Source organism: Poecilia formosa, unplaced genomic scaffold, assembly GCF_000485575.1.
Source record: "Poecilia formosa unplaced genomic scaffold, Poecilia_formosa-5.1.2 Scaffold107, whole genome shotgun sequence".
Lineage (NCBI taxonomy): Eukaryota > Metazoa > Chordata > Actinopteri > Cyprinodontiformes > Poeciliidae > Poecilia > Poecilia formosa.
The window spans coordinates 1,758,858-1,824,565 of record NW_006800046.1 but is presented as its reverse complement, the minus strand read 5'-3'; the positions used below and the strand labels follow the sequence as shown (position 1 = coordinate 1,824,565).

Here is a 65,708-nt window from a genome sequence, read left to right as displayed (position 1 = left end):
CCCACACACAAAAATAAATTTTTTTAAAATTTTTAAAAAAAAAATCAGCAGCAGGCTAAAAACTTTTTTTTTTTTTTTTTTTTTTTTTTTTTTTTTACATAGCTCTACAGAAACAGATGTGGAACTTTTTTTTTTCAAAACTCTGTGGAACCCCAGGACCTACAACAAAAGGTAAATTTGCGTCCAGTACAGACCTGTCTCTTCATCGAGAAAATGAGAAGATTTACTGGGGAAAAACGAGGTCTTAAAATGAATAAACAAAACAAAAAAGGTTTATAAACTTTCCCTCACTGACAATATTTCTTACTGTCCTTCAAAAACTGCTCCTAAGAAATAGAGGAACACGTTTTCATCGCCGCCACGGCTCTGCTTCAACTTGACCACCAAACAGAAACTTCACTTTAATCTCTGTGTCATGAATTAACCCAGAACAGTGTGTTCACTTCCTAATGAGCAAGGAAGTCCTATTGGCAACAAAGCAAACTTCAGATGTGCAATGAACACAACAGTCTTCCACCGTCTGCAGTCAAACCCACGGAATGGAGGTCTGATTACGTAACTAGTTGATGATTTAAGCAAGATAGACAAAATGCGGTTATTAATGAGTCATTTACTGAGCAGCAAAGCAATTGTGATAGGCTGACTGGTTAGATCATAGATTGGTTTTTTTAATTTACCATCAGAGATTTATAATCTCTTCTGATAAAGACATGAATCAAAAAGGCAAACTGTATGAAATGGTCTTGTTGTCCAAACTTCTCAGTCTGCTGATCTTTCTTTAGTTAGGACTCCATTGCTGCAAACAAACTGCGAAAAAAGATACACATTTCACCAGAGCAAAGGAAGCTGGACAAAATACTCACCTCTCCTCTTAGACTTAATCAATGACGCCCATAATGGCGATTCCTCTCATTATTCCTCTCAATAATGGCCTTCCTCACTGCTTCCGAGAATCGTGATTTGTTGTTTGGGAATTTACGACAGAGTCTGTTGGTTAGCAAATCCCGCAGAAGATGACGCAGGCGGACACGGTTTTAGTTAATGGTTTTGTTTCAATTTTTACAAGCATTTTTAAAAACCTCCCAGTCAGTGCAGCCAAAGCAATCCTGAAAATGCTGCGCTTTATGATGTTTTAAGTTAAAAAGCGGCAACAACAACAAAAAAAACTGGTTTCATAATTGTGCACATCCTGAATGTTTTCTTGAGGCACTTTCTAATTTGATTTCACCACACGTTAAATTGAATCTAAGTAACCGTAAATAAAATTTGGTCTTGTTAGTATAGTACAGTTGTCCTATTGCTCATTTACATCCTTTAGACCAGAGTTTGCACGTAGGGTAAAATGATCAGGAAAAGGTCCACATCATTAAATACATCATGGCATTGTACAGTAAGTCACCCATAATTGGAAAATTACCGAACAGGGACATAAGAAAAACTGGGCGAGGCTGAATCTTGGAAGACAGAGGCTTCCAAGAGGCTCACAGCAACACTGAGGGAGCTGCAATACTTTCCAGAAGCTACTACTTGTGTTCAGCATGTGATAATGTGGTGTGTTCTCTAAATGCCTGGACTAAGGAAAAGCGCTGCGAGACGGAAACTTTTTCTTGTAAAGAAAACATCCAAGCCAGGTGGAAATCTATCAGAACCTTGTGGCACAATGTGCTTTGGTCTGATGTAACCAAACTTGAATGTTTGGGCCAAAGCTTCAAGTGATTTGTTTGGCAATGAAACAGTTCAACACATGGTCTACTGCGTTTTCAGTAACACTACATACTGAAAAATGATGGTGGCTGTATTTTACTCTGTGCTCACTTATCCTCAGATGAAGTTTATTTTGGCCATTAGTATCAAGATTCTTATTCATAGTTATGATTGGCATGTCAAAGACGAGAAACACAGATAGCACGACTCTTGACATATACTTGAAACAACGTATGACAAACTTAGGTCACTTCAACACGGATGATTTGAGGTACATCTGTAAAAGTTTTTTTTTGTCATTTAGTCTGCGTTTCCACATGGATTTGGCATCTTGGGATACCAGAAACAATCACTTTTGAAACCAGGTTCCAGAGTGCATAAATTTGAGAACACTGGTTTCATGTTTCCGCTGTTGGCCATTCAAGCTGTGTCTTGCCACCAACTGGAACTGCGTACTTACTAGAGAAATTTCTTTTTCTGCTGCATCCTTTCGTGGGGACGCATATTTTTCTTTAATCTTTTACAAAAAATGACCATGATCATCCCTGTTAGTACAAGGCCTTAGTTTGAGAATTGTGGTCTAAGTTATGGTGGATCTTATGTCAGCCTTGAACATAGCTGTGAGTGCCTTTGGTGGGAGCTGAAGTTTAAGACATGAAAAAGTCAAAAGTCAAGTTTAGACCTTACAGTTTCCAGCTCAGATACTCTTCTTTCAACAGACAGTCCAGCAGCTATACCCAGAAAGAACGTTAGGAACAAAATTGTGAGCAGTCTCTAGATACACAAAAGATGAGGACTAATCAGTAATCCCCACAGGCATTTTGAAAACTGTGGGAGAACATGGATTGTGTTGACTGCCCAACTCTTACACAACCAGGGCCATTGCCAGCCTACCACTCTCAAGGTTGGACTGAGACCTTCTCACTTGCACGTCCTTTCCTAGGAAGGCTGAGTACCAAGACTGATCCCCTGATCGTTAGAACACAGTAAGGTGATCTACCTCCTTACTGGTAGTGATCGTATTAGGAACAACCTAACAGTGATTTTTTTTTCAAACACTTGACAGTTTTCTTCACATCCGTCAGCAGTTCCCCACCAAAAACAAAAATAGTCTGGGTTGAACTCTGCTTCCCTTTTTGACAGACTGAATAGTCTTCATATGCCATTTTTTTAAATTCTGAAACCATAGTAACCACGGAACTTTTGATCTCTTACCTGTCAGCTGCTTGTGGAGCCAAACAATAAAGGTTCCTTTTTTCAACTTGATTGCTCACAGCAAAGTTTGCATCACAACAACAACAACAATGTCACTGGATGTTGCAACAAGAACCAGTGACCTACTGGCTGCAACCCATTCAAGCCTTAACTGCAAATGAAACCCTGTGTATTAAAGTCTTTCCCGGAGGTGTGAGTTAAAGATTTAACCTAAAGAGACCTCCATCAGATGTTCCCATGGCTACGCATTCTGGCATATCAGGTCTCTTTGGTGGATGTGGTAAATGCCCTGAACGAAAAATGTATGCCTTAGGAAATGAATGAATCTGAATTCAGTTTTGTTTTGAAGTTGAATATATGATGTAACTCAGGTAGGGAAGCCAGTTACATTATTTAAAGCAAACACTGTTTTTACAAAAACAAGGCAACATTTTAATTTATGCTTTAGACCTGACTTTGCAAATTAAAACAGTTATTTATCAATGTACAGAAAAAAAAAGGAACGGATAGTGTCAGAATAACCTACACCTTACGCTGAGTATCATTACATTATACCAGTGGTCCCCAAACTACGGCCCGCGGGCCGGATCCAGCCCGCCTCCGCATTTGGTCCGGCCCCCTGAACAATACCAGAGAGCATTTAGATTTTTTCTCATATACCGTATTTTCCGGACTATAAGCCACTACTTATTTCCTAAGCTTTGAACCTTGCATCTCATAACCCGGTTCAGCTTACATGTTGATTTTTCTTCAACCACCAGGAGGCTCTTTAGCAGGAAGTGAATCATTGTAAGTCAAAATTGGACAAAAAAGAAAGCGTCCTTTAAAACGGAATTAGGTTTTAATAGGGAATTGAAATTTGAGAATGTTGTTGATCAGTTAAATAGCATTGAGGGGAAAAAGAATATTTTTCTTTTTTTTTTAAATAATACTGGGATCATTATGAGAATTTGAGGTATATATATTACAATCCAGTAGATGGCAGTAGTGCAACAATAATTGATGCAAGCTGCCGTTGAAATCTAAAGAAGAAGAAGAAGAAGAAAGTGCGCATTTTCATTTAGCACATGCTAGTAGCAGACACAAAGGATCAGCACTTTTACTGTTACAGTTACTGTTCGGAAACTACTGTAATCAGTTCAGTTAAATCTAAACTTGGCAACTTTTTCTTTATCAACCCTAATAAAAGTGATGTTCAATTGACCTGTTATGACTCAAATTTTGGGTGTTCGCCCCCGCATCGTTGTGGAAAACCTGGAGCGGCAGAGATATCTGAGGCTTATAGTTCGGAAAATGCGGTATTTATTTCATAAATAGTGTTATTTCCTGGATTTTTTCTGTCAAGAACCCAGAGCGGGTTATTTTATTGTGCTTTCTGGAAAACAAAAAATGTTTACATTTAGGCACTCCTGCAATCGTGTCACTTTTTCTGTTACAAACTGATTCCGGCCCCCCACCAGAGAAAGGAAAAGTTATGTGGCCCTCACAGGAAAAAGTTTGGGGATCCCTGCATTATACATTTGTTTTAGCAAGGATGAGCATGCTATTCTCACTGCACAGCCAAGCAGCTAGTAAAAAATTCAAAGCCAGTGTGGCCACAATTGTCAGAATAAGTTTAAACATATCTCAAATTGAACACAGACTGATCTAAAATATAACCCAGTTTTTCTTCCCTTTAAAGAATGAGCTAAAAAGAAGAAGAAGAAAAAAAACACCAGTAGCATCATTACAGGAGATCATCTTCCAAATACATCCTGAGTGACAACACGATTCTGAGATTGGTTCAGAGAAAACTTCCATCAGTTTGGCTAACAGCAGAGGGCAAGACTCCTCGCATTTGGAGACTATAAAAATATTATTGGTCTGTTTTCCTTTAACCACCCAGGATGTTTACTGAAACACCTCGGATTCCAAAAAAAGGGGCACACTTACATCGAGCGCATTCATCACAAACCTCGTATCAGATGCTAATGAAATGTGCCTAAGAATGTCCTTGCCCCTGAATTAAAGCATTAAAGCAGAGTTTTAGAGAGGACACAAAGGCAGAAAGACAGAATAAAATGCGTGGTAGAGACCGAGAGGGAGGAAAAAGTTTTCACAGAAACTTCCCACTTTTTTTTTTCCTCTTGTGGTGAGCCGAGTGTATTTTTGCAGCTTCCTCTTCTAACCCCCCAAACAGGAGTACCGTAAAAGGGAGGGAGAAAGCAAAAGAGGGAAGGGTGGCTGGGTGATTATGAGCAAAGGCGTTGTGTGGATGCGTGTGTGTATGTGTGTGGTTATATGCATGTAGAGACGCACGCCTCTCTCTCCTTTATTCCCTCTCTGCTCTTTAAGGGCTTTACCACTACAACCAACATCCCAAAGCAGGCCACTCACCACATTACCTCTGCTCTTTCGTCTCCTCCAAGACCAGTGCCTGGACTCCAGCGGCTTCAAAGGACTTCTCTGGAGGCAAGCAACTTTTTAGAAGAGTGATAAATGTTTGGCGTTTGCTCTTGGCTTTCCGGCCAGAGCTACATGTGCTGGGCCTGAGCGTTGGAGCTACTATACGGCGCAATCCTCCGTTTCCTGTGTGTGTGTGTGTATGTTTTCTGTCTGCTTTCACACAAAACAGCAGGAGGATAAACTTACCCCAAGAAGACTCTGGATGCAAACGCAAACAGTAGGACCAGCCAGACAAGGAGAAGTGAAAGTTTTAAGCCAGACTGGAGAAACAGGAGTTGAAACCAGAAGAAAGTAAAGCAGAAGACTTAATTCTACAGAAGGACATTTCACTAAAAGAAACCTAACTCAGCCACCCTAAATAGGTGGTGAAGGCTCCTTTTACCCCTCCATCCACCCTCCCTGGCTCCCTCTTCCCTCCTCTCGCTGCAACATGGGCCACCTCCTCTCTCTCACTCTCATCTACCTGGCCTACCTGCTGACCACAGGGATCGCCTCCCAGCGTCAGCAGCATCGCGTGCAGCACGGCCCTTGCACCTACACCTTCATTCTCCCAGAGGTTGAGCATTGCAAGCCCCTAAAGGATTTCCAGGTGACAAACACGCTGCAGAGAGACTCGCCACCTGAGACCGAGCCGGACAAAAGTCGTTCCAAGGACAGTTTAGCAGAAGAGGAAAGGCCTTCGTGGCAGCGGCAAAAGTTGGAGACTCTGGAGAGCGCCATGGAGAATAACACTCAGTGGCTGCAGAAGGTAAGACCTCAGAAAGTCTTTCATAGACAGGAACAGTCTTGGTGGACATACGTTGGACCCATTGTTTTCAGATACATCGTCGATACTAGCATTGTCTTTTCGGTAGATGTTTTAAGGTGTGTTGTCCTGTGATACTTTTCAGACCTGTCATAATAAGAGGCAGCAGTACTTCAAGTAAAACTACCCATGACTAAAGTCCGGTAGCCTGTCGCGTGTCTGTGCCCTTCAGTTCAACTCTTTCATGTGTGTCAAAAGTGCCAATTGACATATCGCTTCAAGTTCCCTTTAAGCGGACAATTTCCTTCTCCTTTCCCCCCCTCTTTCCTATATTTTCTTTTTCATTCTATATGTCTCACTGAGTCCTGCAGCTTTTCATACCAAAGACCGTAAATCAAAGCAGAGGACCTCCCCAGAGTACACCATCTTATTACATTTGTTGACAGACCTGTATTATTGATAAGGCTTGGATTTCCTGGATGCTTCCTGTCTTCACAGTTGGCTCCATCACAATGCTTGGCGTATCAGTGGGTCTCAGTATTTTAAACCCCCATAAGTCATAACTTCCTTAGCATGCCGCAGCAGTCTGAGAGTATGAAGTCCTGCCAATAATGTCTCGCACAGTTAAACCCTCTAAATGAGGCAACAAGTAAACAGACCTTTTTTTTTTTATCAGTCTGCTTATAAGCCAAAGTCAGCCTAAATCTTTCCAAACGCAATTTACATAACACTGGGACATGTCAGCTGTTTATCTGGAAGAGACACATTTGAGTAGGTCTCCTTACAAGACATTTGGCCTTTGCGGTTCTGTTTAGCTCCGATTATGGCCGTATAAACTGAAATGATACAATTAGAAGAGGCTTCACAATGGAGCCCGTACAGCTGAAGTCACAGAAAAAGTATTTGCTTGTTGTGGATCATATTGACAGAGAGGCCCCATTGCTTTCCACTCATGTCTCCATTTTGGTCTGGACCCTTTGCAGAACATGCTGTTTATGGGGCGCACCAACCCCCGGAATAATTGTAAATGTTTGTGTGGCAGTTTGTTGCGTTACACTGACAGTGGGCAATTATAATGACTTTATTACAGCGTTTCAAATCGAGAAAGTGAAACTCTAGATGTGGAAAGTTGGCAGACTCAGGGAGCTAATTACAATTAATTTAAAAAATATCAGTTTTTTATATTTTATTTTTGTAAATATTTTAAAAGCCCTGTATCACTTTTCATCTATTCTTCACAGGTTCGCTCTGTGCAATACAGGTTCATTAAATAAAACCTCTCAGGTTTGTCACTGTAAGTTGACAAAACGTAGAACACTTAAGCTCTTATAAAGATTTTGCAAGGCAGCACAATTTTAATTTTACAATCAACCAAACAAAACTACAATCTTAAAAATGGCATTTTTGCAAGCCAAAATGGAATTTCCTCATTAAACTAGTTCTGTACAACCTTCCCCGGCCAGTAGCTCGTTTTCTCTTCACATACATAAAAGTGATTGTCGTGTGAAAAGGTTTTATTTGTAAAAGTAAACAAAAAACAGGATTAAATCTTCCTTCCACTTAACATGGCCTATTTCAGGGGTGGTCTAACTTATAAAACGCCAACAAAATACATTGAAGCTTATCTTTGTAATATGGGAAAATGTACAAAAAAAAAAAAAGTTTAAGGGATATTAAAACAAGTTATTGTGCTGTTCTGCTTACATCATCTCTGCTGCCAAGTTTAAAGGTTTAGCTTTCAGAAAATATACCCTGGAGCCATAAACATGCAGGAAGAAAATCGTTATGCCACAAAATAAAGAAAATCATATCTCACATTCATTATAGAAACATAGCATGGCAGTATCTCATTTTGCCGTTTTCCAGTTTAATTCTATTTCTCATTATTGTGCCTTTTTTTTTTTAAAAAAAGATAAATATAATACAATTTGGTCAGCTATGAAGGAAATATGGCTTAAATCCCCCCCACACACTCGCATCCAGAGAAAAAGCTCTGCTGACATATGAAGCTCTGCAGCCAACTTCCACATAACATCTGGAATGAACACGAGGATTCAAGCCCATCAACAAGTTTCCCCCACCAGGCCAAAGCGATGCATAAATGATCGCACTTAAGGTGGGATTTCCACATAAACATCGCATGACCCCTAAGAGACTCTTTTAGTTATGCACGAGAGTATTCAGACTTTTGACCCCAGACGGCAAAGCCTTTTCAGCACCTCGTGAGGCTCATTAAGCTTATCTGCAAGGGAGCCTGGAGAGAACTGGATAAAATGGATGTGGAAGGGCTTCATCTATGCGTGTGTGGGGGTGTGTGTGTATGTCCATGAAACTTTGCACGGTCTCACTCAAAGCTCCCCCGGGGGCCACTACAACCCCTCTCTGTGAGCGTTCTACCCGAACCCCTTGAAAGGAAACACACCCCCACACATGCAAAATTAGGAGCGCCCACACTAATCCGCCATGTTCTGCAGAGAAATCTCTACGGACTGTATTAATGCACCAGATTCTTTCTCTTGTATTTCCAAGAAGAGACCCATGTCCGTTTTCTTTAGGGCTAAACCCCAATGCGCCACCCCCTCATCGTGTCCCCTTGGCCTTCTGCTGCCCTCAAGGGTCAGAAAATGGAATGCGAGTCCGTGTTTGTTGGTGTTTTTTAAGAGGCTGTGTGGATTTATGCTATTTTAGAAATTCTCCAACGAGATCAAAGTGTCTTGAAGGGAATTTGCAACTTGGGTATTTGCACTGTCAACATTAAAGTTTGCCATCAACTGACATCGTAAATTAATCATTTAAAGAAATACAATCACTAGGTGGCTAAAATTAGAACTAATTACAACAGTTTGATGAGAAAGCAAAAACAATCTTATCTTCAGAATTATATATAAAAAAAAAATCCAAGGACTGAAAATATTTGTTACTTTCATTATTTTAAGGTTGTTTTCTTTTCAATGTTGGTTAAAACTCCCCCTCCCCCCATTTACGATACATATTTTCCCTCATTTCATGGTGACGATTCAGAACAAGTTAAAATTAGCTTGCAAGCTATTCATGCAGGATCTAAAGACGAAGATGTTTGCCCTGGGTTCTAAATATCTAAATTCTTTTAATCAAAAGAAATGAAAAGAAAGACTGTGTGCATTCGTGCTGAAAGCTCAGCAAAACATTTATTAGAAATGAGCAATTTGACCAACTGAGTCTTAGCATTTTTCATTTGTGTTCAGACACAGTTCAGAAAAACACAAACAAACCGCAAACAAGTTTAGCAACTCGCTGTGGCCTTAAAATGATTTCCTCTTTCAAGAGGAAAGCATTGCAAGGGATTTAAAAGTTGTAGCATCTCGTTATTGTTGTTTCTAGCTGTTTGCAATTACCCCCTCCTTCATGTGTTTAATTTAGTGAAATACTAAAATTGTTATTTAATATTTTGGTTAAGAAATCATATCCTGATTTTTATGCTAGCTTCCTACTTTGAGCCACAAAGCCAATGAAAAAATTGTTAAGTCGTCTTGAACCTTCTGTTAAAGAGGGGTATTATGTAAAACTGATTTTGAGCTTTATATAATGTCATAACTTTTTCTAATGTGTAAGGAAAAGTAGGAGATTCTTAAAGAGATAGAGGCCCAATTTCAAGGCGACAAATTGCAACGCCATTTTTCTTTTAGATTTTATTTGATATATTCTGCAGTTTTATAACAACTGAAGGCGACAGCGACGTCTCAGGATGTTTGCAAATGTCGGGACTGTGTCTTGTTCTGGAAGTCTGAGGAGAACAGTGCGAGACAGGATGGTTGGGGAAGAGTGCACTTTGCTGGACACCTGAGCCTTCAGTCTCTCAAACTGTGATCCGTTTGTCATTGTTGAGGCCTTCACTTGTGTCTTTTAGAGTTTCTGACAAAACAGTCTCTACGTGTTGGGTGGATTTTCTTTGGTACCGAAACAAAGAAAGGCGTCTTCTGCTGGGCCAGGCTAAAGCTGAAGAGGTGCTGCATAGCTTCAGTCTCTCCAGCTGCCTCTTCATTTGACTTCTGCAAACAGATAAGCAGGAGGGGGAGGCAAAGGAAGCACCATAATCTCCCGATTTGGTTGAACACAAACGTATAAAGGCAGAAATGTCCATGGCCGAGGTGGAAGACGAAACAAACGTCTGCTTGACTGGGGACAGGAAAGGAGGATGCTGAGGTTGTTCCTGGACTGAAGCTTCAGAAGAATTTGTTCAGTTCGTTGCCTCTGTCCAGACTTCCATACGTCTGATCCTTCTTTTTGTTGAAGCTTATCACGTTTTTGCTCCTCTCCACACATTTCTGATGTTGCAGATTTTGGTGTAGGAATGTGTTTGTGTTTGTAGGAATGTGAAAAAATCTCTAGTCTCCCACATACAGTCCTGACGGTGATTAACCAGATTTAAAAATTAGATGAATGGACTGAAAAGCAAGGTAATAACAAAATTATAATAAAAAATAAAAAAAATCTATTTGTTGCCAAAACATTTAGCAAATGAAAGCTATAACCAAGTGTCTAAGATTGTGGGGGCCTTTAGTGGGAGGTATAAAAAGTTTAGGAGAATGAGCATGCACTTTTTGTTTCGTTAGTGATGAAGTTGCCAAACTGAGGTAGAAATACTGAAAAATCAATGCATTAAATCAGCATTTTTCAGTGGTGGCATTCACCACTATGCCCATCTTAATGCGTCTCTCCATCAATCACCGGCAAACACTATAACACCCGGTAGATATGGTTCTGTCTTTTGTAATTATAGCAGACAGAGAGTGCAGCTGTTGGCTCATGTAATTAAGATATCTCATGATCCAACTCCTCAGATTTTTCCCAGCACTGATCCCTCTTCTGACCCTGTTAGACACAGTAAAAAATGAATTACATTACATCCCGAAAGTGCTTTATCTGGCCACGTAGTGCGGCCTGTGACACGGCTCCAATTAATGCAATTGGCAAAGGGTGGGGATGAAGCCTATCAAGACCTCCGGATTGAGTTCCAGCACAAAGGCTGTAATGCGGGGACTTGGACGAGCCGCTGATAGCGGCTTGATTTCGTAAGTCTGATCACAATGCAGGGATTTTTGGGTTTCCAGTGGAGATGGCTTTAAGCCACTAAGTAATCTCTTTAGATCCTTTGTTGTGAAAAAGATTCTTTTTCCCACTGCAGCCTAAGTTGTCCTAAACTAGTGTAATGTAAGACGTGATTACAGGGCAAGAGCAAAGAGGGACACTTTAAAAATGAAGTGAACATTTAAAAGAGGATCTAATTGAGAAAGAGAGGCAAATCAGCACTAGTCAAGAGTTAAATATGAGATATCTCTATTTGCCCACTTGCTTCAATTTCTCTTTCCATTACATAAACATGAAAAAATGAAATAAAAATTCTATTGCGGTCTCGTATTTTATAATAACCCGGTTTCTCGAGGCTAGATGTTCCTATGTTTAAAATAACAGCAAGCAAATAATTGTTTTCTCATTTGAATTCTACTCAAATTTTGCGGACAAAAACTCATTAGCCGGATGATATTGAGTGCTTTCTCCTTCGAGACCTCATTTTCCAGTATGCGATTTAATGAGTAAAATATGATCCCTTTTCCCCTCAAAAGAGCTATAAATATTAATGCTCTCCAGTCGGATAGTGTACTTCACTCAGTTGCAAACAAAATTTCATCATTTGCTGCTGCTGGAGTTCGACTCCACTGTGACGTTGAACACGCTGACCATGTTTTTTCTAAAGAGTGAAATGTGACAAGAAGTTAAACTTCTGACTTCTTTCTTTCTCTGAATAAGAGTGTCCTATTAATAAACTCCATGCTTTATTCTACTATTTTCTTATTCAACATTATTCTGCTATTTATTAAGATAAGAGTCCCCAAAACGTGTAATGCCCTTTTTAACTTCAACTTTTTCACCTGTTGTCTTTTGGGGCGTCCTACCATGTGTTCATTTGCCCCTTTTTTATGTCTTTAACAGTGTCTAACATGTTTTCTTCTAGGATTTCGCTGTGTTTAGCTTGATCCTTTATCCTTTCAGTTCTGATAAGCCTCTTAGTCTTTACTGAAGAACAGCATGTCCACAGCATGGTGCTACCACCACCATGTTTCACCATGAACATTGTGATTTTAATGTGATGAGTGGTTCATTTTCTGAAACTAATTGCTTTTTAGGTGTTGGCCAAGAGGTTTGATTTTACTCTCATTTGACTAGATGACCTGCTTTTGCACATTTACTTTCCCCCCTACATACATATACATATATATATTACAACTTTCCTCTAACAACAAGTTTTCTTTGTGATATTTTTTCCACAAAGGCAAGATTTGTGAAGTGCATGACCAATAGTTGCACGATCAGCAAACTCTTCCAACTGAGACACAGATCTTGGCAGCTCCTTCAGAGATGCCATCGTCATGTTAGCTTCTTTTTCTGATTAGCGCCCCCATCTCATTTAGCTTAGTGGCAATCTCTCAAGAGATTTGCAGATGGGAAAACATCTACACAACTTTATCCCTGACTTTTTCGATGTGTTCTTTGGTCTCCATGATACAAAACTTCAAGGGCTTTTGAATATTTATTCTGATGTTCTTGCTTATAATGCGACAAAATGTGAAAATATTCACGCGATATTAATACTTTGTGATGTACTGGTAAGGGACAGCTCTACTAGTTCCTTAATAATCTGTACATTTTCAATAAAACCACAGTATTTTGTCTTAATAGCTGGAAAACTTCATCCAGGAGAACGTACGCTCCGGTGTGGAGGAAATAAAGAGGTCAACAGTCCACACCCAGACGGCCGCCATGCTGGAGATGGGAACCAACCTCCTCAGCCAATCAGCAGAGCAGACTCGCAAACTCACAGATGTTGAGACCCAGGTGAGTGAGTGAGGAAGGCAGGACTGAAGTTGACCTAAGATATCGTGTTTACAGCCAAGTCAAATAAAAAAACAGCATGAGTCACACCGGAACAAAAACTAATTGTATCTGTGTTAAAGAACTTTTGAGAATATCTAATTAAATGGAAATCAGATGTAACCTGCTGGGAAGTTGTGCGCAAAAGTGGCGGCAGCCGCTTTCATGCAGTTGGTATTTGGTTCCACAGCCTCTGATTGACACAATGAGCTGCAAGTAGTGACTGACAATAAGCCAATTAAAACAAAACACTCAGTAGCACAACACAGATGTGACTTCAATCATGCCAGAATTGTTATTACAGATTGGGACGTTCTTGCCGCTCCTTTTCTCTTATCATAGTTGATATAAAACTGTACAACCTGTGCAAATATTCAAGCTGCTTTGTTCCACCCCACGTTTCATCTGCAACTTCAAAATGTGACAAGATTGGTCTTACGCAAGTTTTGATTACGAGATCAGATGAGACAAATTATAGGATTTGTGATGGACTGAGTACGGCTGTTTATGCCCTAGGGTCCGTTTTAAGGAATATGCTGCTCAAGATTCTCCTACTTTATTCCTTTATCTTTGCGAGGAGTGATGCATTTATGTTTTTACTTTATGCCAACTTATAGGTGCTAAACCAGACAAGTCGCCTGGAGATCCAGCTGCTTGAGTACTCGCTCTTTACGAACCGCCTAGAGAAGCGCATTCTCCTACAGACCCAAGAAATCTCACGCCTTAGTGACAAAAACAGGTAAGCCAAAATTGATCTTTTACATGATTACGGGCATCTCTTTTCTAGACTCATGACGTCAGCTTAAGTGCTGGCAAACTGCTTAGGCTAAAGGTTAATCACAGGAGCTAATTGTGAGAACGCCGGGTCGCACAGTGCTTATGTTGGTGTGGCTACTTAAACTCTTGACTTCCCTGAAAACACCTATTTGAATACCCAGCATTACAGGGTATTCAAATTCCTTTAAAGAGCTAAAATTTGACCGTTTGCCTTGATTTGAATCCTTCCCTATGGTCATGATCTTGACCAAAAGAACAAAACCTGGATACAAGAAACAAAAGTGAGTTTCCCCTGTAGACAAACTCTGTTAAGCCTTTGAGAGAGGGTGATTAATTTAGTCGTCTGGTGAATCTCTAAGTTGCTGTGGATGTAGGTTGGTGCTGTGATTAAACTAGCTCCTGGCACCTCTCTTAGGACTTTGGGACAGATACAGAATTTGCTATATGTTTGCCATGTGGATGGGGAACAGCCCTAACCTATCCAGAATGAAGGGAAGAAGGATGTCTCGGCTACCCTCAAATAATGGACATATTAGCCGTCTGGATAATTATCTCATGCTACACTATGCATGCACTTTGTCTCCACCGATGAAGGTTTTGGTCATCTTAAAGGCTCGAAGTGGTCAACCCTGAACGGGTCAGACCTATTTCTTTATTAATTCTACAAACAATTATCTCAGCACTTGAAGGGAATTCATGCAGACTCCAAATCAGAAGAAAACACGACAAAATGTTATGAAAAACTACAATGTACACCAAAATGAAACAGTATAATAGTGTAAATGTCCAGCCGTTCTTCCAGACATTCCCTCAATGTAGGTAACAAGGGTGTAAAATAAACTACAAAATTGTAGCAAATTTGCATGCTTATTTATGCTTGAATTCAAATTAAGAGAAATCTAAGATGTGTGGCCGCTTCAGAAAGACCATGCATACTGCTCTAATAAAAAGATGAAAAGATGGCGTATAAAACCTGCTTTAAACTGTATCCTGTTCTGAATGTGTTCTTGTGTGGCCCGACAGGGATGGGCACGCTTCTCAAGCAGTCGTAAACACCAGCCATAAATACTCTAGGAGAAAAACGCATTGAAGCATTTATAAATATCATAATGAAACACCTCGGCAATTCTTAACAGTAAGGCACTGGCATGGAAAACTGTTCAGATCTGCAAACATATGATTAAATGTGCGGTGCTTGTTAGTCAGGGGTTTCCCACACTTCTCTCAAGGAATCACGGGTCATCTGGGTTGCGTGCAGAGCGAAAGGGTGCATATATTTTATTTATTTATTTTTTTTACTCTTTGTATCTGCATGCTTATCATTCCATCCATCTGCTCCATGTGGCCGATGAGGATCAGGTGCCCTGTGAGCAGCACTAGTTAGACATTGCCTCTTGCATAACTTCACTTCGCTGTGCCCTTTTATGCGTTGTCCTTCGCTGCAGGTGACATGGCACTGGTGTCTAAACAAATTAATCCATCTTTGGGAAATCAGTGGCCGAGCTGGCTTTGGAGTTAAAAAAAAAAAAAAAAAAAAAAAAAAAGAAAATAGGAGCAGCTATAATTGTTGAACGCTACCACTGCTGGGGCTTCAGGGCACAGTGGAAGTTTCTGAACTGCTGCCAAACTAAAAATGGGCACAGAAACATGTTTGTTTTCTTAGGCCCTACATATGAAATACTACTGGCAGGAAGCAGATCCCTCTACAGGGGGATGGAGAGCAGGCTGCTGGCAGTGTATGCTTTGCATATTAAAATAACAATAACAAATAGCAGAATATCACAAGCAGAAAATTCTAATAACTCAGGATGCAGTCCAATCCAAAAGGGACGTGCTTTGCACTTTCAACTCCCCTTAACCGGTGAACAGCTGCGGTTCTGGCCTGCTCGCTGACCGATCCGCAAACTTGAATGCGCACGGCACGGGCAGTGAGCAATTTGTGAGGCTGCTTTACCGCTTTAATTGAGCATTTCCCCCCCACAAAGCAAATATAAGTTAGGAGCGATGTAAAAATTGATTTGGATCGATCCGCCACCACCGCATACTGAACGGCTGGGCTAAAAATGGGAGACTGTGGATCCATCTGGAGAGTGTGCAGTCGTGTGTGAGGGAACATCGAAGTAGCTTGTTCAGTCTGGGTGGTTGGATTGTTTCAATAAATAACTTTTGCGGAGTCATTAGTCAGAGCCATAAAGATCAGGCTGTGGGGATTTATGATCTTCATTTAGCTAGGGAGCGCCACTCCTGCAGACACAAAAACACACTAAGACAAACACGCGCGCGCACGTGTTCTGTCAGGCTGGTGCCTCCGGGCCATGATTGAGCATTTTAGCATGCCGAGCCATCTGCGAGCACCGCTGTGGTACAGGTGTTTATATGATGTTAGCCCAGCGAGACGGTCGTGCTGATGTCTATTAGTCATCCTCATGTAAATGTGTAACTTTGTGCAATATAAGCTTTGAAAGGTAAATGACAAATGGATTGATTATGCACCTGCGCTGCGCACATTTTTATTATTCATTGCAATTTGCATTTTATGAGGACACTTTGCAAAATTGACCTACTTCTTCCTCTTCTCCTTCAGCTTTCTAGAACAGAGGCTCTTAGCGCTGGAGGCGCGGTACGGGAAGGAGCTGCAGGACTTGCAGGGTGAAAAGCAGCAGCTTCAAGATGTTCTGGAGAGGCAGAGTCGCCTGGTCAGCCAGCTCGAGGGTGAGCTCGGAAGCTCCACGCTCAACAGCACCACACTGCAGAGGCAGACAGACACAGTCGAGCAGCTGCCGACAAGAGTCAGACAATGCAATGGTGAGGCCCTGTGGCTTTACTATGTTTGGATCAGCATGTTATTCTCCCATAAACAGACACTGTAAACAATAGACGCAAATGTATGCAAGAGGAGTGATTCCACGTAGGCAATGTAGGGATGGTAATTCCAACTTCAACAGCTTTAAGTAGTAGAGCTCACACACTGGATGAAAATAATAATAATAATTTAAAAAAAACTTAAGTCATCACTGTGTCAACATGTGCTTCTGTGTTTCTGCAGAAATCTCCAACTTGCCCAAAAAGGAGAAACGCGTTTTCAGAGACTGTGCAGAGATTCTCCGATCAGGGGCGAAGGAGAGCGGAGTATACAGCATACGACTGCACAACTCCACCCAGGACGTAAAGGTAGAGACGTTTTCATCCTTCAAACCATAAACTATGTTATGCTACCTGCAGATGATGTCAGAAGCATGCTTAACTATTTTCCTTACGGGGGGCCAGGCAGAGGCACAAAGTGTAGAAATTGAAATTTCATCTAGTCTTAGATTACAACGAACAGTGTGGGCGAAAACCTGAGTAACAAAACTATGTATCCAAACAAAACACAACAAACAAAACTGCGTGGTTTTTGAGCATGCAAAAACCACGCAGTAGATTTGTTTGTTCCAGCGGCCTCAGACAGAAGCTAATTTGTCTAGTCACATGATTAGCCTGTTTTGTTTTGTTTAGCTTGGCGTAGCTTGAACTCTATTTTTAGCATCTCTAAGCTAACTCTGTTCAACTTACTTGTCAACATAAAGGCTAAAGATGATTGAACCATTACAGACCACAAATAGCAAACAACTGTTTAATTAACCACTTTACTCCTTTATGAGGAGCTTTTTTCGTGCAGTAGTCTGAGACAGCTTTTCTTCTTATCAAGCCAAAGATGAAAATTAGTCTCATGAATTTGCATGTAAATGAACTGAAACAAATATATATACATACATTGTTGTAAAACAACAAAACAAACATTACTGTCATCTACAGACATCACTGATCAATTAACGGTATGATATGAACAAACTTATTGAGAGTCCTGGTTGGAGTTGCTAGGCAGGTTAGCCAATCAGATGTCCAGGGTATCCAGCATCCACTCTTGTGGCGACGCCCCGGCATGACGTGCATCCAGATTTTCTCAACTATACATGATTTTCCAATGGAGCAACCCAAAGAGGTATCTAATTGTAAAGTGGAAGGTAACAGATACATGATTTTTAAATGTGTTACAAATAAAATCCAACAAGTGGATTCAGCCCACCTGACAGTACACAAACTGAATAAAATCTAGAGCAATTGGCCAACTTAAAAGTAGTTGTTTGACATTACAGTTAACAGTTGTGCACTCAATGAATCTAAGCTTCATGATAGAGCAGCCAGAGGAAAATCAATGTTGACAGAAAGCTGTGAGAAGTCAGTTTGCCGGAAGCCCTGTGGGAAACGCAGCAAACGTGGATGATGGAGCTCAGGTCAGATGAGCCCAACATTTAACTTCCCAACCTACATGCAAAAGATTATGTGCAATGAATAAGTCAATATTTTTGTAAGGCACTATATATGCAAAAACTAAATGAGAAAGACTTTATGACAAAATCATGACTGGAACGTCTATGGTTCGTCTTTGTTGCCACAAGTTTAGACAACTTTACAAATGAGAGAACATAAAATAAAAACAAAGGAAGGTGCATCAGATGCATTTCTGTCTAAATCTTTGAAGGAATCGATGCACATATATTTCATCATAGGTTTTTGTTTTAGTCCTAGTCATTTGTCTTCAATCTCATTGTACCCTGTTTGTGAAAAGCTTTGAAAGTGGCAGGTGCATTTTTTTTTACAGTCGGACCTAGAAGACATGGCTTCAGGGATAAAGGCGTTCAAAGTCATTGATCTTTTCTCACAAATATCTCCTGACTAATAGTGACATGATTTTATTTGATTTTTTTCTCAAAAGACTATGTTCTTTTGCCTCTCGGTTTGCAACACTTCAGCCAGTTTTATTTTTTACGTTAATTTCACAGGCCAGTAAGAAACAAACAAACACACACACACACACACACACACACACACGCACACACACACACACACACACACACTGTATGATGGAATTCAGCCTGGTGTCTAGGAGGAAATTCCTGGAAGGAAACAAAACCTAGCATGATTTCAAGGTAATTTGCCGAAGCTTTTGGGGCTGAGGTAAATAGAGATGCCACGCTGTTACAGAGAGCAAAAATAATAAGCAGTGAGAGTTTTACGCCCTGCTGGCGACATGGGCAGGGAGTGTGTGTGTGTGCTGTTGAATGCAAAGCCGGAGCAGCCAAGGAGGTGCCTTCTCTGATCTCAGGGTGCTGGCTCATGCTAAGTCAACCGTGGCATCCAGCGGCAGGCTATCATTTCAGTAAATCACATCCACTGGTCTTCGACTGGATTCTCTCCCTTAGAGCATAGCAGGGGGGAAAAAAAGCAAACAAACAAAAAAGGAAAAAAATGGCCACAGAACAGCTGTTTGTTATGCGTTGCTTTTAGTCTAGTTTACTGTTGGCACCTTGTCTTTCTGCCTGTTTTTTTTCCCACCAAGTTCCTTCTCCTCGTTTCCTGTGGGCAACCAGGTGTTAGGCACTGGTGCCATGTGTTTCCTGCCAACTGGGGCCAGTGTGCGTTTTCCACTGATACAAGTAAGCACCTCCCCTCCCCTTCCTACCACCCCCTCCCTGAATCAAGGCTGCTTTCAGTCTATGCCAATTCCAATTTTGTTCCAGGTCCAGTGGGCCTGGTGAGGTGGGTGGCTGTAAAAATTGGGGCAAAAACAAATTGGCCTATTTTCTAAGCAGTGGGCGATTTTTCTCACTTTGACCAGAGACAAAAGGATTGCAAATGCAACATTAGCCTCATTCAGATGTGATTTGTATCAGGAAATAAAGTATTTATCATTGTGGTTCATGTTCCTAACCTACTGAGTTCAGTTAAGTCCAAAAATTATTTGATTAATCCGAAACGGAGACTAAACTTTTACACGGCTTTCTTCAAATAGTTTCTATAGATGATGATGGCTGTGGAAGGCTCTGGCAGGATTGGTTTGTATTTAGCACCGTCTAATCTCTGTGCCCCTGAAGGAGAAAGGATGCACCGAGCATGATGCCTCCACCACCGTGGTATCACAGTGAGCATTGACGTTTTTGTGTGATGTTAGTTGCCCACCACATGTAGAGTTTAATTTAGGTCAGAGCAGAAAACCTCCTTGTTCATGCTCTGGCCTCTACGTGGCTTGTGACAAGCCATAACTTCTTTGTCTTTGTTCTTTCATTTGAGGCGGCAAGAACGAGATCAGCATTGTTTTCATCAGTACACCTTCATAGATTTGTCGTTTTGCCGTTGCAATTTGGGATGGTGGACTGAAGTGTGTTATGTAGTATATTTAAAGATGTTGTTTTATAACCTAATATAGTTTAATCGTTTCCAGAACTTGATTCCTGATGTGTTTTGCCATGTTCCTTGGTCTTAATCATGTTTGATCGTTAATGTTCTTTCACAAATCTCTGAGGAATGTATTTTTTTAACCAAGATTAAATGAGGGCTCCCACGTACTCGGGTGTACCTCACTCAACGGAGGTCCTCGAGTGCTTGAGGTGGACTCGTAGTGAACGTCTGCCGGACACGTTTGTGCCCACGTACGCATGTTCTGTCGCACATTAAGCTGCTTAGAAACAGTGTCCACATCCGACTGTTTTATATGCAACACCGAGCTAATACGGTTGAGAGTCAACAACATCATTATGTGGAAAAAATGGAATCAAATTGTGAAGCGCATAGGAAAGAGCAGATGCGCTTCCCGCAATACTTATATTGAGGGCATATAAGTACTGTCCCTCACCAGCATATTGAATTACCCTTCTTTATCCCTAGTAGAATTTAATCGTTTTATGTTTTGGCTTTTTGTCTTTTGTTTTTTCTAAAGCTAAAATACAAAATTATCTCTTATCTCTTACTTGTCCATTGTCCAATTCCATGGCTGAAATTGTGGGAAAAGAAAAACATTTTCATAAGAACTGTAAAAAAAAAAAATAATAATAATCATTGCACATAGCACACCCAAGTATGTGGGAGCATTTACAAACAAGTGGAGTCTTACTTAATTATGAGATAAGCAACTGGTTGCACTGGATTTTATTCACTTAAACCAAGTTAAGTACCTATACCTATCCACAATAGTCTGCATTTGTATTGTTTAAACAAAGGAACACATGCATCCATTTCTGTTTAGACCTTTCTATTTTGTATTTGTCTAACACACTCAAGTGAAGCACATTGTGGTTCATACTTAAAATATGAAAAAGTTGGAAGACTTTTGCATGGCAATGTGCTTCCTGTATACAACTGGTAACTGCACATATAGCCTGTGGAACAGTGTGCATAAAGCATAGCAGGCAGAAGTTATATTTTTAATGTTTAATGGCACCACAATGTGATTTCATCAGTTAAGAATCCTCAGTTGAAACAAGTCAGGCACTTTAACTTCCAACTTCACAGAAAAAAACAAACAAAAATAACAAACAAACGTAATGTTTTTATGAACATGCACTTCATATAGCCTTCTGTATGTGTTCATACAGAAGGCTCTTTATTTCCCTCTTTATTTTGGTCATTTTATTTTGAAAGTCATGCAAACACAGGTTCATATTTTGATCATGCAACCTGTTTACTCTCAGATTTCAACCCTGATTTGAATAAGAACAAAATCCACTTTTCTTTCATCAATAGTAATCAGCATTCCAGATTGCAGAGACTTTTTTTTTCTCCAAGTCACCATTGCTGCTGACAGTTTTTATGACCTAAAGTGACAACACGGTACAAAAATCCAAATAAAGTCCTCAGAAACAAAACAAAAAACACTTTCCAAGCCTGTTGATTTAATTATACAAGTTTAACCAAGACTGATCCAAGTAACAAAAAGCATTTAATCTTCCACCCACTGGGGGAAACTCACTCCGTCATCTCATTACCAGCACAGGAGGCTGGAAGGCAGCCAGCTAAACACCTCAAATGTCTCAAACAAGTCTAGATTTCCAAATCTGTCACCAGATGAATAAGTACAATTTATTTATAGTTTTCCTTGCAAACACATCTCCATCTGGCAGAACGTGTCGCCAAGAAAGAAAGAAAACAAGGCTGTAACCGAAAACGCCCCCTCAACCAACCTTTCTCCTTCAACCCCCTCATCCACACCACCAGCCCCGCTCCTGGGATACATGAACAAACTGGGATGTTAGTTTTTCCACCCCACCTGGGTTATATCATGGTGCAGCACCCTGAAAAGAAGGGATCCGCCCCCTCTCTCATTTTCCTTTATAGAAGTCCTCAAATAACAGACAGGCTGCGGTGTGTTTCATTTCATCACAACATTATTTTCCTCTCACTAGTGAGTCTTCTGACTGACTAGTCTAGTCTAGAATAGTCAGAAATACATTCAATTCACTCGGGGTGTCTGACAAAAAAAAATTCCTAGCTCTTAAAATTTTCAATTTTACATAGTGGTGGGACTCGATTTTAAATCTCAATTTGTTTTTTTATTTTATTTTATTTAATTAAAATTTTAATTTAATTACAGGGTTTATAATTAATGAATTGCATTTTAATTGAAGACTGTAAGTATATCGACAAAATGAGCAGCATTTTCTACTCTAAAACTCCTTTTGCTGCCAAATTATTGAATAAATAGACATATGAGCTCAACAACAAAGATTTTCCGTTCTTTTAAATCTGCACCAATCTGATGGTTGAATAACTTAAATATCAAAGTGCTCTTATACACATTCAGCTTTCAAGTGTTTCAGAGACTGCTCATCATTCGTGGACCTTGTTTGAAACAATTTGTCTTTAGAAATGTGGACTGCAGACGCTAACATTATCATGACAGACATTTGTGCTGCTACAACATTTCACAATGCGACTGTATTTTATGCTTGAAAAGCGTCGGTAATAGAGTACCTATTTTTTATCATAATTTGCATATAACTATTTTCTCTTCCAAAATCCCATTAGATTGTTTTTGAAGAAAAAAAATGAACCTCCAGCGGACAAAGAAACGCAGCTATGTTACTCATCGCTGTTGTCAGACATCGCCTATGCGTCAGATTTACAAGCGTACCAGAAACACAACACAGAGGATCTGGTTCTGAGACTTTTGTATGTGGAAAAAGAACAATGCAGTCAAGTTAAAATCTTTAATGTGCTAAAGTTTCAGTCCTAATTGTATAACATTTGCCACATTCAAAAAGTAGTGCACAACTGTTGACGAGAGCAGACAACACATGATCTACTGACAAAAATCATCAACATATAGCAACATTTCTGACTCCTTTTACTCTGCTACATCAAAAAAAATAAAAAATCCAGCTGAATCAGTTACTCTCAGATGTCAGATAATTATTAAATGCAGTACATTAATCAGAGAAGTAGCCAAGAGGTCCGTGGTAAAATGTATCAGTGGCATCACGCATTGGGAATGCTACTTTTAAACAGAGAAGTAGGTGAGTCAGAGTCAATAAGACAGATGGAGCAAATAAGAGGGCAATTAAGAAAGAAAATCTACCAAAGTTACAATTAAATTGTTTAAATCAAAACATATTGATTTGTTAGAATGGCCTAATTCCAGAGCGAAAGCCAACTGAGAATCTGTGCCGAGATTTTAAGGTTTGATGTGCAAATCTAGTTTAGGACAAACTCCAAAGGATCTTCAGGTGACAGTAGTTCAGCTTTTACCCAGGTGGGCTCAATACAAACGTACTCCACACTTTCAAGATTGCTTTTGTAAAATAAGAAAAAAAGGTACAGAAAAGAGTAATATTTTACTTCCACATTATTTTGCACTCCTGTCTGCTAGTCTTTGTGACAAACTGTGAAAAATATGAGGGTTCTAAATTAGTTTGCACAGCATTGTTCACGTCAGAAAGTATCATTATGCTAAAACACAAGCAGTATTAGTTTTTTGACACTCAGCAGAAAGTTGGTTAAGATGATAATAAAAAAAAAAAATCTCTACTCTCTTAACACGTCTGTCGAACACCAAAGAACAGTCTGTGAAAACAGCATCTTTCGGTTGGTAAGGAGCCACGTTGTGCAGTTAGCAGCTGGTGGACTACAATGGAATGAGTCTCGCCATCTGGTTTGAGACAGAACAGACTACGGATCAGTGTTCAGGGTCCTCGGAAAAGGAACGAAAATGATTCAGGTAAATGTGCGTGCTAGGATTAAATAACTTGTCAGCCGGTTCTTGTTGCCCGAAGTCTCTCGGTTGAGACATCGCAGTGACAAAACGTGTCACTTTTCAAAGGAAACTTTCCGACGTAGTGCTGCGGCTTATTTATTCTACCAGGACTAAAAGATCTGACCTGGTTTAAACTGTTTTGGGGGGTTTTTTCTCAGGTGTATTGTGACATGAAGACCAGAGGTGGCGGGTGGACGGTGCTGCAACATCGAAGGAACGGCTCAGTCGACTTCCACCGCAGCTGGAATGACTACAAAATGGTAGGTGTTCAAGGCATTGAGGGTGCACCGCTATCATAAGGTCACGTGGACCCCGGTGCTGCAGGCCTGTACAGGAGGTTTCAATAACTGTCCATGGGTGGTTTGGCATGAGAAGGCGTGGGAGAGCGGCTATCCTGTGATCCCAGGTGACCTGTGGTTGTTGTATTTGGCTGCCCTCGTGTTCCCCATCACCCCCCATGTTATTGCACCTGCTCTCGTTCCCACTCTCTGTGTCAACCCCCACGAACACGCACACACACATGCATCATACACACACATCACTCATACACAAACCACTAATGTTTTCTTCTCAGAACTCTATTATTTGTATCAGTCCTCAAGCTTGCTAAAGTTTTCCTGCAAAACAGTCTAAAGTGCGCACAAGAGACCTCAAAGTAGTCCTGGTGTTTTGGCTCTGTCAGACATGTTTTCACACTTATGCCTTTTGTTTTGGCCAGAGCTTAAATTATGTTTTACTAGATGTGACTATGATGCTTTACTTTTTTCTTTTCCTTTCCAAATGGAACATGTAGTCGTTTTGCTCAAGTAAAGCAGCATGCAGTCCGCTCTGACTGTTAAATTGCCCACAGAAGAAATGAGCGATGCAGGTTTTTCTGGGAGGTTTTGCCTGGATGCGGTGTTGTTATGCGTCTAATCGGCCCCGACAAATCAACTGCGATTGTGTTTGCCCAAACCCAAAGAGTGACGCTCAAAGAAATAACAGTTAAAAAAAAAAAAAAAAGACTTGAAAACTTCTTTTAGGGACAATATTTTTACAAGTGGATGATAAACATTTGACTCCAGCTGGGGGCGTGGGAGCCCAGAGGCCCCCATAGATGGCAGATAATGTATGCAATAAAATGCTCTGCTGCTTTAGACTTTGCTCCATTTTCTCAGAAGCTGTGGTCAGACTTGGTCAAATGTTTGCACCCCGGGGTTCTAGTCAGGTGATAAATGCTTCACACCTCTTTGCACTACATCTTCTCACAGACAAGAGCAACAACTAAGACAAAGTGTGACAGCCAGACGTGTAGTTCCAGGAATTAGGCCCAGCCCAATAAACTTTGTACTTTGCAGAACAGATGTTGGTTATTTAACGTTATACACTTGCGGCGCAAGTGCAAAGAGCTGGTATATTTGCAAAACCCAACACATCACCCACAAAACGTATCTATTAAAGCACTTAGGATAGACAACGCAGAACATTTAAGCAGCGTGTGGGAAACCAACATATAGGTAATTATTGTATTTAGTAGGGGTTTGCCAAAAAATCGATTTGCATAAGAATTGCAATTCTCTTTTACTACAATTCACAATCAATATAAAATATCCCAAAATCATAAATAAAAGACAAAGAGAATCAACCGGCGCTGTCTTTGTTGAAGAGAAACATTTGGACTCATTCAGTTTTTCTTTTCCTAACTCCGGGGAAGACGGACTTTGGCATGAGCCTCGCCTTTTTGAAAGGTATGCAAAATGAAGATTAAACGGTTCAGGAACCCCACAAATGCACAGAGCCAAGCTACAGCAAACTAGCGGTACACCACGCCCTCCCATAACGAGCTCTGTGCAGTGTGATTGATCCGAAGCTTGTGGGCGCGCTTTACGCTCAGACAGCAGTGTTGATACTTCGCTTCAACTACGACGTGAATACTTTTGAGGGATGTTTAACTGGCATTTGTACGATTGGGTGATTCTTCACAAAATAACTACAATGACTCTCCAGTAGCTACAAACTCCTGGATGGAAATTGCAATGTCGTCGTCCAAGGAATAGGCTATCTTCAAAAATGTGTGTCAGCTTCTCTGAGTCCACTCCGTAAAAGTAAAACGGGGAATTTTCAGGCAGTGGAAACCCTTTGTCTCCATTTGTCAGTCCGCCTTGCAAAACCGACAAGATTGTATCATGAGGATCCTTTGAACACTTATAGATTGAAGCAGAAAACATTATGAATAAATCCTGAATAAAATCCTGGCCCAAAAAAACAAAAAAAAACAAAATCTGAATTGAATTTAATCATTCAATTAAACTGAATGATTACATTAATTCAATTTAATCAAGTAAGATATTCCCACTCCTAATATTTAATAGTTATCCTCTTCGATAGAAACATATCACTTTTCAAAAATGCTACAGCGAATTTCTTTCCACTTTTATCAACAAGGCTGCTTTAGCTCGTTAATTTATCTACAGTCGCCTTATTGTTCCACGAAGTTGATTCCTGGACTTTACCCTCGCAACACCTCCTGTCCTTCTGCTAGCCGTTCTGCTGCTGATTTGCTGATGGCTTTGGGAATATTATCCTGTTTGTCTGATCCATTTGCAGTCAGGCTTCATCTGTCAGACAGATGGCCCCATATTTGACAGCGAAATGCTTTGGTATATAGAGGAGTTCATGTCCGACTCAGTGACTGCAAGGTGTCAGGGTCTTGTGGCCTCAAAACAAGCCGTCCGGCCTGCCTCCCCTGCTGCGCTTGACAGTTGGTATGAGGTGTTAGTGCTGAAATATTGTTTGGCTTTTGCCAAATGCACTCCAGTGAAATGTCTCTACTTTTCGGCTCATCTGTCCAAAGGACATTCTTCCAGAAGTCTTGCGGTTTGCTCAGATGTAACTCAGCAAAACTTGGGCTGCATTGTTTTATTTTTAAACAGAACAGACTTTCTACTGGCATCCTTTCTAAACAAGCAGTACCTATCCAAACTTTTATTTTTTCTCCTTTTTTCAGGGCACTTTCTGAACTTTGCAATTCAGCCTGATACCCGAGGCCTGTAGACTCCAAAACTCGGCTCTTGGGCTTTTGATTGAGGATTGGTTTCTCTGATTTTAGTGTAATTTTGCCAGCACACCCTAGTCCGTGTCTCCAGTGTTTTAATATTTTTCACTTTGTTTTCCCACTTCAATCACTGTTTACATTTTAAGGCACCAATAATTGCCTCTCAAAGATCGCTCATGATGCCGCCAGCCACCTCACCCACCTCTAGTTCTTTGGCAGGCTCGCAAAGAACCACTCAACCTTCATCACTCAAAGGTATTTTGATTTACAGCACATACATGTGACTTAGTTTAAGAGTGTTAAACTGTTTTTTTCCCCACTCATCCCTCTATCTTCAATGTACGGAGCACAAAGTAAATAAAACTCTGTTGTTTTCTTTTTTCTTCAGCAAATCAATTCAATTTCTTCCCATTTGTTTCACAAAAGTTGCACTAATGACCCGAAAATGACGTCACTTAATCTCACGCAGCACAATGCAGACATTCTGCCTGTAGCTCCAAACAGAACGACTTCAAGAATCCATTCACCTCGACTGAAACAACAGGGGAGTGGATTCAGGTTTATTATTATTATTATACCACTTGGGGGCATTTGACTGAATGCAGATCATTGAACTCTTATTCTCAATTAGTCGGGTGATTATTAAGTAGAAAAAAGAAATAAAGTGATTGATGCTATTTGTACCTGGGAACATAGCACATCGTACCTTACACACTGCAGGGCTTCATAGACGAAACAAAACTATGCTACAAAAATCTGCTTCATTTCTGTTTGTCGTCATTTCGTCAGTAATTTCAATTTATCTACAGCTTATCGCATGATAGGCTTTCAAAAATACTTGGTATTCAAAAATACAGGGCTGATGTGCACCAACACATCAGCCCTGATTGCCTTGGTGTTGAGAGACTGGCCATTAGACCATACATGCTTTCTTATAGTATTTATGAGGGAGTTAAATCTCTAAAAAAAATAAAAATAAAAATAAACACGTGCACTTAAACAGTGATCTTGTGACAAAAAAAATTAATGCAATGTGATGTTTGGTGTTTAAGTCTTAAATTAGGTTTTTCAATGTCTCAGGTTGAAATCTTATAGTAGAACTGAACCAGGTAGGAAATATGATTCTTATATTTGCTCAAATAAAGAGGCATTAGCCAGATGATATTTTTTAGTAATTTGTCCCTAAATCGTTCTCAAATGTAAACATTATCTATGTTTTGTTGAATTCATTAATCATTTTTTTTGCTTCCTTTGCCAAATCTTTGGATAACTTACATCCATGTCAATTCCTCACTTCCAAACTGAGTGGATTATTTCTCAAAACTAGTGGTTACTTTAGCTTTTATTTTATTTAAGCTGTGCAGATGGACCGCTGACATGACGCAAAGGTAAATCCATGTCTCCGCTGACTGTTCCCCAGCTTTTTGGAGTGGAGTGTTTTACATCCCAGATGCAGTCAACTGTCTTAACACATCAAAATGATAGATGTGCCTGCCCGAAGTGAGCTCCTTTTTCATATTAACTACAAAAAATACTTGGCAGACAGCTGGAAAAACCATTCCCTTTGTTAAAGTATGTTTTTTTTTTTTTCAGTTTTTTTTTTTTTTCAGTTTTTTTTTTTCCTGTCTTTGTGTTGAATCCAGGGCTTTGGAGAGCCATCAGGGGAACACTGGCTGGGAAACGATATCATTCACAAGCTGACCAGCTCACAGGAATACAGTCTGCACATCCAGCTCCGAGACAGAGAGGGGAACGAAGCCTACTCACATTATGATCGCTTCCACATAGACAAAGAAGTCAACAACTACAGGTAATATCACATCATATTGTCTTTGAGAATATTTTTTTACATTTTGGCTTAATCAATTTATTTATGTTTTGATTGATTATAAGGTTAAAAAAACGAAATGCCCCACAAACATATTCCTAAAAACTGAACATTTTGAAAATAAGTTATTTTGTCACGTCACAACCACTAACTTGAATTATTTTGTGCAATGGAGTTGCATTCAACAATCAACACTTTGTAAAACCACTTTTCATCTTCCCACAACCATTCTCCTTTAAACAGCCCTGCTGTCACTAATGAACAAAAGTGTCACTAAAACGTAATGATTGCCACCATCATATTTCACTTCGGCAACTATAAGATCAGTGTAGCATGTAATGCTAGTGTTCTGCCAGAGAGCGTTTTACATTTGCTGGTAAACTGCACCTTCTTCCACAATCCTATTGCGTCAATCTGGAAAAACGAGTAACTGATCAGAACTTTCGATTTAAGATTTTAAAATGACGTCAGACAGTCATAAGTGTAAATATATGTCCAAATTGAAGACTAAAATGAAAAAAAAAATAATAATAAAAGAAATAAAAAGCATGGTTACAAAGTAACATTTTCCATAAAACTATGAAACTAATATTTAGAGTCGGTATTGTAAATCATACTGTATGTTAGAACAGGGTGAAGTACTTCCAGTGTCAAGTGGCACAGCAGAGTCAGCAGGCAGAAAACTACTTTAGACTACTGCATTCAGGGAAGTTACTCACTGTGGAAAGAGTTTTCAGAAATTTAACTCAAGTAAAAGAAGCGACAATATCTGAAAAATATTACTCAAATAAAAGTAAAAAGTATGACATAGTAAAACAACTAAACAAAACAAAACAAAAAACAACCTTTTGCTCAAGTAAATGTAAATGAGTAAATGTAACCATTTACGACCCACTTCTTGATTGTGGATTACATATCAATAGTTGTCCTGTCACCAGTCATCCCACCTGAGCTGTGGATCTCTGCAGCCTTCAGGTTTGGGTTTACAGTCTTGGTTGCCATTTTCCAGCCCTGATTTACTAATAAGGTGAATTCTGGAGCCACATGGTTGCACTAGAGTACATAAAGGGGTGTCAGAGTAAAGGGCACTGAATAAAGTCCAGATTTTTTTGTAATAATTTGAAAACAAAAAAAACCCCGTCATTTCCCTTCCATTTCATGAATGTGCACCACTTTGTGCCGACTTGTCAAATAAAATGGAAGTAAAAAGCACTGAAGTTGGCGAATGATATCTGACTTGAACGCGGTCATCGTGATATGACTGATAACGCGTAGCCAAGCGGAGGTTGTGCAATGTCTTGGCGGCCTTCGTTTTCATTCCCACGTCACAGCTGCTCCGGCTGCCCCTGAAATTCCCCAGGGGGAGCCACATCCCTCCCCGTAACCCACCCCCACTGGTGTTCAACTGTAAACCTCAGCTGTAGCTGCCACTGCTAGGACGCTCCCCCCAGTAATCGTCCAGTCGCTAACGTGATTATATTTGGTTGTGCTGGAGCGATTTGTCTTCTGGAAGGAAAGTTAAATTTAAAGTAAAGTCTGGGACTTGCTCTTGTTTAGTGAGCGTTTATAGAGGCTGATGATCTGAGGGATGACAAATCACGATCACATGTAGGAGTAGGCTTTGAAAACCCTTAATAGTGCATCAAATTGCTTTTCCCCGAGTTTCTTCCACGTAATTAGCGCAATAAAACTGAGTGTTTCACCACTTCGCTTCAGGCTGCTCCGTGTGAGACGATGCACCTGAATGTGTGTAATCACCCCTTTTCGCCCTGCTACTTCTGAGAGCAGGGCGAGTTAACATTCTGCTTAACTCCTACCAGCTTTATGTGCACGCTGGAAAATGCCGATTTGACCCCGTGGGTTTGTATTATTACTCCCGAGCCGCTGATCTGGGTGCTCCGCAGGAAGTCGGCGGCAGAAATGCTGGTTCCCAGCTGGATCCAGTGCACTCCCCGGAGCAGTGTGGCGCTTTTCACCTACAACTCAGTTAACAAGATTCATACATAAATCATTGGGATGGCAGAAAACCTCCTCCTTTGAGGTTGCTAAAAATAGCTGTCCCTATAGTGAAGGAAGTGGTGGACATTCTGGTAATGCAACCCGTTCTTTGTCGCTATGCCTTTAATAACATAGAAAGAACCCTACCTTGTTCTGCAGATTTAGTAGAATAGCTCAAGCCAGTAGGAATGTTTTGTAAAAGAGCTATAAGAGCCGGAAGCCTCCATCATCCGCATGGTGCTGTGAAAAAAAGATCCCCTCCCCTACAGATTTATTTGTTTTTGTATGTATTTGTTTGTCACACATTATGATAATGTTCAAAAATGCTATTTTCAAATTGAGGTTTTATTTAAAATGCTAAACTTAATTTCACTTGCCACACCTGAAAAACCTCCCCAAGTAAGAAATCAATTAAACAGAACAATGTCTGAAAATACGAACAACTAAAAAAATAAAAATCATGCCCCGAGAAGAAAACATGGAACAGGGGTGAAGCTTCCCAGGAGTGGACTAGCAAAACTGCTCCAAGACTTTATCAACAACTAACCAAAAGGATCCATCGTTTGCTTTAGCTAAAGTCGTGTTCATGATTTTCTTTTTTCAGCAGGACAGTGTTTCAAATCACATCAACAAATTCCACCTACAAGTGCCCTAAAAAACCTCAGGTTTTTGAGAGGCCTAGTCAAATTCCAGGCTTAAATCTCATTCAGATCCTGTGAAGTTACATTAGACAATTCTTCAAAGAGGAGTGGACCAAAATCTATTGACAGTGATGTAAAATACTCACTGACAGCCATCACAAACTCTTCTGCCGCTGTCAGTTTTTATACCTGTAGGACAGTTATTTCTTCACACAAGGCCACTTATATTTGGATACATTTTTTGTTTTTCTCTTAATAAATGAAATCATACTTTGAAAACTGCATTTCGATTTTTTTTAAAGAAAAATCTGTAAGGGGGGGCAAGTTCTTTTTCACATAAAAACACACTCATGTTCCATATTCCAACAGGATATCATTTAGCCTCTAATTAGAAGTGTCCAATTTCCCCTCATGCCGCTAATCCATTACGAGGAAAAAAAAAGAATCAACAATTTTTCATCCCCTGACAAAATTCCCAAATCCCTCTGCTATTCCGTCATCACTCCCCTCCCCGCTGCTGTCATTTCGAGCTCTGCTCTCGCATCCCTTCATGACGTGTTGTCCTGCCCTTTGAACCTACAAATTCGAGAGGAAGATTTTTCATTTAGTCATCACAGACAGCGAGCCTCCGGGCGACAGCGAGTGGAGTGGGGGGAGACAGGGGGGAGGGGGAGGGTGCGTGTAAGGGGACACACAGAGGAAGAGGCTCTGCTCTCACTGGAACAGAATTACGAGGGCAGAGGAGAGGCTGTGCGGCGGGACCGAACCCCTCAAACCACCCCTCTTCAAAGCAGCTCTGACTCACACTCAGGTGGACAAATAAAAGACGCGGAGAGCCTCGCATGCGCACACATTCAATCAGCCCATGCTTTGTGAGAGGAGAGAGACTGGAACTTGGGCAGGAACTCTTCTCCCTTTTTTTTTTCTTTTCTTTTTTTAAACCGGGTTGTTTCTCAAAGCACGGCATGGAAGGAAAATAATGAGATTTCTTTCACTTCGTTTTCACACTGATGTTTAGCAACAATGTGAACCTGAGGCTCAGACATCCTACAGTGGCTTTCAAGAAAATATAACCAAGCTTTTTTTTTTTTTTTTTTTTTTTTTTGGGGTGAGGGGTGTTGTTCTGCATTGTCGTTGTCTGTGAGGAAGAGTGTTGAGTGTTGAGTTTGGATTTATTATGGTGCAAAATAGACGGGATTCAAAATAACACCTCTTTACTTTGATACTAAATGCTAAAAAAAGGATCAGCCACATCAAAAGCATTAGATTAAACTCTGTTTAAACTGCTTTTTTTTTCTTGTCTTTTTTCCAAATTAAATCGTCGAGTCATATTTTTATTCCCCCCCTCAGGCACTGACAAATCAAACAAAGACAAAACAGTAAGAATAGATCAAAAGCCCCTCTGGATACACATCATCCATTCAGTATTATGTTGTACAAAAGAGCAACAAACATTGATCGCCTTATCAGCTTAACTACTGTTGCTCTAAGAAGTACACACACTGATGAAATTTTTGGGATGTGAAATGATCTGATCATAATCATTTCAAAAGCTTTCCACTTTACTAAAACATAATGTCCTGAAAGCTGAAAATTGAGTAGAAATCAAAATAATAAAAAGACCTCCATAAACCCCGTTCCACAACTTCCAACTAAAACTTTGCTAAAGTATTTTTTAACATTGGCTTTCTGTCCTGTTGTGATCTGTGAATTTGATTAACCACAGAAATAACTCAGAGGATTTCTTCACCTAAAACCACACCCTATAGAGTTAGAGGCTCCGGGTGATCTCTTTGTACAAATGTATCAGTCAGGAGAAGGGTAAATATACATTATCTAGATGGCACAGTGATGACAATCAAAAAGATTAAGTGAAACACGCATTTACACATTTTCGGAGAAATTGCAAAAAGATGCGAGGAAAAACTAGACAGTGAGGCCAAAAGCAATATTTAAGGATTTATGCAGGAGTAGTTTCTTCCAAAGTGTCATTCCCAGCATGACTAAAATCTTTTAAAATCCTACGGAAAGGCATATTAGAGTCTGATAAAATTAAACATAAATTTCAGGTCACAGTTCCAAATGGTTTCAGATTTGTTTCCATTTCAGATGGATACTGGATATTTGTCAAATTTGGTCACATTGTGGGAAAAAAAAAAGTTTTTTTCATGATAAATTATGGTCACTTTTCTGAAACATTTAAACATTTCAATGAGTGTGTTTAAACTTCTGAGATCCACTATGCCTACCAATGAGTACTTTAGTTATGAATACACAGCGTATGGTGCAACTCAGTGTCATTTTCATTTCCCAACAAGCTGTCCGACATTGACTCATTGTAGAATACTCAAACCTGGCTACGCTGTTTACAAACATTTTATTTATTTATTTATTTATCGCTTTCTTCCACTCTGGCCAGCCTTCATGCCGACGGGTTCAGCGGCACCGCCGGCAAAACCAGCAGTCTCACCCACACTGGGAGCCAGTTCAGCACCAAGGACAGAGACAACGACCGCTGCACGTGCAAGTGCGCTCAACTCGCCTCGGGAGGTGCGAACCGTCGATCAAACGCTCCAATCGTCCGCCCCCCGTCTCAATCTGTCTCTCTTTTACAACCCGTCCTGTTGAACATTTTTATTTGTCCTCTTGTAAATGTCCCGCAGAGCTTTTTATTTTCCAATTGCTCCGGTATAAAGTTACTGCTGACTTATAGCTGTACATTGACGTGTTCGATTTCATGAGCTGAAATTTGACTGATTGTGACTTTCTCCTTGAACTCTCTGGAATTGTCCCTCTTGCAGGATGGTGGTTCGATGCCTGCGGCCCGTCCAACCTGAATGGCATATATTACCCCGTTTCATCCAATGTACTCCGCTTTAATGGCATTAAGTGGTACTACTGGAAGGGTCCAAATCTGCTGGCTACCATGACAACCATGATGGTGCGCCCTGCTGACTTCAGATGAAATTGCCGTGCAGCTCGATGGATCGTTGGGGACTTAATGTTGCAGATGAATGTAATTAATCAACCAACGGCAATGAATAAAAAGTATATCAGGCCAAGAAGTCCTCCAACTTAGACCACCATACAGTTTGTTCATACACTAAAAAGGGACTCATATGAGTGTTTCTGAAAGGATCACTCTTCTGTCACCACAAAATGAGGACTAAAAGACTTTCAAGAGCAACACTTCTGTTGTCTCAGACATGTAATGTTAGACTTTTGCTTTCACTTTACAAATGAGTGAAGAAGAGTTATGCACTTAAACTTGGTTAAATTTAGGAATTAAAACAATGTATACAACTAGGAAATGTAATAATAATAATAATAATAATAATAAGAAGAAGAAGAAAACCATTTTTATAGACAGGAGTGATAAAACTTTTCAATAATGTGTGGCACTGTAACCAAAATACTTGGAGGAAACACAGCAAGCATGTTAAAACGCTATAGAGATGAAGAATGTTGTGCAATGGAATATTGCAAATAGGCCCGTTGGTTAGGTTTTGGAATAAAAACCACCTGGTTTTACCAGTGTAACTGTAAAATAAGATACATTTAAGTGCAATATAAAATGCCCAGCCATCAAACTACTTGCTTACGTTTAGGATCTGATGGGTTTTTATCATTTGAAATGTTTCCGACACATGGAAAACATTGCGAAGGAGTTCAGGTATTACATATTTAGTCTTATGAGGAAAAACAAATGGTTACGATTGTGGATTGAAAAGAAAGTAGAGGATGGAAAATGGAAGATAGCAGAAATAGAGAGAGGTCTTTTTCTATGATGCTAAATAGCGTGGCCAATGTTTCTGGTAAGAGTTATGAGCTCAAATAACTTGGTTAGCCATATGAAACAGCATAAATGTTGTGAAAGACTGCAAAGATTCATCATGTGCAGCGTTATGATTGATGTACTTGGTTAGGTTAATTTCAGGCAAAGGAAACATGGCAAAGATCATGTTAGATCATGAAACATTCTCTTTCATACAGAGTTGTGAGCAAAACAGTAAAGTTCAGGAACTAAAATACGGTTCTCAAGGTAACCGTCAGAGTGTGAAAGACTTCAAAGACTGAGATATGGTGCAGCTCTTTGATTAATATATATATATCATTTTGAATAAAAAGAGGTAAACAGATTATTGATGAATACAAAAATGAGGTATTTCCTGCAATGTACGAAAATATGAGGGAAATACTTAATTTTAGGAACCAAAAGAACCTAATCAATTGGAGAAAACAGTCCAAGTCTTTGGAGCGACATTGATCATGTTTTGTGGTTGTGGAGTCCAAGCAACGTGTTTAGATGTTGTAAATATTATGTAAATATGTCTTAAGAATGCAAATGGTGTCATGCAGTGCATTTCGAAGTAAGAGTAGGAAACAAATTAAGCTTGATTAATTTGTTCAAAAAGATTGCTTTTTGGACTTAACACTTCAAAAAGTGACAACCATGTGACAGTAGGACATGAAACAGGTTGACAAGGGACATTTTGGCAAAAGGTATGATGACAAAGACAGCTTTACTAGAAAAACATGTTTGTGTGTCACGCTAAGTGGGGAAAATAACCAACTTGCTAACTCACAAAGATATGCTTTTTGTGTAAAGAGTGAAGTTTACTGGATTTCATAATCTGGACTTTCTGTACAATTAAATTTAGGTGTAAGAAATTACTAAACATATGGATCTTGTTATCCCACTCAGAGCAACAATGATTTGATCCTGCTGGTTTCGAATGCAATCAATAGCTTGCCTCCTAAATTACCTTCAGGGTTAAGCTCTTTCAAGGTTTTAAGGCAGCAAAGTTTTATTGAATGCTTTGTGACAGTTTCTTCAGCAACTCAATGGAAATGTATTTCAGCTTGCAGCTCGGCCGTTTAACGTTCATTACAAACCCATAAAGAACAACAACTACAACCGGCTTTGCCCCTTTACTCAATCACCCAAAGGGCTTTTCTTTCAATAAAATATCTCTTAATTCCTTCAACATACACACCTCTCCTAAAACTTTATTTGTTGGAGGTTCTGCTCATAAAAGTACATCATACTCTTTTGCTGGTGGGATTTACTGTGCAGAAGGAATCATTTGTAAATAAATAAATAAATAAAAACCATCTGGAAACAAGAATGTGAATTTAATTTTGATTTTTGGTGAAACTATAAAAAAAAAAAAAAAAGATCATATGCATTGTTTGTTGCCACCCACAGCGTCAGGTGTTTGTTTTCACATTAACCACATCAACTTCCGCGAGCCACATGAGCCACAACGGCGAAGTCAAACGAGGACCGCTTTGCCGCTCTGATCTGATGAATCATCCAATAACACTGATCCCTGTGGTGGCCCATTAGAAAGCGGATGGGTTGCACCTCGGCTCACTGTAACTTGCATCTGCCAGCGTGCACCGAGGGAGGGGGAGGTGGGGGGGAGCGGGCGCAGCCGCTGCTAAGTGGAGAATGACTCATGAGGATGTCGGACGGCCGTAGCTACAATGTGGGATAACGTCTGAGCTTCATTCGCTGAGCACAAGAGCCACTAAGCGTCTAATATTCTCTGTGTGATTCATCTCTGCTGCCACCGTGGGTTTAACACAGCTGCAGAGATGTGACAATACGTGCGGCGTCTTGAGGCAAAACCTGCTGATTTGACACAGTTTTTATTGTAGTCATTGTCAGAGGTACACCTCGCAACGCGTTTGACTTCTTTAAAAAAAAAAAAAAAGCAGTATGTGTTCTAAATAAAACTAAATAAAGATTTTGTTACAGGTTTGTGCTTGGTCTGGTTAAATAATTACCCAGGTGGCATACAGCATAAGTACAAATATCATCAGGGATGGATTCAGAGGCAGCTGCTTGGTATTTATGGTCCGCCCGTTTGGACGTCGGTCCCGAGCCGTTTAACAGACTGTGCGAGTCGAAAAGCAGCCCCGCCCCAAGCTCGCGTGGTCGCTGCGCTTGCATGCAGTGACCCCCATGTTAAACAAGTTTATCACGACCTCCAAGGCTTGGACAGGTGATAGATCATCGCACTGGGGGGGGAGGCCAGGGGTGAATCCATCAAAGAGACTTTCATAAAGACGGCTTGATTTGGCCTGCTAGCTCAACAAATGAAATGGTGTTCAGGTCCAGTGAACCAAACCAGAGTGTGGGTCAAATTGCTTGTCTGCTCGTCTTAATCCTAGTTTATTCGGTGGGTGTTTTGTAAGCAAAGACAGGGAGACAGCCAACTTCAGATATTTATCATATTCTGATAAAAACGTGTCACTGTGTGCTGATATTTTCTCTCAGTGAATGATTATAGTATAAGAGAACGTCTTTGTGTAAAGTGTAGTCTATTACTGACTTCACGAGCCACCGTCCTGGCCATCATGGTAAAAATTAGTCCTTCAGTGTTGCTAGCACTGTTACTGCATATACTGACTCAACTAAGACCATACCTAAGCTGCTAAGTTAGATTTACTCTGTAAATAAACGCAATATTTACCATTTTAAAACATCTGAAACTGCTGTTTAAATAGTTTTGGAGTGGTTTTGTCATGACTTCAACTAGGATGTTTTGCAATAAAACAAAAAAGGACTATTTTCTTGTAAATCAATGGCTTTTGCTTGTTTTTCTATTGTCCTCTATTTGTGTTCTCTCAACTTTTTGCTGGTTTTAACATGACACGTCGCATGTTTGACGTCTGTGAATGAGTTGTGCATATGTGCAATACATACTCACCAGTCACTTTATTAAGTGCACCTGTTCAGTGGCTTGAGAATTTCCTAATTGTGAATCAACCAATTACAGCTCAAACCAAGCATCAGGACGGGGAAGCAAGCAGATTGAAAGATAAGCCTGTCTGGCTCGAACAAGACTGTCATTTCCAAATTCACTGAAAGTCTGTGAATCTGCTGCTCAACTGGGGTTTTGTCACACCAGCAGCTCCTGGGTTTGTGGGAAATGTTTTTAAAAAAGCGAGCATCAGGTGGACAAATATCCCTCGTTGATATCAGAGGAGAATGGGCAGACTGCGGCGATTATAGAAAGGCAACGGCAGCAAAAATAACCACTCATTACAACCATGTGTTGCAGAATATCATCTCTGAAAGCAGGAACACATTGAACCTTGACGTAGACGGGCCACACACAGGCGCATTAAAATTGGACAAAAACAAATCGGAAACAAACAACTGTCTGCTCTGATGAGTTTCAATTTCAGCCGTGGCATTTGGGTAACTGGGTAAGAGTTTGGCATAAACAAGACAGAATCATGTGTCCATCATATCTCATAACAATGGTTCAAGCTGCTGGTGGTACTGTAATGACGAGGGGGTTATTTTCTTGTCCCAATTGGAGGTAAGGGACACTTTGGGTCTCTTATCTCCAATTTAGCATCATTTCAATGCGGTAGCTACTTAAGTTCTTTTGCTGACCATCTCCAACCCTATCATCAACTCAACAAGAGTCTATTTGAAATGCTGTACCCATCTTTTGGCTACTTCCAGCAGGATAATGTAACAATGTCACAGCATTAAAATGTTTTGTGACAATGACCTCCACAATCAAACATTTCCAACCAACAAAAGCAGGACAATAGTATGATAAAGCTGGACACAACATTGTCATGAAAGTCATATCACCTGTCATCAATCTTGCTCTAACGCTTTAAAATAAACACTTAAAATCTCAAGAAAGATATTACAGATTAGCTAAAGGAAATACTTGAAAACAATCCGATGTAGCCATCTTAGCCGAGTTCTGGATTGCTTGAGTTTTTCCCACCAATCATATGACTAACTGCCACACCATGGATGCACCAACTAAATTAAATGCGACTGAGGAAAAGAAAAAAAAAAATCTCTGTGTGGGTGGGTGGAAAGGCGGGATAAAAAGGGTGGACATCCTCACATACACACACATACACGCTATGTTGACCTGTTGTGTATATTAACCTGTATGAGCACCACGTAACCTGAGCAGTTTCTGCTCCGCTGGTGCTTAAAGACTCGCCTGAGGATTTATCATCAGTCGCAGCTAAGACAGCTAGATGCAGAAAAGAGTAGGGAGGAAAACGTGTGCTGCCAACTGCAACAGGAGAGCGAGGGTGAAGGAGAGAATGGGAGGGAGAGCCTGTGCTCATAAGTCCCTGTCTCCCTCTTCTTCTAGGGCTGTCTTTGATTCATAAGGGCTCTGAAGGCTGGCCAGGGTAGGGTCCAGGTACAGCTTTTTGGCAAGAGAAGAAGAAAAGGGAGGGCAAGGGGCCAGTTTTGTAATACTGTCCTTGCTCTATGGTTTACTGTGTCAGCATGCAGCACATTTAACAATAGTCATCAGAAAAAGCAATACTGTCCATATTTCAGTGTGTCTCATGTGATACATCAGCTCCAATGTCTTTGAAGTTTTTCTTTATGGAAGGAGAAAAGGCAAAACAGCCGGTGTCATGTCACATTTGAAAGAGGGAAAAGAAAGACGCTTTAAAAATATAAATAAATAAAATAGCCACTTCCGGCCACTTGGGGGCACTAGTGGCACAAACAATCTCACTTTCCCCAACCTCACACTTGCTGGAGTGTCAAGTGATGTGGATCTGGCTGCTGCTGCTGCAGCGGCGGCGGCGTCTTGTTCTTTCTGTCTTTCCCCTCCACCACGGGTCTGGATTATATAACTCTGCATTCATTAACACATCTTCTGCCATGTGCTGCCCTCCCAGCAGATGGTTAACTGAAGGCTTCATAGGACATCAGAAAGGAGAGAGAAGGGCCCAGGGAGGCGTGGGAGTTTGGGGGGAACCACCTCAGGAAAATGACATTAGAATCCCTCACAAGGATGAGCAGCTTAAATCAACTGGTGACTTTGAGAAAGGTGATGATATAAAATCGATGGACGTCTTCCTGATTTTATGCAGTTGTGAAAAGACATTACACATAACGTACTCTGATACTAACAAAAACGACATCCCATGATGGCTATCAGAATCACTGCATGGCAGCTGTCATTAGCCGACTCCAGTTTATCCAGAAAGCATTTCTGTTAATATACTTGCTTGCAAACGCCTTCTGTTTTTATTTTTTTCCACACATCTTAAAAAAACAACCAATACTCCTCCCTACTTTGCACCTTGGATTTACGCAAACAGCTTGCATTCCTTTACCAAGTCATGTGTAAATAAGACATAAAGATGCCAGGATGAGATGAGTGGCCTGAATACTGTTCAGCTAAGTGTTGGAGCAGGCATTCAAATACAGCAGTCACCACGGATGTGCTGATTCTACCCCGACAATCAGCAATCACAACAGGAAATTTCAAGATTTATGATTTTATGGCATCCACTTGTACCATCTGAGGGAGGAAGAGATGTGTTCATGCCAGGTAACGGCTATGACGATGTTGACTCACGCTGTGCACCAATGGTTTGCCGAAGGATGCCTTCAAAGTCACTGTTACAAAAGGCCATTTCTTTACTGTATTGAAAATAAAATGTATTTAAGTGACTATCTTCTTGAATTTCCAGCTGTACATTTTCATTTAGTATGTGGCACGACTGCAATACTGTCCTTCCCCCACCCAAAAAAACAGCTTTAAGGCTATAAGGTGTCATGGCCTAAGCTGAGAGAGAACATTAAGTCTAATGTTACAATCATAAAACCCATTGGACATATTCTAATACTAACATTAAAACCCACTTTTAATGATGTTTCCCCACTGATGCCTAACTGCTGTCATTCCTCAACTGTCTTGGCGACTAAGCCGTTTATCTCCATGTCAACCTGAGCCAGGAGATTTTACGGAATGTTAGGACAATGTGCACTCAACCAGTATTTAACACCTTTGGACATTAGAATAAAATGTTACAATGACATGTGTTGGAAAGAGAGGCAACGGTAAACATATTTTCAATTCCAATCCTCAGAATCTACTTTTGTGCACGTTTGAAACGTCAGCCGTAAGGACTTAAGAAGAAGGTAGGTGGAATTTTCTTGTAAATTAGAGACGTTTCACCTCTCATGCAAAAGACTTCTTCAGTTCTGAACACACGGCTGGAAGCGGTAGCTTCGTAAGTCGTAGTTTGAGCCATCACATTACTAGAGTGGTTAGGGGGGGACAATTAGAACACCTGAGTTCTTGGAATTACCCTCCCTTCAGCTCATATGTTTAGACTGGTGGTGTTGTTAGATGATCTAAAAAATGTCCCCTATGGTGCTTTATGAGTTATTTTGGTCACATACCCAAAGGTCTGAGCTGCTGCAAAACAGAATGGGGTCTTGAGTCAAGGATGCAGAGTATGCGTTAGAAAGATTAAACCTGAGGCCACCTGCTTAGCATAGTGTTGATTTTTCATATTTAACTCTCAAGTCACCAGACTTCCACGTCCAAACATGCAAGTAACAGTTTTTTGTTATAGAGTAAAACTTAGTCTATAGTCCTAATCCTGAACAGAAAAAAGAGGAAAAACAGATGCGTAATACACATCAGACTACTAAGTTAACATACAGACAGTACTAATGATAAAATGTAGAAAAGTGATGAGTAAAAAAGGTTTTTTTTTAAGAATATGTTACAGGTAATGAAGGAAAACAATTGTGCATCTTCAACTTTGTCAGTATTTTTTTTTTTTTTAGAATTTTTAGATTAATTTAAATGCAGAGCTTCTTCACTGACATCCCAGAAACTGCTATGTTATTCTTTATCTATACAAGAACTCTTCAATATACAGGCACCTCCAAACTACAATATAATTGAAAAGTTAATTTAGTTCAGTACTTCAATTTGAAATGTAAAACGCGTTTAATAAATAGATTCATAACACACAAAGTGGTATATTTCAAGATGTTATTTCAATAAATATTAATGATCATGGCTTGCAGGTTATAAAAACAGAGAGCCATATTTCAGTTTCTCTGGAAATAAGAATATTACAATAGACCTTCACCGGTCGGGGAAGCCCCAAAAGCTTAATGCTAATGAAACACTGGATGTCTACAGAGTGCTTTAACCTAGCATAATTATAGAAAACAGGTGGTGGAAAAAAGAAGAGAGAAAAGAAAAAGTGTGGCAGGAAAGAAAATGCATAAGCTACAAGGAGAAGTGCAGCCTACAGAGAATTAAAAACTAAAGGCAACTCAAGAGATTGGTGTAGATTCACGCTGTTGAAGACGTTGCTTCAAGAGCCACCACACACAGACACGTCCTGGGCCACAGCTGTTGTGTTTTTGAGTTAACCTCCTAGACCAGTGTTTTTCAACCACTGTTCAATATACAGATATTGATATTTTGTACATGCAACTCTTCATATTGTAATAGTGAAATCTTTCCCAAATATTATTACTTCTTTCAGAATAAGAATGATTTTCTGTATTCCAGCTTAAAAAAATGCTTGTGGATTAGTTTGTGAAACACTTTGAAGTTTTCTACAACTTCTTTAAATTTAAGACCACAGTGTTGTGGCTGTTCAGGTGTATTTTTGAAGTGGACATGTTAAGTGCAATTTGAAATAAAAAATGTAAAATGTGATAAAAATACATTTGTGTTTATTTGATTCCTATTCAAGATACATTGATAAGAATGGCTATATATATATATAATATAGGCGGCTACAGAGTATCTTTGTTTACATTTTTGGTTGGTGGTGTGCCTCGAGATTTTTTCAATTAAAACAGTGTACCTTGGCTCAAAAAAGGTTGAAAAACACTGTCCTAGACAAGAGACATTGTAGCCAGAAATTGTTTGTTTATTCAATCTTTCTATTGGTCTTTTTGCAGTAATTTAAAATAATAAATGAATCTCTCTAATATAAATTTCATGAGATGGCAATTATGTCTTTTTAATGGATTGTGTGGTGGGGTTCGGGGCGGGGGGATTGAGGTGGGACATTGCCAGGAATGTCTGGAACTATGACAAAGTGACCTCAGAGCAGCTCTTCAGATACATTAGAGCCAAGCCCCATTTTTCAAATAACTGCGTTTGAGTGAAAATCTGTGCCGTGCGGCAACATTGTCAACTTTATGAAAATAGCAGCTTGCCTCTCGGACGCATTCGCGAGTATGTGGGCAGAGAACAGAAAGGTTGCTCTCTGGAGTCATCACAGCTGTGACAGTGAGGAGAGTCACCACTAAAGGGACACAGCTCAGTGAGAGAAACGCTTGCGGTTTCCCACTCAGCATAAAATGTCACATATTCTGGTAAGACTTTTTTTTATTCTTTTTTCCCCCCGCTCTCTGAAATGAGTAAGTTTAGTTCTAGTATTCATTGTGATTCTACATCATCAAGACAGAATTGTATATGATCATCATTTGTCTTTTTTTTTCTAAGAATGGGCACAAACTTGACATTTGAGGCAGAGCCAGCCCTTCAAATACAGATGCGCATCTGCCAAATGGGGTTATGTCTGCCTTTGCCTACTCAGTGCTTGGCCAAACCCGTCGAAACAGAGCTTTATCTCCCCGTAAGGGCAAATGCCAAGAACTCCACAATTAGTTTTTTAATTGGCTTGAAGAGGCCATTGGAACTCAGGTTGAATAAAGATCCAAACACACATTATCAGGGGATTGTGAATTCAAGCAACTCAGTGTCTTCCTATTGCCATCGTTGGACTTAATTTAGAAATGATTAATGCATTTCATTCATCTGTGCATTAAATTCATCTGTGCTTTCATCTTAAAAAAATACTTCAATGCTAAAAAAAAAACAACAACTTATATTTAATTCACATTCTAAGGTTGTTGCATCATCATTTCATCTACCATACCATTTTTCTTCTGCTAATATGTCCTGCCACTTGGCCACTTGTCTGACTCCATGATGCTACTCGTAAAGTCTAATTCTTGTAATTAGAGCCGTTTGTCAGCTTCTTGATGGTGGACAGGCGCAACAGGTGTTTGAATTTACAAGTGCTAATCACAATTGGCTTGACTCTTGTATTTTCATTATGCACAACAGAGCTGACGTCTTCTCCTTCATCGGATCCTCCACCATCAAAGCCGTGAATATCCCAAATGTCGCAGCATATATGTTTACGTACACTGTGTAAAACGCAACATAATCATGTTTTCCTCACTGTCAAGACGCAAAATAAGATTAAAGGATTTCTATTCTAGACCAGAAAGGATGACTAAAATGCATCTATATTTGCTAAATACCAGAAAATAATTTGCGAAAGCCCAGATGATGATGATGATGTAATGGCTTTGCAAGCTTTAACCAGGATTCATGTATGTAAATGTATAGCTATCATAAGAACGGTTCTATGCCGCAGAACAGAAGATGATTGTATAAGAGAGACTGAATATCCACAGTGAAACGAGTCCTGCACTGACATGACCTGAAAGTAAAGGCCGCTCAGAGTGGAAGAAGCTATCGTGCTAAAATAACAAAGTGGCATGTGGAACGTTTGAAGAGTCTCCAATGCATGGCAGTTTGCCCCACCTATTTAATGTCACCATTAAATATGTGTGAACATATACATTATGAGATGGTGATATCATGACAAAGCTAACCTAAAATGATCTAATGACGTAGAGTAGCATCAATTTCATATCCTTACTGCCAATAACGGTGCACTACACAAAAACGGTCGCGCATTAGAAGCAATAAACAAACTTCATAGATGTGACTGAACTTCATATTTTGTAAAAATACATATGATTTGTTTACATTCAGACCCAAGTTAAAAGTGGTACATAAATACTAAGATATGTGGCAAGATAAGAAGCTGTGCAAAAACATATATATAATAGAGTTCAAATAATTTGCCTCTATTACTTTCCGTTATAGCACCCAACGCTGGCAGCGACTAGCTGCTGTGCCCAACAATGCGGCACCAGGCGATTTTTTTTTAACTGTGCTATTTTTAGGCATCTCTGCTTCTGATAAAATTCTCCAGAGCTTAAATCCAATGACTGAGGATGTTTCACAGTGTGTTTGACTGCATAGCAAAATCTCTAGTTTGAATTACTGTTTGTTTTGTTCGCCATCACTGTGTTTAACAAGAATAAGAGAAAATATTTTCTCTGCTAATCTCTGTTAAACCAATTACACACAATATTGAAACTATGACAAAAAAGAGGCACTTTTTTTTTTTTTTAGGAGAAAGGGAATTTGATAGAAGATTGTCTTATTTTTTTGAAAATATGTCCCATTTTTTTAACCATCAAATATTGTGACTTCAGAGAGAACATCCAAGAGTCTACTTAAAGTCTAGGGGAAAAAAAGTTTGGCCACTTTGAAATAAAATTGAAGCTCCAAAGCTCATCAATTTAACATTTTGATTAATCACATTATGCTTTTAGAGATTTACTGTCATCAGTGTTGTGTGTTTTAGATAACTTTCTTCTTAATGTCAAAGATCTGCAAAGCTACAAAGCCTAGAAAGTACATAGACAGGGAATAAGAAGTGAACACAGGAAGCGTAGCTCCTGCATTGCCCGAAAATATCTCAACTGTGGCTTGCGCTTTCCTTTCTTCCTTTGCACATTTGCATAACGCCTGCCAAGTGGCTAGTTTGGCACACGTAAAGAAAAACCAGCTGTCTCGCATACTGGCATTTACAACCCATTAGCAGTCCAATCAGAGCAGACTGGACTTCAAAGAGAGTGAGAGTATCGATTAGGGGCCACAATTTAAAGAGAAGGGAACTAAAAGGATTTAGACAATAACGAGATTAGACGCAGGATTGCCAAAGTAGTACAGATACAATATAATTTTTACAAAATTAACAAAAAAGTAAAATCGCCCCGATTTGCATCATCTATTTGGTCAAAAAATCCTTAACCGATTCTTTTCAGATTCAATAAAGAACACTAGCGATTATGACGCTTCACAGTCAGGTAACTATATATATATATAGTATTCCACAAATCCTGTATGACAGATGACTTCTTGTGATGTAGGAATAGCACAAGTTTGATGAAGCCCATGTTGTCAAATACTTCTCTGCACAAACTACAAAATAATGGCTGATGCAACTCCAAGACTGCAACAAAACCTTCATATTCTTCCCCAAAGATCCAATGCAATTGGTCTCCACATTTCATTTTGGACTGTGTAGCTGCACAAACAGACTGTCCTTTCATCTACACGTTTATCTTCTCCCTCCTCTGTCTGCTCCTGAGTCTTCATGCTTCTTTTTTCTTCTTTTCTTTGCTTTGCTTTTTCTACCACACATTTACAATCAGAGTCACTCACAAACACACGCACGCACACGCAGTGAGTCACAAAGCTTTCACAGTTGCTTTGTAATGGCTTTGATCAATAATTGATCTGGAGAAATTTCTAGCCGTTCAAAGATTGTAGGGAGCACGTGGAGGCAACCATTTTCCACTTTCTCCCAAGATCCACACAAGAAAGAAGCCCCGTAACGCCAAAAGTCCACAGATCGTTCATCTGCCAAACAGAAGATTTGCTGTTCAATCTCGGGTTCATCATTCCACGTTTCTCAGAGTGTGATTGAGTGCACCTCCTAGCAAGTAGGAGGCAATATAAACTAAGGAGGCTTGTATGAATGAACGCAAGTAAATGTGTCTTCCAGTGAAAAAGTGTTTCAGCTAGAACAGTGGACATACTCTGGGAGTTCCAAAAGTTTTCATAGCCCTTGACATTTTGTAATCTCATACGGACTTCAACATTTGTTGGAATTTTATGTGATGTACGATTAAGAAGGGTGAAAATGTAAAATGGACGTAACATTAATGTACAGGATTTTTTTTTTTTTTCATTTTTGCAAATACATTTTTTAATGCACCCCCTTTACTTTTGTACCCCTGTTGGTCCAGTGCAACCAGTTGCTTACATATAATTAGTAAATATAGATCACCTGCATAGAATTTAATCTCAGGTGAAATAAAGGTGTTGTGTAATGGTGTCAAAAGTTTCTTTAGAGAACAAACATGCTTTGAATACCTCACAAAACTGTTCAAGTCGTTATCTGAAAGTAGAAATGGAACTGTGAATCTGCAAGCCTACCAGTATAAAGCTATCCTCCTAAATGGACAGGCGGGGCAAAGAGATTGTTATTCAGAGAAGCAGAAGCAGCAAGATGCCCTCGGTAACTCTGCAGGATCTGCATAGATCCACAGCTCAACTACGAGAATTTTTCAACAGAACACATATTACTAGACATATTCATACCATTGCACAGTAGACAAATCTGGTCTTTATGTAAGAATGGCAAGATAAAAGCCAGACGAAATCCAGTTGGACGTTTGCTACATCTTACGCATTGCACACAGCAACCATGTGGAAGAAGGCGTTCTTCAGGATGAAGAGAAGAATAAAGAAGGACAATCTTCAAATTAAAACCTTGAAGAGGCTTCAGAATACTCAAGACTGGGAGAGAAGTTCACTTTCTAAAAGGGCAATGACCCTGAACACACAGCCAGAGTTACAATAGACTAGTGTAGATCCATACATTGGCATGGGTTAAAATGGTCCAGTCAAAGTCCAGACCTAAGTCCAAATTGATCGGGGTAATAAAATGAGCAGCACAGGGTTGTTTTATTTATTTTTTTATTCTGAAAACAAGCTTCAAGATTTGCAAACACTTGAAAAGTCATGCAGCTGTAATTGCGGCAAACAAAGTGTTGACTCAGACGGGTAAGTCTCAAGATCCAGACTTATGCAAACATAAGTCTGTTTTTGGCAAAATAAAATGTTTTTATTTTACCAATAAAACATTTTTTTTATTGGTAAAAAATGTTTTTGTAAAAAAAAAAAAAAAAAAAAAAAAAAAACAATGCATCATTTTTCATGTGTGTCATTAAATACAAGCTATTTTGTGACATACAGTCCCCCAAAAGTTCATTGAACGAATGTGAGAAAAGGTGAAAAGTTCAAGGACTGCGAATGCTTGTGCAAAGCACTGAGTGTAGTGTATTTAATATTGATTTCCTGCAACTAAGTCAGCCATAAACTGGTTCTGCAACAACAAAGCACAAATCTTGGCGTATCTGTCATTACCTGCAGCTCTGCGACATGTCAAGTCACATACTTCTGATAGAAGACAGCGGGCCAAGGTAACATGTCATCTATGGGGATCTTAAATGTCTCAGGAGCTGAGATCTAAAATGTCAGTGGCCCCAGGGTTCAACTGCATCCTCAGTCAGTTTGGTTCGAGAAATTCATCCGGATGCAGCGGCTCGCCCGTGTCACTGCCACTTGACAGCTCAATTTTCTGGCCCCTGAAAAGGACATGTCAGGTTGTCTTGTCATTGTTTTTTTTCCCCCTCGTGCATGAGCACGGAAGCGTAAGGTGATGGATGACAAAAAATTGAAAACCTTTAATGTTTACTTCTTATTTCCTCCTCCATCTGTGCATTGCTCAGCATAGAGAGGATTTAATCCAGCAATTTTGCTGTCCTCTTCAGTTTAAACATTTGTCAGTCCCTGAGAAAAACACTTCAGTAAACACAAAGTACTACACAGGAAAGAGATTTGCGAGTACTAGCAAGGATGGATTGTGTGTTTGTTGATGCAGCCCCCATTCGCCGTAGTTCCAATGTATGCAATTCTGGAGTGTATTTACCCTCACTATCCTTTTTTTTGTTTGTTTTTTTAAAACATTACCCCATGGAGGGATTCCTTCTGCATTTCCCTGCCCTCTCTTCCCATGCTCAGCCTCGGGAATCTTGAACAGGTGAGGATGAAGAAAGCGAAAAGATAACAGACAGTTGAATACTAAACGCTGCTGTCCAGAAGCTGTTTACTCCACCACTGACTACATGCAGGGCTTGTACAATGGTTGAAAGTTTGTGCCTTTGTGTGTGCGTGTGTGTAGCATTGGAATTATTTGCTGTGCTTGCACAGGTACCAGGGGTGCTGTTGCAGGATACTTGAGTGAAGCAGAAGCAGGAGTAAAAGCGAAGGAGAAAGCACAGGCAAAAGAGAGACAGAGAGAGAGAGAGAGAAAGCGGAGGTGGGGGGGGCGAGAGTTGGCAGAGGGAAATGAATGAAAAATTCATTCGTCTGCACATCCCAAAAGCCCTTCTGTCTTCGGCAGGAGTCCCCGGCTTCAAACTGCAGGGCAGAGGTGGTGGGACTTTGCCTGAGGAGATGAGAGGCGCGGACGCAAACACACATAGAGCGAGTGGAAGATGTCGGATGAGGTGTTATCATGGGATCAGAAGTGAGCTGGAAGCAAAGTCAACAGCACAACAGCAGTATCTATAACAACAACAGGATGCTATCCAGAACATCCTGATAGCCTTCTGGCAACCATTACGGAAACTCAGATTGGAGCCAGTTCCCACTCTCAATGTGTAATGTTACACCACCGTTTGGAGCCTTCGGTGTCAAAGACTGACTCATTGAGTGATAGCTACTTTTTTGTTTGTTTGTTTTTTAAAGCACCCATTATCAACCTGGGAAGTCACTGCATCTATTAATAGAACCTGTGTGGTTGATTAAAGAAAATGTATCATGTGACTTCCAACAACTGTGAGAAAATGTCCATTTCTATACTGCATTTACTTCTCTTTATTTCTGCCCCTTTATTAATCTGCTTTCTGTTGACAAGTAAGTTATAATGAAGTGGGTCAGCGCTATGACGACTACAAAAACAGTCAAAAACTCCAAGCCAAAGATCTAAAATTTAAGAGTCACTCATCAGGTTGGTATACTGTATACTGCTTGTTTTACTTTCTATATATTCCCATAATCTATTCAAAGATTTCAACATGTGTACTTATTTACCAATTCCCATCTTGAATATAACAAACATAGAAAGAAAATGTTAAAAAGAACTCAGTTGTTCGTCATTATCTATTTAAAGGGAAATAAAAGGATTTTTAAGGGTTTTAAAGTCAGTCACTTCAAACTCCCTCCGTTTTATCATCATCCCTGCTCAAACATTTTAGTTAGTGATCTCCTAATTCCTACTTTCCAAGTGGGAAAAACAAACAAACAGCAACAACAAAAAATATTATATTACAGCAATCCCCATTCATGCAAGTCAATGAAGAAAAGACAGACAAATAGAAAACAAAACTAGATGAGATTTCACCTTCCACATACTCTACCTCTGTTCAGCTTCTGGTGACTACCTGGTGACTTTCTGTTTCTTCTTCTTCTGTTTGTTTTTTTTTTCAACATTTAACTTCTTGATTTAGCTCACCGTAATGTTGATTGTGGTCACAAAGTAGTTCATGTTTTGCCATATATTACAGGCTTTATAAACACCTTCTCACAAGGCATTGCCTAAAAAAGTAATAAAGAGTGATAACAGAAGCCTCTGGATGACAAACTTTGAAATTTAGGCACGTCTTTATTGTAAATGTTCTACTGGACCTACTGAGAAAGCATTATGATGCGCAAATTAAATCGGTATGATTTACAATTAGCCTTTAGTTACCCCACCGATAAAAGTCTAGAGAAGCGATTTGACACAAATGAGGTTACTGCTGAGAAAAATCCCAATTCAAGCTTACTAAATAACTCAAAAGATAGTGATCTTTGTAATTATAAAGACGGCATCTAGATGGATACACATGACACAGCCTTGAGCAGGCAAACGGGAGAGAAAGACATGATAGAAAGAAGAAACGGGAGACAGCACAAGAAGGCACATCTTTTTAACTCGCCACTGCAGCGTTGCCATAGCCACCACTGCATCGGTAGACTGCCTGGGCAGGGAGTTGGAGGAAGGAAGGCAGAAGAACTTTTGCAACTCTACCTCTCTCACACTCTGTGAAAGTGGGTCAACTCCAAAACACACATTTACGCACACACTCACTGAATAACAGTCGTCTACCAAACTGCTCAATTTTTGCTCGTCTGTGTGCTGGGAACACGGACTTGGGTAAGGTGGGAGGTAGTGAGGAATCCTGACTTCCCTCCAAGAGTACATGGAACACCTGACAGAAACACTTTAACCGTGATTCCAATTATGCTTCTTAACACACTCTGTTGCACAAGAATGATTATGTTACATGGATGTTGTGTTTTACACACTGATTTGAATAAAAAAAATAAAAATAAAAATCATCTGAACATTGGATGCTATTTTAATTGTTTAAATAGACATTCGTGAATTTAACGGGAGTTGTCCTAAAAAGACATTAGTGAGAGTATCAATTTTTATGGAAATGATTGCTTGCTGATTGAAAATTTGATCAACATTAATATTTTGTTTTCAATTTTATGTCAACTGAAATGAATTATAGAAACTAATGGTGACAGTAACTTATATTCCACATTAGGCTATAAAATGTTAAACAGCAGCTTCAATGCCCTTTCAACCAAATGGGGGGAACAACAACAAAAAAAACCTCTCTTGATCAAGTTCAGGTGCAGTAAGCAGAATTAGTAATCTGGTTGATTGTGAGGTCTGTAGGTAAGTACCTTCCCTTGGGGGGAGAAAAAAAAAAAAGTAAACCGGAATTGATATTTAAATATGTCGAGGGGTAAAACTTAACAGAAAATTAGAGATGTACTGATAAGACATGGCTAAACTGCAAACCAGTATCAAAATACAGCTTGATACACTAAACTTAAGCATCACAACTATTTATTTTACTGTAAATTTAATTCAAAATGCACTCTTTAGAAGTCTCCCCTTAAAGTACAATAGGTAAGTCTCACTCTCTCTTGCCATCTTGCAGCCTGAATGAACTAGATATATGTCCCGACACGTCAGGTAAAATATTTTCCTTTTAACCTTTTTTACTTCAAAAAAGTGTACAGACTGAAGGGAGAACTTATTGGAAACACATTGTAGCTGATCAAAATAAAATTCCTGGTAAATAAAAATATTTTCTCAATGCTGAGTCTTAAACTGGAGTAAGGGATGAGAGAATGTGAAAAAACACTGAAGAAAGATACAAGGATATTTCTTTACATACTGTTCTGTCCAGTGTTGCATTGAGTCGGGACGATCTAAAGCTTGTGAAGTCGGTGTCACGGCAAGAGACACCGACACAGTTCACTCCCCAGTACTCGATTTCAGTGTGGGTTTAGGTGTAGGTCATGAAGACCCTCCATCAACAAGTCCACGTACATCCATCTGTTGAGACTATCGGTTTACCCTCACGGTCACTGTGGTCGTTTCTCTGTCAGAGTGGAATCAGGCACCGGAGAGCTGCTTGGGCTATTTACCAACATTGTAAAGACATATGGCGCATAAACAACAAATCCGCTCACATGTGCACGCACATACACAAGCAATGGGGACACTGACCAGCGTGACACTAAGAGAAGAGTGATGAGAAACGGACCCGAGTGTCAAGGAAAATCACACATAAGGAGTTCTGAAACCTACGTGCGTGTGCACACGTGTGTGTGTTCATCCGTGGCACCCACAGCGTTCCGAGCGACAGGACAAGAATGCGAGCAGAGAAAAAAGGACCATTGAACTGAATCATAGCCTCCTGGGGGAAAGGTTGGATGATGAAGAGGACCTTTTAGAGAGCATCTGAAGCTGCTGCTTGAATAGACTTCCACACATTCCCTGAGTCATCTCCTCTACTACTCACCTGGCTTCATAAACTTGCAGGCCCAGTCCCTTCGGGAGCTTTCCGGTAACGGACTGCAAAGAATATAAATTGTAACAGACTGCTTAATTTGGCAGCATTGTGATAGAAAATGAATGGTATCTCAGAAATTGAAATAAAGCTGTGATAGTGATAAGAACTACACACTTAAAATCATTTTGTCACTTTTTTTTGGTCAAAAATCTGTGTATTCACTCAAATCTTATTCTCTCCGTTGTCATTTTCCAGTATTCTTATTACACCTGCTTGGGCGAACTCTGCTGTGCTCCTTCTTCACCCACCCAGACCTTTTGCCTTTATTTCCTGCAGGCCTGCCTTGATCTCATCTGTACTGTGGTGGTCACAGTTGAGACCTAAAGCCTCAAGTATTGCCGGAAGGCATTAAGACAGCAGCTGTGCATGACACATGTTCACCAAAGAGTCCTTTCTTTGCTTCATTTCATCCTCACCCTTCATTTCACCTCCTTCCTTCCCCTGCACTCGTTCCTTTCTCATTTTGCTTCCATTATTCCATTCAGAACAGGTGATCCCCCAAAGGGTCAGTGTTACACCCTTCACTTATTCACCATAGTGGTTTCTCATTTAGTAGTCCTTGAGAGTGAAACTCTACTGTGAGGGACTACTGGATAACGGTACAAAAACAGCAACAATTCAAAGGTGGACCCTGGTTCTTTAAAAGGTAACCAGCAGTAGTCATTTTGTAATATAAGTTCATCTAAAGAGAGTAAAATTGTTGAAAAGTTCACTTATTTCTGTTAGCTTCAGGGTACATTCACACCAGCCCCGTTTACTCCGCTATAGAACTCTAGCTTGTTTGCCTAGAAAGTCTAATTTGTTGGGGGAGGTGTGAATGCACAATCCAATGCTGACCAAAATAGCGAACTCTGGTTCACCTGACAAACCTAGGTCTCGGTTCGATTAAAGTGAACTCTTGCGCGGTCGAATGCATATGTGGACGCAAGTGGACCAGAGACCGCTCCAAAAGCACGAAGAGAACTGTAGAGAAAGGCATTCTAGGCCAATAAAAGCCTAAATATGCTACTCCATCTTTGTTTACGTTTTGTGAAGAAGGAAATAGGGCTCATGTCTTCTTCTGAGGTGTTCATCCTTCAGTAGTTCTTGATGCAATGCCACCACAGGCGAGGGGTTGAACAGGTTTTTTATTTAGTTTGGAGAATCTGATGCAATGCAGTGTAAAAGCTGAAAATGTTACAAATATTAACATTTTGGTCCCCAATTGAATTGAGCCTTCCAGACTATCACGCATTAGTGATCATTCCAGACAGCCTTAGTCATCATGGCTTACAGCTTAAAAACCTCAACCCCAATCTTTTAATCATGAAATGAAGCAGAAATGTATGCTTTGAATGTCTTAGTGTGGAATAAATTTCACACTAAGTAAATTTATATGACTTACACATTTTGAATTTGTGAAATGAATTCACTTTTTAATGATATTCTAACCTACTGATTCGTGCCTACAATGTATTAATGTTAAGACTTCAGCCTTAAGGATACTTTCCTCTGTTTTGGTAAATAACTTTGAAATTTAGGACAACAACTTGCTGATACATTCTGACAAATAAAAAAATCTATGATTTTCCACTGAAATTACCAAGTCCAACAGTTGTTTAATTTGACTATTGACAACCAACATTACAACCTGAAGAATATTTTGTAGCAATGGTTGCACTGGCTTTCCATATGTTAAAAAAAAAAAAAAAAACGTAGTGCATATGATTTCAGTTTTAGGAGGCAGTGTGTAGTGATAGATGGCATGGAAGTGAGAAAATAATATTTGGGTCAAAAATGTGCCTATTATTTCAAAGATCATCCATTACGAATAGCAACAAATGCGTGGAAGGAGAAAATCCCATTAAGGTTCCATATTAACCATCATTTATGATGGATACTGTACAACATAACTCAACACGGCAAAATAGAAAAAAAAAAAGAAAGAAAAAATGGAAAACTGGTCGTAATGTAGTATCAGAGTTTCATCACCTGGGGTGCGCATAAATGAAATCCATCAGGTCCAAATCTGCAGTCGATATCTTTCAACGGTGAGCTCTGACTCCAGCAGTTTGTTCCATTACCATTCCAGCAGGTTTATCTAGAATATGCCTTTTCCAGCTCATTATGCCCACTTTAAGCTTCCATAAGGTCATTAATCCCAATCACTGTGTTCATTTTCACACATGCCAAGCCATTATTCCACACTTGGCATATCTTTTTACTAGTCTGTGTTGCCCTCTTGCACACATACTCCCCTCACTTAGTCCTTCTGCTTTTGTCACATTGTCTGTGATCAGATCAAAACATGAAATACTGTGTAGGGGGGGATCATGGGAAGATAATCGTTGAAAATCATGCCAGTTTCCAGTATCGTGAGTTAGACTTCTTGAGCCGTTTACTCGTGTATAGATGAGTCATCCTCCCTCAGAATACTTGTTGTGCCAGAGAACCTTCCAGCATACATTACATATGTAACTGAAAATGAAAAAAATATATATATACAACTTTCTACACCAAATCAGGTACACAAACTACTTCCCTGCAAATGACTATATAACAAGAAAATAAGTAATTATGCTGGAATGTTTTTAGTCCTCCCTCTAGTAATTCTCTCTCTCTTGCCTTTTTTTTGTAGCTAGAGAAAACTATAAACAAGTCTTGACACGTACAGATATATACCCACAAATATACACATATATAAAATCCACTTGGACAAAAACAACAGCACATTTTTGCAATTCTTTGCCTGCCACATGCAGCAAACCAAAAGTGCTACCAGCATTTACGGACATCCAGGTATGCAGGTAAAAAGAAATCAATGTTAATTCAAAAATTCAAAGCGTGGCGAAGACGGACAGAACAGCTTCGTTCACTTCCTCCGGTGCCGATTCTAAAACTACAGGCAGACTACAATCCTAAAGCAGAACAAAAAATCAATGTCATTGTTCACAACGTTTCTTTATGTATGCTGATTGGCCCGGGTGGAAGCCTAGACTGTGCTGTGAAGCGATAGACATATCTGCATATTATCTGACAAAAAAAAACAAAACACACATTTAACCCAACAGCAGCATGGATCCAGCTTAAAAAAAAACAAAAAAAAAAAACACGCACATAACGAAACAATGATCAATCTGGTTGATTTATTTCAAACTACTTTTGGAGGTTTTCTGTCCTTTCAACAACAGTTAAACCAAACATGGGGGAACGTAAAATTCCAAAAAGTAACATGCAAGCCTGCAGCACACTCTCTTCGCTTTCTGCTTTCACACCCACACACATGCAACCGGTAAGGCTGGCAGCTTAGTATTCATACACAACCACAAAGGTTTGAGGAAATAGCTCTGCAGTAGATGGAGAAAAAGGAGCAGAATAGAAAAACTCATTTGAGGGGAGCTTTGGAGCCCTGGACCACATTAGGCTCAGCCGCCGGCCTGAATGAAAGATCATGTCATATTTGTAGTGTGTTCGTGCGTTTGCCTGCGGAAAAATAAATGGGGGTAAAACTGGAAAGAAAAAAAAAGGCAGCATATGTGTTATATGAGAAGTTGACGAAGTTGTGAGAAAAAGATACCGACTTCACGAAATCCCCTTGACTCAGTAAGCTATCAGATGTTCCGTTTGTTCTTACGCTCAATGCCTTTTAAGCCTTCCAAGCTTAAAACAAAACAAACAAAAAAAAAAAACCGTCCTTTGACAGTTTACTCTGCTTCTGTATCTATTGATTTTCATTTAGGCCATTGCGCTATAATTTATACAAACGGAACCAGGTGGAAGAAAAACTTTAATTTGTTAGACTGACTTTGGCTTAACGGAAGTTCTGAAAGCAACATATCAAACCAGTTCCAACGGTAGCACACAGTTTCTAAAATGTCTGATCCATCCTGACCATGAACCTCTGCTTCTTCTGAAGTGTTCAGTCAGGTTAGCATTGCCTCTGATTCCACAGAGGAAACCTCGGTTTTCTCTTTTGCTCTTTACTTTTACGCTTTAAGTTGTGTCTTGCTCATTCAGTTTTTTTCCTCCCCCAAGACAGATGGCAGAAATACCTCAAGGATCTTTTAAAAGACATAAATATCTTGTTTGTCTCTTCTTTGTCCCTCCATTTACTTCACTAAAAGTATAAAAATGTGTTTCAGTTCAAAGTAAAGCAATAGGTGTAAGTTGTCAGCAGCGGATACTGAAGTTCAGAATGAATCCAAGAGAAAGTGTTTTTATTTTGAAGAACTAAAAGTGTTTTTATTTTGAAGAACTAAAAGTGTCTTTGACTTGACACTAGCCTAAATGTAAAATGAATATGTCAGAGATATGAAATGGAAGTGTTACTCAAGCCAAATTAGCATTCAGAAATAGAAATTACAGACATGCTCGCAAGGTCCTATTCTGTATTTATGTCACTTTGTGCGTCCTCAAGTCTGAACCGTTTCCAAAAGGCAGAACAAGGGGGCTCTGAATAAAACATTTCCCGTCCCTCACTGTGGAAGGATTTACCTCGGAGTGAACTCTTGAAAATGAAATTCACATGACACATCAGCTTAGAGACCAACTGACCCCTCTACTGACATTTAAAATATATTCCATCAAAGTGGGGAACTACCATGCAGCAGCGGACTGATGCATTTACAGATCACATACCTCAGGCTGCCTTTTGCTCCTCTCAGCACTTTGGTGGAGTATATTTTGAACTGAGATGTCTTGTTGCTCTACTGAGCTCTGCTAAAGGATAATAAACTACGGACTACTTGGTTGAGATTTTCATAAATAATTCCATTTTGTTCACTTTATCATAAACAACTTCACTTTTCCCAAGGAATTCTAAGCAGGTTTTCAATAAGATGATGAGTAGGTCAATAGAAATCAAACAGAACAGAAATGTTCTGCTTGGCCTCTCAGTGGGAAGATTCAAGTGTACCTGAAGCAAGTGAAAGGTAAGTGGAAGCATGCACATTGACGGAAAGATAAAAAATAAAATAAAATACAAATCTGAATAATAGGACTAAAAGACAGTGCAGTAGGGATACATTTACAACGTAACCCAATATAATACTGTACAGTGAATACAAATAGCATATCTATTAACAAACATACAACCGGGTAGGGCAACTTAAGCACAGAGAACACGATATAAAACAGCAATAGACTATGACAAGAGATTTAAAAGGCTCCTCAACAACAGAAATATTATGTGAAAAGAAAAAAAATGCACAAATAACAGCAATGATGACTTTGATGGGAGCAGAGATAGTCTTCCAGCTGCTGAGAGGAAGGACCTACGACAATGCTCCTTTTGTGTACTTGGCTTGCACCACTCTGTCACTAAAGCATCTCTCCAGTTCTGCAACAGCTTCAAGCAGGACTGTTGTAGAACTGTTGAACATAGCTCTTCAACGGTTCTATTATTTCTGCCAGAGTTGGGAGTCACGTTACGACCATAAAACTACAAACTGTTTTATTTGGGATTTTATCTGATAGAGACTAACTCAATATAGCATATAATTGTGAAGTGGAAGTCTAAAAAGTATGGAGTGCATTTTACTCACCTACTTAATGACCCCAAATTTAACTTGGTGCAAGCAGCTGCCTACAGAATCCCCATGGTTATGAAACAGTTTCCACCTGTTTTCATTTTATTTAATCTTAGCACAAATACGCTTGTTCCTTAATGGCCTCACTGACAGATCAGACTCAAAGTTGTACAAACGTTTAGAGCAATGCTACATCCTGATTTGTCTTATACCTCAGTTACAGTTAACATTTCATGGAGAAGCTCAATCAACCAATAGTTGCACAGAGTATAGCACAAATGCAAACCGACCAAGACATCGCCCTCCACCTCAGATGATGTGCCAGGCAAGGAGACCATTAATTAGGACAACACAGAGGCTTATGGTGTCTGGAGGAGATGGAGGCATCCACAGCAAAAATGGAAAAATCTTTCATCATGGCAGTTATTAGTGATCCACCCCAGAAATCTGACATTTATGAAAGACTTGCAAGAAGGAAATCATTGTTGAACAAAAGCCATAAGGTGTCTCATTTGCAGAACTCCTTTTGGCCAAAAGCCATATAAAGGACACAGGAAATGTCGCGTACGACTTTGTGTTTGTCCATCACAACAGTCGATATAGACATATTCACGTGGTACTTTTGCGAATATGTTGGATTGTCCCTCGAGAAAACAGTCAATGAGCAAGTAAATGGTGGCACTGATGGTAGAGGTAAGGACTGAATCAGTTCAATTGTGTAATCACAGTTGCAATGGTGCACATTGACTTTCACTGTAATTACTGAGGAAAGCACAAATTGTGTCCAGTGAATAGATCCTAACTAAAATGTAAAGGAAAATTCTTACAGGAAAACAAGTCTATACAAAAATCAATTAAATAAAAGAAACAGATCATAATATGAAGCTACAAAAACATTTTGCCAAGAAGAAGACAAAGGGCAAATCCACCTCAAAGATTAGGTGAGTTTTCATCAATAAGTGAAGCTAGTTGCAAGATTTGGAGTAAATGAAAAAATGTTGCATTGTTTAGCCCTATTGATGAAATTACTGCTATTGGAGTTGAAAACAGAACCAAACCAAAACCTACTTACTAAAATAAATTTAGTGTTATAACTCCAGGCATTGTACCTTTGGGTACAGAGATATTCTCTCTTGGTTCAAAGTTTTGGTTGTAGTTTGTTTCCTGAAGCAAAATCTGCTGACATTTGGAGAACACTCAGACCATTTCTATCCCCAATGAGTAAATGTATCATCAATTGGGAGAGCAAATAGGAAGCTGTCTCATCAGCTGACGCGCAAGCTACATTGAGAGCTCACATGGCTTAACCCACTTTAGTTGAAATTAGCTCAATCAATCAATTCCTGTACTGGGTTCCTATCAAGTTCTAATCAAAACTTCTACTTTGTCCCACCTTTTCTCACGGTTGCCTGGCTGGGAGATTTCACAGGTTAAGGAACCATTCAGAAAGCTTTAATTAGCATTCTCAAGCTAATGAGTTCTCAGACATCATACAAATTGTTCTGTCAAAGCCTGACTTTGAGCCAGTTCTCGCCTGCCTTGATTATTTAGATGTGAGCTCAATAGAATAAAGGACTTTTTAATCATGTTCAAATTCATTACCCTCCAAATGAGTAATATTTCATTCTTCTCATCCTTTCAGTCATTCGGTGACTTCTGCCAAGCTAACCCTGCTACTCAGCACTTGACAGATATCAGCAACCAGTTTAATACCACGTCTATCATCATCCCGAGATGGATGGGTAGATCCATCTCGGGATCCATCTGCAGCTTGCAGTGAAATTGTAACCAGTCAATGGCGATGGTCTAAGAAGATGCAACACGGTGCATATAAACTGTAATTTTGGGGCTTGCAGACAATTTCCGCTTTTTCTGCGTTTATCAAGTCGTCAGGGCTGCGTGGAAGTGCAGACAAAAATATGAGCTCTAGTTCGAACACGAAATACAGCTAAATGAACCCATTTATTTCATTCTCCCCAGATCCAATTCAGCTTGGCCTAAATGTGAGGTTTGGGGCGGATGCATACAGGCAACAGTGATAACTTACCAGACCTGAAGTATCTTTTCCGAAACCAGTTTCCCGAGAATGGGATCTCAATAGTCAGAGCGGTAAATGAAGGGGAGATTTGTGGCCATGCGTGGGAAAAATGGTATAACAAGGTGGCAGTGACAGCCACTTCACACTTTGTCACATTCACAAAGACAGTATTAGGACTGTGACCCACTTTAAGCAGGGACAGAATAATGCTGCTGGTCTCTAATGCTAGCATAATGGTACTCATCATCCTTGTCAAATTTAGTCTCACTGTTGTCGCCGTCGTCAGACTTGAGAGTGAAATTTTGCCCCAAGATTGTTACACTAGCCACTAATCTCATGACTGCCCATGCATGCTTTTAAATCCCATGACATGCTACATTACCGTAATTACTTGCGGTGTTTTGAAAGAGGACTCATAAGAATAGGACGGCCATTATTTACCGCTTTCCTCCTTCTCCTCCTCCTCCGTTTTTCTGTCTCTCATCCTCTCAATAGCCTCTGATGTGGAGCCGATAGAGCTTGGAGCACAGCCACTCGCTGTCAGGGTGGAGGCTAATGGAATCAACATGGTTGAAGGATAAACCCACCAAAAATAAGTTGTCAGGATGCTGCAGGTCCTTCATCAGCCTCTTTGTCATAGATGGGAATGCCTTGACCCCTTCCAACCCTACGTCGGAAGAGTGTTTCGTCATAACTGTCCACAACCTGAGTTTTCTCATGTACAAAACTGAGTGTTTGTCTTATGCCTAACTGTAGACATTTCTTTAAAAGCCATTTATTTGCTGTAATTTTCTTCTTTCTTGTGGTAGCAAAGAGGAGGGAATGTACTGTGATTATATGCCTACTCGTTGTGGGCGTTGCACCCGTGGGGGATCTTTTTCTGCAATTTTAAACAAGCACATTACTGGTGTCACTCAGTTTCTCTGAACCCGCCGTGTCTTCTTGCCTCTTCTTCCTCCTTCCAACACCTTCCTGTCGTTCACTGAAACATGACAGTGAGACTGCTTAAAGACTGGCTACCGCCTCTCTCGCTGCGTTTATCAGAGAGATGTACTAGCTCTGGTACGTCGATGGTTCAGACAGGTGTCATGTCGACGAATGACAAATGTCCGGCTCTGCTATTATATTGCTATTAAACTTACCCCTGTCTTTTTGAGAGATAGTATCAGTAAAATTCGAAAAAGAAAAAAGGCAGAATAAAACAATGATTTAATTTCAAGATGTAGCCTCTAGGTGAAGTTGAGCAGAAAAAGGAATAACGTTGACATACAATCATAGCCTACTGTAACTAGATATTGTTTATGTTTATGTCACGATGGGGCTATAATTTAAGCCTACTTCATTTCCGTTGCATATCGTTTAGGATTGGCCATTCCTGGAGGCAACAGATTCAGAGAGTACAGGACGGTTCAGAGGAAAGCAATGAAATACATTCTGGAACAAAATAGCAGCATGCGGTTCTTTTTAGCTGTACCAAGTGTGCACGTGGTCATATATAACATTCTCAATTTCATTTCTATTGTTTTAATTAAGCTCTACGTGAGGAAATGCCAAGAGGGAGAAGGATAGGAATTAAGAGAAAGAAAACAGCTGGATGAGTGAGTGAGGAAGAGGTCAGAGTTCATAAGAACAAGAATGAATTTGCTCAACAGGTGTGGGGACTGGGTGTTTTCCAACACAACGTTATTTAGAAAAGCTACATCCCATACCAGTGCCAACGTCCCCACCCAGTCCCCACATTTCGAAGAGCTTGCTATTCCACCGCAAGTCAACTGAACTAATCCAATCAAAACTAAACTAAATGAGAACTGAGCGTACGATATAGCTTCCAGACAACAACCGAGTTAAATCTGGAGAATTTTTTATCTCCATAATTCATGAAAATAATTAAATATAGTGGAAAAACAAATGACTATCCCATTGTTTATATACATTTGTAGGAAACCAGGTACACAATCGAAGCAGGAAGGAACATAAAAGCGATATGCAGGCATAAAATGGCCATTTGATTTAGAAATTGACCAAGAATTGCTTAAGACGTTTGGCTTCTACAGCAGGATGTTATGGAAACATTTTTATCAATAAATGCATAATAAAAAGACTTTATATTTTGTAAACTGCATAGATTTACAGCCATGATTCCAAACTTGATCACATATAATGTCAATTTTAATCTCAACCCTCCTGGTGTTCAATAACTGAGGGCAGATTATGAGACTTGCTTGAAAGAGCTTCAGGGAAATCCCCAGATAGCAAAACAGATTTGCAAGGTGAGAATAGTGTCAGCAATGGTGTCACAACTGCTTTTCACACATTGCTTTTTAAGCATGGCCTGATGTTTTTTTTTTTTTTTTAATAATATACTAAATTAATCCAATGATTTTTGTTCAGAGCAAGAAACAAGTGTCTTTCCAAGTAAAACTGAGTCTGCAAAACAGGGAAAAAATATGCTTACAACAATGGCAATGTTCTAGCACATTTTAAGGCACTAAGTATGAGCCAAATCACAGCATTTTGATCAACATAAAAGAACAAGCATTTCTATTCACATCTGAAATGTAATATCACCAGCATCAGTTCACAAAAATGAAAAAGAAAAATTAAGAGGGCATTACTAATCTAGTTCATGTTGATCATTCTGGTTACAAACTAAATGACTAAACTGAAAAGAATACAGAGATAAACACAAATTAAATTTGTGTTTATTGTTTTTTGTTGGGAAGGGAGGCACATCATATTTAATAAAATATGAAATCACATTGAGCAAAAACAGGTCCAAGAACATAACATTTAAAGGGTAATCCCTCTGTTGATATCTGTTTTACTGTCCAAGATCTACAGACTGAACCACACATCATTTTTACAAGCTGAATTTTGACAGAAGTATTTCATTAGAATGCATCCTGAATCTACAGGTCTATAAATTTACAGCCCTCCCCACAATGTTCTTTTTTATGGAAGTCGTCAACTTTTTTAATATTTCATAAATTTGAAGTGTGGTGTCTTTTTTCCTAACCATAGTTAAAAGTTTGAGTTCAACCAATTAAGCAGGTAGGCAACTTGAATGAACCAAAAAAAAAATCTGTTTTAAATAATGATTTTATTTATTAGGGGGGGAAAAGCTATTGAAGCCGTTGTAAATAAGGAAATGTCTTCAACAACTAATACTGATTCTGGTTTTACCCATAGTGGCAGCATGTGACATCAATTGCCACAACACATTGTTACCCTGCTGCATAACCAAAGTGCTTATGAACTTTTCAGTTAAAATTTTCAGCATGAGAGGAGTATTCATGTTCCCATCAACTAAATCAGTACACTGCCTCTGCCATTATTGATCAAATGTTGCTTTTCTGAAATGTTTTTTTTTTTTTTTTTTTCTAAATCAGTACACTGCCTCTGCCATTATTGATCAAATGTTGCTTTTCTGAAATGTTTTTTTTATTTTTTTTATTGAAGTACCATCACAAACATGTTCCAAAACATTGTAATTTGAAATTGAACTCTGCATATTCCCAACTCAGCTCCTCCAGACTAGCAGCAGCAGCAGCAGCAGCAGCAGCAATTAGCAAACACCCAGTGGAAAAGCACATCTCCAGAGCTCATCATACCAACTACATTTCAGTCAAACACGACTTAGGACGGTTGTGAACAGCGTGTCGGAGAGAAAAGAACAGGAGCTTCTTAAAGAGACGGAGGCCAATTTCAAGGCGTCAAATTGCAAAGTCACATTTTTTTACAGCATTTTCATAACAACTGAAGTTACTGAATTGTCCTATAAAATGGCACTATATGTCTGGAAAATGCATGGTGCCCTTTTAAGAAATATGATGTGCCTTCCCCTTCCCAACAAAAATCTAATATTTCTCTTTATGCAATGAAGAATTTTTGGATTCTCTTGAATTTTGCCAGTGGGCAAACTTAATCAATACAGAGAAAGGGAGAAAAAAAAGAATCTCTTAGCATTCATATTGGGCTTATTGTATGAGCAATACCCATCCTATGGGGATCTACACGAGATCAGAGCGCAAGAAAACCTGGAGACTACATTTGCCATTCAACATCTAGCACACCGATTCCCAGAGTTGTTACCGTATGACTAACAACCAGATGGAGAAGATAAAAAATTACAAAGGCAGCCATGGTCAATGCCACTCATCTATTTTATGTTCAACAAGAATTTCTTAATGTGCGACATCTAGGTCAAGGATCAAAAGCACCCTCTGCGTTCTTGAGTTTTCTGCACAGTTCCTACAAGCTCCACCAGGAGCCACTGTAGTTCTTTTTGTACCGTATAAAAGTCAGACAAAAACAAAAAATAAAAAGAAAGAGTGGTGGGGAGAAGGCAGGGGAGCGGTGGGGATGGGGGGCAGCATGCAGGGAGGTAAAAAGAGCTCAATGTATTAGATCAGCCACCCCACTGGTTTTGTATACCGACAGCTGTGCTCTATAACCCACTTGACAAGATTAAAAGTCCAAACATATCAACAAATAGACAATCTGCATCCTGGCTTGCAGAGACTCAGTCATCGAGCGCGGATGCCTCCCCTCTCGTCCTTTCCCATACCTTGTGAACTGCGGAGGAGACAAGAAAGAGTGTTGGGAGCATAATTTAGGACTTCTTATGAGATCACAAAATGTGACCTACTTTAGCGCTGCGCTGACTGAAAGACGCAATATTCTAATAACATTTCAGAAGATGCGCCTTCATAAATCTTGAATAGCGTTCCGTGCGAGCAGCAGAGAGACGCCTTGCCTAAACTGGCTGCGCGTGGCTTGTGGGGGCTCAAACATGGCTGTGCCATTGTTTGCTGACAGAAAGAGCAAAAAAAAAAAAAAAAAACGAAGGCGAGTCAGAGAGAAATGACTGATGATAGATCCACAATGTTCAGCAGTACATCTTTCACTACAATGCCATATAGCACTCCTCCTGCAAGCTAAGGCATCCATCCATCCATCCATCCATCCATCCATCCATCCGTCCTTTCCCTTTCTGGTCCTTTGTGTTGTTTGTTTAGTTTGTTTGTTCTGACATGTTAATGGGACAGCTGATGGACTGGCAGCCAGATGCAGCCAGAGGGGCAGAGGCTGTTGGGTTTATTTTATTCTGACAAGAAGGGGGAAGGTCAGAACGCACATAGCTCACCTGCCTTCCCCTGCCCTTTTCTTTCTGCCTTGCACTCCTCTCCCTCACATCATTGTCTGTCTCATGTACTCCTTCGCCTTGTTTTCCTTCAATCTAACACGGTCCGTTTTTGGCCACATCCGTCTCAGCTCATTTGCCTTATGTTTAGAGTGTTATTTTGAGACA

General features: G+C 39.8%; 1 protein-coding gene across 2 annotated transcripts; it reads left to right on the top strand.

Annotated features, from left to right (window-relative positions):
• Nucleotides 1–5,132: 5,132 nt before the first annotated feature.
• On the top strand, nt 5,133–37,080 carry angpt2b (angiopoietin 2b). 2 transcript variants are annotated; one of them, XM_007559811.2, is made up of 9 exons: nt 5,133–6,112; nt 12,827–12,982; nt 13,636–13,757; nt 16,380–16,600; nt 16,842–16,966; nt 24,020–24,121; nt 28,539–28,705; nt 33,782–33,912; nt 34,164–37,080. In XM_007559811.2, exons 1-9 carry the CDS (start codon nt 5,795–5,797, stop codon nt 34,325–34,327), a joined length of 1,506 nt encoding a protein of 501 aa, XP_007559873.1. In that variant the 5' UTR covers nt 5,133–5,794; the 3' UTR covers nt 34,328–37,080. The 2 variants fall into 2 exon arrangements, with proteins under 2 accessions (XP_007559873.1, XP_007559875.1); XM_007559813.2 differs by having other exon boundaries at nt 5,134–6,112; nt 16,380–16,507.
• The last annotated feature ends 28,628 nt before the right edge of the window (nt 37,081–65,708 follow it).

Excerpts from the sequence above, each read along its gene's own strand:
- angpt2b (XM_007559811.2), top strand. The coding sequence starts at position 5,795 with ATGGGCCACCTCCTCTCTCTCACTCTCATCTACCTGGCCTACCTGCTG. Across the intron at positions 16,601-16,841 it reads AAGAGTCAGACAATGCAATG|AAATCTCCAACTTGCCCAAA; the intron begins GTGAGGCCCTGT and ends GTGTTTCTGCAG. Across the intron at positions 33,913-34,163 it reads CGCTCAACTCGCCTCGGGAG|GATGGTGGTTCGATGCCTGC; the intron begins GTGCGAACCGTC and ends TCCCTCTTGCAG.